The sequence below is a fragment of the Corvus moneduloides genome, chromosome 18 (assembly GCF_009650955.1).
Source record: "Corvus moneduloides isolate bCorMon1 chromosome 18, bCorMon1.pri, whole genome shotgun sequence".
In the NCBI taxonomy this organism is placed as follows: domain Eukaryota; kingdom Metazoa; phylum Chordata; class Aves; order Passeriformes; family Corvidae; genus Corvus; species Corvus moneduloides.
In genome coordinates this window covers 239196-309220 of record NC_045493.1, presented here as the reverse complement: position 1 = coordinate 309220, position 70025 = coordinate 239196, and the positions used below count along the sequence as shown (strand labels likewise).

General features: G+C 51.3%; 2 protein-coding genes across 12 annotated transcripts in view; one reads left to right on the top strand and one right to left on the bottom strand.

Annotated features, from left to right (window-relative positions):
• The window catches only part of AIFM3 (apoptosis inducing factor mitochondria associated 3), a 66723-nt gene extending 60130 nt beyond the window's left edge, over positions 1-6593 (bottom strand). For 6 of the 9 annotated variants that reach the window (XM_032127749.1, XM_032127756.1, XM_032127758.1 and 3 more), the window contains exon 1: positions 6540-6593. The gene's annotated coding sequence lies outside the window, so the exon portion shown is untranslated. Of the gene's footprint in view, positions 1-5008; positions 5115-6539 lie in introns of those variants that run through there. The other 3 variants (XM_032127751.1, XM_032127753.1, XM_032127752.1) reach the window with 3 other exon arrangements.
• Positions 6594-32273: 25680 nt separating this feature from the next.
• Positions 32274-63981, top strand: POLE (DNA polymerase epsilon, catalytic subunit). Of its 3 annotated transcripts, none has more exons than XM_032128102.1 (48): positions 32274-32519; positions 33005-33085; positions 33165-33209; positions 33348-33440; positions 33972-34126; positions 34742-34883; positions 35185-35265; positions 35516-35623; positions 36036-36146; positions 36420-36505; positions 37208-37327; positions 38075-38207; positions 38821-38934; positions 39694-39906; positions 40663-40770; positions 41448-41576; positions 42388-42490; positions 42585-42731; positions 43320-43465; positions 44231-44379; positions 44755-44847; positions 45503-45647; positions 46127-46284; positions 48241-48436; positions 50567-50781; positions 51039-51141; positions 51332-51412; positions 51489-51611; positions 51699-51917; positions 52225-52434; positions 53573-53716; positions 54359-54499; positions 56729-56882; positions 56963-57069; positions 58107-58283; positions 58648-58871; positions 59017-59237; positions 59842-60046; positions 60456-60629; positions 60890-61015; positions 61401-61533; positions 61645-61819; positions 61909-62040; positions 62149-62342; positions 62548-62748; positions 63035-63160; positions 63283-63372; positions 63545-63981. In XM_032128102.1, exons 1-48 carry the CDS (start codon positions 32289-32291, stop codon positions 63698-63700), a joined length of 6918 nt encoding a protein of 2305 aa, XP_031983993.1. In that variant the 5' UTR covers positions 32274-32288; the 3' UTR covers positions 63701-63981. The 3 variants fall into 3 exon arrangements, with proteins under 3 accessions (XP_031983993.1, XP_031983994.1, XP_031983996.1); XM_032128103.1 differs by having other exon boundaries at positions 32289-32519; positions 63587-63981; XM_032128105.1 differs by lacking the exons at positions 62149-62342; positions 62548-62748; positions 63035-63160; positions 63283-63372; positions 63545-63981 and having other exon boundaries at positions 32289-32519; positions 61934-62024.
• The last annotated feature ends 6044 nt before the right edge of the window (positions 63982-70025 follow it).

The following is a 70025-nucleotide window of genomic DNA, read 5'->3' as shown; positions in this document are numbered from 1 at the left end:
AGCCATGCCCTGTGACATGGACATCTCCCCCAGATGTCAGTTTGCAGGCCCAGCTAGCTCCAGCTGGAGACCTCTGTGGAGCACTGAGCACAGACACACTTGTGCCACTGTTGATGGAGTCCCCTCAGCCGTGATTCATCTGCTATGTGAGGGGGGTCTGGTGCACATGGACACCAGCTGCCCCTGTGGCCTTTCCAGGCTCCTCCAGACCCCCTCACTGAGCTTCTGGCTGCACACTCACCTTTTTGTGGACATCACCCTGACCCCCATTGCCCTGATCACACCAGCCCTGGGTGCCACCAGAGGAAGAAGAGGCAAGAGGACTGCTTCTCATTCCCTTCCCACTTGCCCAGCACAAGTCCCCACACCCTGGACAGATTAGAGGGGGGTTTCTCCACCTCTCAAGGCAGCTCTGTCCCCTCCCCATCCCATTGAACCACTCCTCTCAAGCCCTGGACCCAAACTTCCTCTCCTCAGTGATGTGGGAGCTCCCAGTGTCATCAAGAAGACAACTGATATGATCTCCTGGCACCAGGGGCTCATAGGTGTGAGGCCAGAGAAGGCAGGGACTCATTGCCAGCTCACCACATGCTCCCAGAGAAGGGACCCTGCCCTGGGGCTGAAGCATGGAGGAGACAAAGATGCCAGAGCAGCTGCCAGCTCCTGAGGATCCTGGATGTGGCTACCAGAATAAGAAACATCTCTATCTCTGGGTCTTACAATCCCAGATCCTCTAGGCTTTGCACAGCCCTGGTCCTCTCAGAGCTGCATCTCCTCTGCTGCCCTGTCCTCCTCTTGGGACAGACCCAAGCCAGCCCTAGGTCAGCTGGGGACACAGTTCAGGTTCCCAAGGCTCAGGAACACGACCATCATTCCAAGGAATCCCGACAACAATGGATGCTCCCATCCTGCCACCATCAGCATCCAACCTCCATTCTCTCAGGGAGATCAGGATCATGTGCTCAGCCAGCCTTTCTCCTCTCTTGATTTCCAGGCGCCACTACTTGGACTGGCTCCCTCCCACAGCTGGAAACGCCTGAATGATCTCTGCCATGAGTCCAGCAAACCAGACTCCAAGGACTTCTGTCTTCTCCACACAGGTGAACTCTCTGCTTCCTTTTCAGTGCTCTGCATCAGGATCTGGAGGAAAGCTGGGCAGCAACCTGGCAGAGCACCTAGAAGACCTTTGAGGAGGTTTTTGAAGAACCAGTGGAATTCAGTGAACAAGTGGGACATCTGGGACCTGCTCTGTTCCCAATGACATTACTTCTGTCTCTTCATTGACATCACCAGTCTGAAGGAGAAGGGCTATGGGTCCATGGAAAGCCAAGGTCCACACAAGTGAGGATGAGGAAGGTCTCTTCTCGAACACACACCAGGATCTCAAAGCAGAGGTAAGCAAGAGATACCTCCCAAAGACATTCTGTCAGGATGAGGAGGAGAGCTTCCCCAAGGTCAAGGGAGAACTCCGCAGTATTGGAGAACTAATGAAAATCACAATGGAGAGGCAGGTAGTGTGGGCCCTGGGGTGGCTGTTTCCCAAAGACAGTGGGATCAAAGGGCCAACCAAAGAGACATGACACCCCTCAGCAGCTTTTAATGCAGGGAGCATGGACCCAACACTATTCATGACAGGACCCACTAACATCTGGGGGTACTCAAGGGTACCAGACCTTTTCAGATGGGTACCAGTGGGAAAGATTCAGTGGTCTACAAAGAACAAGAAAATCCACTCCTGGTATCTGGAGATCATCTCAGACCTCCCCACCCACACCACATTTGCCAGATGCAGCACCTATTAAAAATGGGAACAAGAGATGTTGAAAGATTTCACTTCCTCAACACTTTGGAGCATTGATGGTCTCCTGGTAGGACTGGAAATTTTTGCTCCCAGGATACTCCACTTCTGGAGTATTTTTGCCATGCTAAGAACCCCTGAGGTGCCTCCAGTAGAGGAAGGAAAGGGGAAGGCAGCTGTGCAGCAGCCATGGCAGCCCCAGGGGTCGGGCACAGGTGTTGCTCACGTGCTCAGGGAACAGCTCATTGCCAGTTTGGGGTCAGGAAGGGTCTCCCATGGAGATTGGCACAAGTGCCAGGGGGCTTTTGCCTTCCTCTACAGCTCTGAGCATCTCCCCTTGCCAGGTTCCTTGGGGCTCTTTCTGGCCAGGGACTCCCTGCTGTGGCAGGGGCAGGAGTCTAGCTGTGTCTGTGATCTCTCCACCTCTCTTCCCCTGGCATCTTTGTTTTTCTAGCTTTCAGTCACTTGTAGCATAGGTCTTCTAAGGCGATGTCCAACAGCTCCACACTCAACAGGAGCTGCTGGTTTTTAACTGCCCCTGTGTACAATAAAATTTTCTTTTTATTGAATCTGAGTTCTGTTGTCTGCAAACATTTGCCTATTTCTGCCCCAAGAACTTTTTCCTTCAGAAGCTTTACCAGTTCCTGAAGATAATTCTTGGACTCAGAACGATGTTACAGCCATTTGAAGAGCTCAGCACTTTCTTCCTGAGACATCCTTCATGGATGTCTCTAAAAGGTCCATGTCAAGTAATTTCTTTTCTGCTCTGTTTAAGGACTGAGCTCAACATCTGGAAAACTTTCTTGTCACCATCCATGCTTGCAAGGAAGGGCTGGCTCTGACTCCAGTCCCTGCTGTGGGAAAAAACAAGCCCTGATCCCAAACCATACCCTATCTACTACAGCGCTGCCAATTCTCCATACATGCAAAATATTTTCTTTAACACAAGGCCAGCGGGAGCCATGGAGCAGTCTCAGCAGCAGACCTGTTTTGGTCACACCCAATACGCAAAATGCAGCACAGACCCCACCACAGCCTCTCCAGCCCATCCCACAAAGCATAGTCTGTCCCACGGGGCAGCCCAGGCTCTGGTCCCTGGACACAAGGATTCTGGTCCACCTGGTCCTGAACATCACCAGGACCCAGAGCATTCTTTCCCACCTACATCCTCACCACACACAATGGCACCCAGCAGTGGACCCCATCTCTCAGCCCCACCATCACTCTCTGTGGCTCTATCCCAGCCAGACACATACCCACCCTGACCCACCACACACCCTGCCACATCACCAGCCCCCACACACCAGACTCACAGTCGTGGTGTGCTCTTACAAGGGCTGCCCATTTCTCTCACTTTTCTGGGGATCTGCTCTAGTTTGACTCCCACAGTGATTGTCAGAACTAAGCAGTGGGCCACCACTCTCACCAGGTTCCCCCACGCCTGTGCCAATATTAGAAAGACTTTAGAGTGGTGACTCCGCATCCCCCTGTCCTTGATAAGTACACCCAGACTGTCTTTCTCCATCATACCCTCATGGTCAACTCTTGTTTCACTCTTACTGCCACCATGCACCGTCTCATGCCCACTTCTCCTCTATCTCTGCTCAGTAGTGCAACTCCAGCCACCAGTGATGCTTTTCACCTCCAACTCCTCAGCCAGTTTCAGCTGCTTTGTGGGCAGAGGACATTCATAAAAATATATAAGGTGGATCCCAAGAGTCCTGCAGTTCACCAAACAGCATGCCTGCCTCTGCTCCAGTATCCTCCTGGCCCTAGTGATCCTGCCAGAGACCAGGCTTCAACCCAGAGGTGCACCAGCACTCTCCCACAGCACACCTCCTTCCCTCCCCAAAATCAGCCAGTCTCCACTGGTATGGAGGAGTCCCATTCTGTCTCCACAAAGCCTGTGAGACCAGGAGCCAGCATAGACCCCACAGTGGACACACCATACTCCTCATGGTGCAGAGTGGTGGTGAAACAGTATTTGGGCTCCAGCTGTTGTCAGTGCCCCACAACCCAGAGGCACCTTCCTGCCATCCTCACCACCCTGCAGAGATCAGTTCCCCCAAAAACCACAGCAGCCACTGGCACAAAGTCCTGCTCACACCCCAAGTTTCCTGCAGCTCCCCTCTCTGCCCACCCTGGGGTCCATCTTCCACCTGTTGCACCACCTTGGGTGCCGCAGCCCATGATCTCAATGAGGACCACCCCTGCTTAGGTTTTCCAGTTCCCAGCAAGGTCTGGCTCAGCAAAATCAAACTGCCCTGTCTCCAGGGCAAGCTAGACTCTGCTGCCAAAAAAAGCAGCTCTCTCCACTGGACACAGGACTCTGAACACAGCCCAGGCATGACTGGAGCACTGGGGAGCCCAAGGCTCTACCCCCACCCCATGGACCATGCTGTGTACTCTGTGTTATCAACACCACCCGAAGCAGCCCTGCTCTGACCCCGGGAAGGGGCACACGGCTCTCCTGCTAAGAGAAAAGGAGACAGTGGGGAGAGAATCAAGTCACACAGAAGAGAGTGTGACACGGGATGATGTTTTTACGGCAGGGAGAACTTGTATACTTAAAATAATATGAGGATGGAAACAGACGGTCTGCATCCTGAAGTTAACATTTTTGTCAGGAATCACACTACAACAGATGAAAAGAGAGTTCCACAACCCCTAGCTGTGGTTCCCAGACCAGACCAGCAGATCAGCCTTCCAGAATGGGGTTCCCAACTGGGGGACCACCCCTGTGTTCATGTCACTGCTTCTTGTCCCTCCACCTCAAGGATGCTGCACACAGGACATGGTCACACAGTTTGTGCAGACATGCAATGCACTGCTGCCCACCCCCTGCCCATGGAGCAGATGAGCCAAAAGCAAGGGGGCTGGCACACAGGAACCCCATTTTGTCTCCCTGGCACCCCAACCTCCTCTTTACCTCTCTAGCTCTTCACCCCATTCTTCCCCCTTGATAGCTCTCCAGCCAGCTTTCCCTTCCCTCCATCCAACCCTCCCACTCACACTTTCTTGCCATTTCCATACCCATCCCGATCCTGCTGCCTGGCTTCTGCTTCAGGATCCCCCAGCTGCTAACACACAGTGACTCTGACACCCTCAGAGCTGCACTGGACCCCTCCTTCCCCTCCTGTTCTGTCCTCCACCTTGCCTGCCCAGGAGCCCCCAGCCCCCTCAGTATAGCCCTCCCTGCCAAAGTCTTACCTCTTCAGCCACTTCCTGGTGGGGTCCAAGATTTGCTTTACACCCACCTGGAGAAAGCAGCGAGTTTGGCTTTGCCAGGTGATTTCCTTTCAAATGGTCCCAAGAAACAGAAGCAAAAGTCACGCTGCAAAACGGCGAGAGCAGCTCACGGCCCCAGCGGTGGGCTGCACGGCCCTGTCTCAGCGCGGGCAGGGAGGGATGCGGGCAGGGAGTGACGTGCCCTAGTGCACTTCACTTTGTCACCAGGAGTTTGTGTCAGCGGCAGCACAGAGAGCTACAAAACTGCTGTTTAATGTACCCCGCTCGCTCCCGAAGAAGTGCAGCGGGAACGCCATGTCAGAGCACAATCAGACAGGATTGTTTTCCTGGCTGCTGCTTCAGCAATTTACCGGCTCCAGGTTAAAGGCTCATTCGGCAGCATTGCCACTGCCACCCCTCCACACACCTCTGTGAGCTGGACTGAAAATCATTAATCATGGGATTTGGTTCAGATCATAAAAGATTTGCCAATAAAAATCATATATGTTGGAAATTCTCCCTGGATGCAGAGGTCTCAATGCAAAAATCAAATCATTTCACAACACATTTGCTTCACATTTGCCAAGCCCCTGCCGTGTTGTCACTGCTAGGTCCCCATTGCACAAAAGCAATCTGCGTTCCCCACGAGAGCTGGAGCAGGGCAAAAGAAATTTATCCCGACAATGTTTTCCAAGACTAACAGCTACAGTACAACACCACAGTCCAGCTCCATCCATCACATTCAGAGGTTTCCTCTCAAAGGAGACCATGCAGTTCATAGAACCATAGAATGTCATGAGTTGGAAGGAACACACAAGGATCATGGAGTGGCTTGGATTGGAAGGGACCGTAAAGCTCATCTCTTTCCAGACCCCTGCCATGGGCGGGGACACCTTGCACTATCCCAGGTTGCTCCAAGCCCTGTCCAGCCTGGCCTTGGATGCTTCCAGGGATGGAGCAGCCACAGCTTCTCTGGGCAACCTCTCCCATTGCCTCACCACCCTCACAGTGGAAAATTTCTTCCTAGTATCTAATCTTACCTACCTTTCTTCAGCTTAAAGACATTCATCCCTGTCGAGGTGAGATCATGGTCCACCGAAACAGGGACAAAAAAACTTGGAGAATACGCTGGGGGACATGACACAGGGACCTAAACATCGTTCAGGACAAACCCGGCTTTTCCCCGCGACCCACTTTTATGCCGCCTTGATTTCCTGGGCATTTGCTGCATCTCAGGAGAGATGCGGAGACACGCGGTGCTCTCGCACCGCCTGCCCCTGGCTCCGACCCCGGCCCCGCCGGCAGCTCCGGCTGCAGAGGAGCCCCCGGGCCCGCCGCGTGCCCCGGTACTCCCGATACCCCCGGTGCCCCCGCCCCTGGGGCAGCGGCGGCCCCCACCGACCGCTCCCCCCGGCCGGAGGCGCGGTGCGGTCCTGGACAGCGGCCTTGCACTGGGAGCTTTCCTCCCTTCACATCCTCCCCGGGAAGGGTCCCCGCTGCCCCCCGCGCTTACCTGGGCAGCAGCGGCGGTGCCGGCGCGGTGAGCGGAGCGCGGCCGGTCCCGGGGCGGGGCGGGGCGTGGGACACGCCCCCGCCGCGGGTGCGGAGCGGGAGGTCCCCGCCGGCCCTGCCCGCTCCCAGTACACGCGTGGCGCGGGGTCCGCGCTGGCCCCGGGCATTCCGGGACAGTTGGTTCTGCTTGGCCCCACGGGGCTGCCGCTGCGGGGACTATTCCTGCCCGCTTGAAATACCCCGGCCCGGCCCTTCCCAGGTCACTCGCTTTACATTTTCCTTCTGGATTCACGTCTCTGCTCTCCCCTTGAAGACAAGGATCTGCGCCACCCTCCGCTTCCTCCCGCCTGGCACGTTTCTCCCCAGAAAACTCTTTCCCTCCCCATCATGCCATCTGGCAGTGTCAGCATCTCTGCACCTTTTCCTATCGCATGCCCCAAATCTGTTCTTTATTTTCAGTCGATGACTGTTGAGACCACCCTGGGTACAGAGGAAGGTTTTTTCTCCCCCGGATAGTTTATCTCAGGTCGCTGCTCTCTTACACTCCAAATATACAACCCCCTGAGGCTTTCCAGGCAGATGACTACTCCTAAATATTCAGCTTCAGTTCCCTGCTCCAAATGGAATGAGAGGCTTAACTGGGCTGATCATCTGCAGTTCTTACTGCTGTTAAAAAATAACTACCCAAGGATGAAGCATTCCAGCATAGAAGCTCCAGGGAGCCACGTGCCTCCACAACCTTGGGAGATGGACTGTGGGTCCTCATGGAGCTGCCTCAATTTTAAGGCAGGAGAAATGATCCCATGTCCAGTGTCTGCAGGCAGCTGAGAAGGAGCGTGTGGTGATGTGCCTGCCTGGGGCATGATGCAGAGCTCATCCCATGGGATGTGGTATTGCTGGCAGGGGGGACCCCTAGCAGACCCATCACCTCCATTTCCCTACCTGGCATGCAGGATTTTTGACCTGTGGTGTGAAAAACTGCTCCTATGCAGCTGGCAAGCAAACAACAAGGATTGAGCCTTGGAAGGAGACAGTAAATGGCTTTGCAGGGCATTATCCTGACAGCAAGCTCTGTCACAAGCTGTGGGTGGCCATGCTTTAAGATGAAGGAGGGTAGATTTAAATTGGATATTGGAAAGAAATTCTTCCCTGTGAGGGTGGGGAGGCCCGGGCACAGGGTGCCCAGAGAAGCTGTGGCTGCCCCTGGATCCCTGGCAGTGTCCAAGGCCAGGTTGGACGGGGATTGGAGCAGCCTGGGATAGTGGAAGGTGTCCCTGCCCTTGGCAGCAGGGTGGACTAGATGACCTTTAAAAATCCCTTCCAATCCAAACCAGTCTGTAATTCTATGCTTAGCTGGCACCACAAGTGGACAAAATTTGGGGTTGTTTCACTGCACCTTATGGGTCCAAGCCCATCACTCCAGGGATGGGACTATGAGACACGAGCAGCATTGTGGGGCTGTGCTGCCCCAGGAAAAGGGGAAGATGCAGCTCTGCCTGCAGTGACATGACTGGGCAGGAACCCAGAGGGATGGATAGCTGGGGGTCCTTCCTTCCCCAGTAACCTTACAGAGCTGCTGGGTAGTGTGTGCCACCATCATCGTCATTTCTTGGGCTCCTGGCACTGGCTCCATCACCCTGACATCACTCCCACACTGAGCACTGCCTGCACTGCAGTGTTGGTCACTGAAATGTCACCAGTAGGTCCTGCCACGGTAGGTCCTGCCCAGCTCCTGAGCTGACCCAGCCACCCCATGGTGCTTGGCGGGGTGCTCAGCCATGGTGCTGGTGGTGGCAATGGGTGCTGTGAGGCCCAGCTTGCGGGTCTGCCCCAAGTGGGCCAGCAGTGCCAGGCAGCTGCCTATTGTGCTGCAAACCCTCAGTTCTCTGCCTTCTCTGCAGGTCTCAAGGAGATGACAACCTGCAGCCCTTCACCTCCCACCACCCCAAAATTAACACCACACCGTGCCACTGCAGCAGGGACAGAGATGGGGAGTGTCCCATGCAGTCGGGGGCAGGCAGAGACTGCCCAGCCCAGGCACACGCTGGGAAGCCAGAGAGATGCAGGGAACAAGGTGAAGGACAGGTGCTGGGGTGACCCCATAACCCAGTCGTGGAGCCTCCGGCATCCCCAGATGTGCTTTCCAGGATGGATGTTACAATGTAAGATGTAACCAAAAGTATGTATTCTGTCACCATCTGTTTAAACCAGGAGGGGCAGTGTTCTTTGTCTCTTCCATGACACACCCTTGATAACTTCCTTCAGAGAGATATTTTTCTGTTAATGGGCCATCAAAGCTCACTGCATGACTCATAGAATTACATCATCCCATTGTGAGATGCTCCGCCCAGGGGGAGGAGCCATGCATTCCCACCTGGATATAATCTGGGGCTCGGAACACCATGCTCAGCCCTACCGACTGGATTCCCAGAGGACAAGAACTACCACTGGACCTTCAGGTGAAGACCAGACCCTTCTACAGGATCACTGCTTTAACAGAACCACTTCATCTGGACTGCTATCACCACCCTGACTAATATGGTGTCAGGTTGTATCCTGACTCTGTCAGTGTTCTTGTACTATTGCATTTATTTTAATTTTCCTTTTAAATTATAATTCTGACTCGTGATCTCCCACTGGTTTGTTTTCAAACTAGTACACCTTGGAAAAAAACTCTGCCCTTGCCTGCACAGTCCTGCCCTTCCTTCCCCTGGGAAGAAAGTTCTGGAAGAGGAGTTGGGTGGGGGAGAAGCAGAAAGGGAAGGTAATAAGGGAGAGAGGCTGTGTGAATTGAGCAGCCATGGGGAGAGAGCAGGTGCAGGCAGGGCCATGGGCAGGAGAAGGAGTGCTCAGCTGGGACATGAAGACACTTTGACAGCAGAGCAGCCCTGACGTCACCTGGCACTTTCAGTTTCTTGGGAAGTGACGGAGGCAGAGCCTTGGATCTTCTGAGATGGCTGGGACAGATGTCATCAGCAGCCCACAGCTGACAGCCCCAGCCAGTTTTGTCTTTTCATCAGGACTTTGCAGAGCAGAATGTCTGCAGTGCTGGTGTCTCTGTGCAGGAGCTCCAGGCACTGGGCTCCTCCCAGGCCCCCTAAATGGGAACACTGCACTACAATGGCAGGCAAATGGAGAACAGCCTGACCCTGCAGCACTGCAAAATCACCTCCAGCTGCTTTCTGTGCAGTATACCAACATGTAAGTGCAGTGTGGGCTGGGGGAGGTGTGTGAAGATTTGGCTGGAGGGGGGGGCGGGGGGGGGGAGTGTTGGGGTTGTTCCCTGGAGAGGGATACTGGCCAGGAGTGCAGGTGATGCCTTTTCCTGGTCTTAAAATCAAGACTCAAATATGGTTAGAAGTGAAAAATGGGGTTTACCTCAGTATTTATTTTAAGCATCCTTAGGTGCACCATGTCCAGATGGAATGCTGTCTTGGTTTGAAAGACAGGTGTCTGCTAAGGAAGGCAGGAGCCTCCCTTGGAATGGAAGATGCAACCCCCCTTCCCTCCAAACTATTATAATTTTGAAATCAAGAGGCTTTCAGGCAAAGATGTGGGAAACCGGAGTAATAGTTCTTTACATACATATAGATATATGCACACATATAGATATATGCACACCAAGGCAGGGGGAAAAACTGATTTAAACTGACAGAGTCAGATACGACCTGACCCTGTAGCAGTCCGATAAGTTGGTGGCTGCAGTCCTCCTGAAGTGAATGGATGTGCTTCTGTTGAAGCGGTAATCCTGTGTAGAAAGATCTGGTCTTCCTCAGAAGGTCCGGTGGTAGGAATGCAGCTCTTGTCCTCTGGAAATCCAGTGGGGAAATCTGCCTGTGGTCTTCAAAAATCGCAGTTTATATCCAGGATGGGATGCTTGGTTTCTCCCTCAGGGTAGAGCATCTCACAATGGGATAATGAGTCATGAGACAAGGCACTGATGGGCCATTAACAGGACATAGTCTTGAGGGAGGAGGCAGGGAGCACTACCCCACCTGGTTTTAACAGCTCATGAAGATGGTGATAGAATACATCCTTGTGGGCACATCTTACATTGTAACCCAGGACAAATACACCTAAATGCACACCGCAATGCACACACACAATAGACTGGGTATATCATTATAAGTCTTACTAATTAGCATATCTATCAAAGATTCTCTAATGAGAGGCTCGAGTGAGCCCCCCTCCCCAAGGAACCTTCCCCTGGATGGTCCTATCTAAGTTTACAAAATGTAAACATTCTGGAGAGGACCTTGGTGTCTGGGGTTTTCTGATCCCTAACTACCAGGCTTCTAAGATGCTTAGTCTCCTAACTTAACAAAATAAGTCTAAGAATGTAGGCTAAAAAACACTAAGAATACAAAAAGCTGTAAAAAGGTATATAAAAGGGGTAGAAAAGGCAAAAAATCATCATGGCAGGAGGGAAGGAGCCAAGTGGCCGTGGCTGTGTGTGCACCAGGGAGGTGTGAGAAGACAAGGAATCATCAGGTCAGGTCATGCCCTGGTCCTCACTGACAGCCTGGTGAGCAGGGCTGCTGGAGCTGCAGGGTCATGGGGGGAGGATGTGGAAGTCACAGCACATGCAGGAGTATACTGTGGCACCTGAGGGGACTTGTGCGGCTCATGGGTTCAGGAAGGCTGGGTGAAGATTGCTGGAGAATGGCTTCTTCTCAAAAATATGAGGCATAAAGGACGATGTCTTCCTGTTGTTCCAGACACAGACTGAGGAGCTGGTGACTGGCTCTCACACACTTCTGACAGATGCTCCTCAAGGAGCACAGAGGGGAAGCCTCACCTGAGGCTGAGGTGCCTGAGGAAGGAGCACTGTAGGGCTGAGGGAAGGCAGGGCTGCAGCGCATGGGTCACAGCCAGCCCTGTGGATGGGGGTCCAGCGCTACACATTGTCACAGCAGCACCACATCAGGTGGCAGGAGCTGCCCTCAATCCTAGGAGAGGGACGGAACCTGACGGTGGGCCAGGCAGGCTCAGCACCCATGCCAGCCTGGTTCCATTCTGCAGGAGCAAGGAGCAGGGTCAGAACCACACCTGATGTGGGGATGCTGCTCATGTTCTCAGACTTCTCCTCCTGTCTCCAGCAGGTCAGGCCTCTGCTGGTCCTGGCAAGGCACTGTCACACACAAAGTAGGGAACCCAGGACCGATTCTCGCTGTCACAAGAAGGGTCAGATGTGCTTTAAGAACCTGTTACTCACAGCAATTCTTCTTCCTCCAGATGAGTCTCATTGTTTTCACTGCACTAACTCAGCACACATTGCACCAGTTTTTAAGTTCCTGAGAAGGCAAATTCCATTTGCTTGTATCCCTAATTTGTTCTCACTAAACATTTCAGCTGCCTGTGGCCACTTTCCTCCCTGCTGCTACACCCAGGTACAGGCAGATCAACCCAGGCTTTACTCAAAAAAAAGTGAGCAGCCAACAACGTTTTCTCTCTTGGGAAACAGAAACTTCCTCATCTGGAACTTCCAATTATGAAATATAACCTAAAAATCAGTAGGTGAAACACAGCTTGGAGCTCCAGGAACTGCTCTGCATGGCCACCCCAGTACCTCTCCTGTCCAGGGGCTGCAGGGATGAACCAATGCCTTCCCTCTAGTGGCATTGGCCCAAGTGGGTGATATGCTGTCACGATCCGCTAATACAAGTGAGGGTCCTGATGGTTCGTTTATAGATCACAGAGTGCAAAAGGACACAAGGGATTTCAGTCTTAATCAAAAGAGTGCACCTTTATTAAGTGCCCACAACACAGTAATGTGATAGAGGGGAGAGAGAGAGAGATAAAGAAAACAAAGTAAAAGGGTAGAGAGGAGGAAGAAGGGGGGGGAATAACTACCAATGCATGAGACAAAGTCCTTGTGGTCTTCTGCCAATAGATTCGTCTTCTTTCCGTGGGGAGATCTCATCTCAGTTATTTCAGAAAGTCCCTTTATAGCCCTTTTCAGAAGCGAGGGGCAACTGGCCAAGAGGTGGGGAAATCTACAGCCATTGTTATGGGGCCGTTGCTTTGGGAAAACAGGTACAGGAGAGGTGTACAGGACAGGTGTCCTCAGGAATGTGTACCAGTTCCCAGCGGGCACACCTGCAGGCAACACTTGGCAGACACCCCACCTCAGCTAGGCCAGGACTCCTGTGCTCAGTCTCTGTCCTTGGCGATGATCGTGAGGCAGATGAGGGATCTTCGGACCGTCTCTTACACCACCCTGTGACTCATGATTGTCATCAGGAGAGCTCCATCAGCATGATTTCGTAGTGTTGTTGTGAAGTCTTCAGGACTCGTCAACGTTGGTAGCATATCTCAGAAAAGGGTAGAAAAAATAAGAAAGGAAGAAAAAGAAAAAAGAAGGAAACAAAAGAAGGAATAAGTAATTTTTTCTAATTTCTTATCCCATCTTATTTTAATACTCGTGTAGTTCATCTCGTGTCAATAACCTTAGGTGCATCCACAGTGGATGGGATATTGACCAAATTGTGGACATCTATTACAGATGTCAATTGTGTTAACCGTTTCATCATTCTCCAATTCATGATGTATAAGATTAAACAAAACCAATCAAATATAAAACAAAACCAATCAAAACTAAAATCAAGAGAACAGTGATGGGATGACACAATTTTTTCAGGACACCTGTAGCAGTAGGTGACCACCCAAAAAGAGTATCCCATCACCCGTGTTCAGCATCTTTCTTTACTCTTTCTAGAATACGATGAATTTCTTTCACATTGTGATGAACAGTTACCAAGGTTTTCTGTCCATTTTTCTTGATCTTTTCCAAAATTCCAAATAACTCTTGGTGAAGCAACAATTGCTTTACCAAAGTAAGGTTCATCCCAATGGGGGTAGGCAATAATTGGTGGATCAGTGTGTAATTGGACTGTAAAAGGTGATAAGAAGTAACTGGGACTAAATAGGAAAAATCATATCCTATGATTTTAGTAAAGTTACAAACACAAAAATTTGAATGATTTTTAGTATCTACTACTAAATTTTCTATCAATACCTTATCACAAGCAGTTCTTAAGCATGCACATCCATTGCCTATATACACAAGCACTGTTTCAGGAATCTTGTTAGGGTGAATTTCAAAATGACGGATATTTTGTTCTGTGTCTAAACAAATGTTTTGAGCTCTAATTGCATTACTTTCACAGATGAACCCTTGTTGTTCCCAGACAATACAAGTTTCCAAATTAACAGTTTGCCACTTCTCACCAATTTGACAGGCCCATTCTCTATGCTCGAAAGGATAGAGAGCAGCTCCATCATGGTTCAGTCCTAACACAATGATAGGGAAAATTTCCGGCGATTGCAATGGTGGAAGCTTTCTCGTAAAGAGATCCATCTACTTTTCTGCATCCTACTTTAATTTTTTCACCAATTGTTCCTTTTAGGATTCTAGTCTGATCCTTCAAGTTGCATCCCCATTCACTTGGGCGGTATACCTCAGAGTTGTGCAGTAGTACAGTCTCTAGGTTCGGGCGATGGTCTCTGGGATAGGATCCTAGAGCACTAGTGTACCTAATGGTAGCTTCAGACCACAGCCACTCAGCTGGTTTTTGGCCATGGTGTTGTGGTAGAATGCAGAAAAGTATCACCAGTCTTATCATGGTTTATGTGGTATTCACGTCCCTCGGAGTTCTTCTGTGAAAAGTAAACACAACAGAGTCTGCCACCAAAAGGCAGAAAATTAGAATGATGGAATTATCCAGCATGTATGTATCCGATGCTCTCTCCCTAGGGCATCAGAGGCTACCCATGCACATTTATTCAGAGGGGTTTTTAGCACTAGTGGTACTTTATTACCGCCGGCCTGGGCCCTAGGGTATATCACCGTGTCCCGCAGCCATAGGGAGGAGGAGGAGAGAAGATCCAGCAGGCAGGAATTTGCAGCAAGATTGATTTATTTAATTATTTTACAAACTCTTTTATAGACTTTTTTCTTCATAGTCTAATTGGACAAAGGATCAGCCACCCCTTGGGGTGATTGGCTAAAATCCTAAAACATCCATTGTCAAAATATTTTTCTACTGTACCATAAACAAGACTTTTCAAGGTTGCAGGTGGCTTGGTTGTTTACATAACTCTGCTACCTCTTCTGTGAGAGAGGAAAGTTTCTCACGGACTTAGAAACTAACAAGAAAATCCTCGCTAGCAGCATTTTTGTACCTACAGTACTTCTCCTACAATAGGGAGATCTTTTTTGGGTTCAGGCATTTTAATCTGATCTAAAGAGGTTAGGGTATCAGGTGGGATACATGTCATACCTCCTTTCCACCAAATTCCCAACAATTTCACTTCATGTGAAGGGTTTTGGGTTTTTTCTGAGGGAATTTGCAAATCAAGGCTTTCTAACTGGGAGATTATTTTCTGTTGGGTATCTCTCACTTCTTCTATTTCATCTCCTCCCACAAGGATATCATCAATGTATTGATAAACAGCTACATTGTCAGCTTTAGGTATTTTTTCTAACTCTTGGGCTAAAGTGTGATGAGCCAGGGTAGGAGAATGTTTGTACCCTTGGGGAAGCCTAGTGAAAGTGTATTGCTGTCCTTCCCATATGAAAGCAAAGCGGTCCATATCTTCTGGCTGTAAAGGTGTCATAAAAAACATGTCTTTGACATCTATAAGTGGCATGATTGAATGAGCCTTTTCTTGAATCAATGTTATTAATTCTGCTAGATTTGGGACTGCTGCTGTAAGAGGGTCTGTGTTGGCATTTAGCCTGAGAAAATATCGTCAGCCTCCACTTCCCATTAGGCTTTCGCACTGGCCACACCGGAGAATTGAAAGGATAATGAGTATTAACTATTACTCCTTATTCTCGCAGCTCCTGTATCACTGGTTTGATACCCTCTTTGGCACCCAGGGGAAGGGGGTATTGTTTCACATTAGTTACTTTGCTGAATGGTAGGGAGGGTGTGGCTTGGAGCAGTGTGATGGTAAAACGTGGTGTGCCAAAAGACCACAGAAGACCCTCTGAGTCTTCCCACTGCCTCCCAGCAAGGGCACTCATCCCTAATAAATTGGTTGGAATATCTCCAATCACCACATTGATAGAGAGTTGGTTTTCTTCTCCAGGCAAAGTGAGCTTGACTAAGGCCACATTCATAGATTCTGTTGTTCCCAAGGCACTTAAAACACAGTATCGGTTCTTTGTTGGAACAATTCCACACCTCTGGGCATCTTTCTTTGTCAGCGCAGAAATTTGTGCCCCAGTGTCAATCAGAAAAGTTACAGGTGCCTGTTTAGGGCCTGTAATAGCTGTGATCATTGTATCTCCTGTTTCATTTTTAGTGAGCATTCTCAGGTATACCCATGCTCCGTTTCTTTGCCCACTGACAAGAGACGGAGGGTCTAGTTTCCCTGGTTTTGAGGGAGAAGTTGCTTTGGCTCACTGCACGGACTTTGAGGGAGAGGTTGCTTTGACTCACTGCCCAGATTCTGAGGGAGGAGGGGTGCACTGGGTTGAACTGACAGAGTTGGTAGAATGGGTTTTCGGCAGTGCCAGTTAGACGCTACCTTACTCAATTTATCAAGGGGTAAGCTATAGCAGGAGGGGGTCCCGGGAGCAGGGGAATCCAGCCAGAGTCACGATACGAACACCGATACGATTTGAGCATCGTGCTCCAGTTTTATTATTCTGTTACACCAAGTTATACTTTTTTCCAAAGTTCATGCCCCTTTCCCATGAGAAAGCCTCTAAGCAGCGGGGGAGCTGACCAGTGTATACCTTTTCCCAAGGCTGTTCAAGGCTGCCAGCTAGCAGGTGCCTTGCAAGCCTGTTTTCAGCCTGAGGCCCTGTCAGGGGTACTTCTGCAACAACCCTGGGATGCCCAAGCCCTCCTGGGGTATCCTATATTCCACAAGGAATCCCTCTACACAGCCTCCGTTTTCTTTTTGGGCAACCCGGGTCTGGTCGATGATTTTTTGCAGCCCTGCTTTAAGGCAAAAAAATACACCCAAGTATTATTAAACCTAATATAACTACAAATAGCAATCGGCAGCCTTCTACTACCAAGGTACACAGCCATCTGGTGATACCCAGACCCTTAAGCCAATCTCCAATAGGGTCGTCTGTCTCCTGAAAGATGTGTAGGCCCCTCTGGAGGTCAGAGAGGTGCTTGTGAATTGGGACAGAGTGGTCAGAAAGATTCATACAGCACATACTCTGGAACTCTTCGCAGCCGTGGCTGTGAGCTAGTAGTAGAAAATCAATGCCTGCTCAATTTTGTAATATTTTATGTCTAACACTAGTAACATCTACGCTTAGCTCGTCAAGCATCTGCGAAGTTATGTTTAACTTATCCCTCTCCCAGCAAGCAAGTTTATGCAAAATAGCGTAAGCTCTGGCTGCTAAGTACCAGGTAAAAACATAGATGCTAGCCAAACTGACTGCCTTCACTCGGTCTAAATGGGCGGACAGCTGATTGGAAATGTCCACTGATGTTCTTGTCTCAAGACAGTCAAAAAACAATTTCTCACTCTACCTCTGTGTTTGGTGCTATACCCAAAAATTTATGCAATTCTTTTTCTTAATTTTGTCTTTGGAGAAAGTTCCCTGACACCCACCACAAGTCACTAGCAACCACCTAGGGCAGCTGTTACATTCACCCCAGAGTCTCGCTATTTCTCCTGCTACGGAGAGTGGTGGATCTGGCAAGTCCTCAGCTCCTTCACTCAGCCACGTCTGCAGCCTCTCCCAAGGCTCCTCGGGACAGGTCTCAGAGTTCCAGCTGTTGAAGTAGTGGCGTCACTTTCCTCAGGAGCTGATGCTGACTGCGCCTTCTCGTTTCGGGGTCCTGTAGCACGGCACCACTTTGCCGGACACAGCCCTGGTCAGTGATGCAGTGATGACTTGTCCCTGTTGTTGCAGGACATTCTGTAGCATTGCAGTCCATGTTCGTTCCCAGAGCAGGAACTGTGAAGGGGTTAACAACAACTGTGCGATGTTGATGTAGTCCTTTGAACACAGGACATCTGCTGTAAAGATAGACTGCAAAATGCTTTGTGTAGATAAGTTAGCAAGCTTTTTGATTACTTTTTGCATTATTCGTTGATACTTCTCCTTCTTTTGGGGCTGCTTCCGGGCCGCCCCGGCCGGCTTTGGCTTTGCAGGAGACGAAACTGCAGAAGCCGCGCTGCTGCCGGACGTCCCGCTGTTCGGCGGAGGGGGTGAACTCTCTGCTGCTTTTGGCTGGGTTTTAGGACCTCTGCGTTGCTCTGCCGCTTTCGGCGGGACAGCAGGACTGCCTGTGTCTCCTTGGCCCGCCTGTGCTCCACCCCCTGGGTCTGGCGGCTCAGCTTCCGCGTTCGCAGCCATTTCTCCCTCAGATGTTGGAGGGGTAACATCCTGCCCTGCTGAATTGAGCAACTCCCGCAGTGAGCGGACGGATGCTGTTGTGCCTTTAATCGGTCTTCTCACAGCCAGCCCGAAGAACCGTGCTACCCTGGACTGCACCCTGGTCTCTGGCCGCCGCTCCATAAGACCCCCGTCTGTTCCTTTCCCAGAGCTGCTACTCCCTACAGCCTCTATGGCAGCCACAGCCACTGTCCTCTCTGAGTTCATCTCTGCGAGAGTGCCAGTTACTGCCCTCCAGGTTAAGCTGAGGGCTTTAGCTTCTTTAGCTGCCTTTCCTCCCTCAATCGTGGACAGCCACAATTTATATCCAACTTCCCCCCACGCTTAGGTTGAGAACAAAAGCGAAGTGTAACTCAATAATCCATGTTCCCGGGCCCACGTAACGAGGGCATTCAGATCTCAGTCTTTTACAATTTCGCCTCTCATAGAGAGAATATTAGCTAGGAGTCGAGGTCCTGCCCCATAGTCCATAGCTTCTGTGCTGCGGGTATTCGCTCAGCTGCGCGAAAATACCGTCTCCGGCCACTCGGCTTTGAGGTTTAGCCCCCGGCTTTACTCGGCTTTGGGACTTATCCTCCGGCCTTCTATTCTGCTTTGAGACCGGGCCCCCAGCTTTACTCGGCTTCGGGGCCACCCGCTCTGGTTCCCCTGGCTCCACCACACCGATACGATGAAATACGGAGTCTTACCGCATTGAAGCGAACCTGCCTGAAGCAAAACTCACTCGGGTCCCTGCCGTTCGGGCGCCACGTGTAGCAGGGGGAAGTCCCGGGAGCAGGGGAATCCAGCCAGAGTCACGACACGAACACCGATACGATTTGAGCATCGTGCTCCAGTTTTATTATTCTGTTACACCAAGTTATACTTTTTTCCAAAGTTCATGCCCCTTTCCCATGAGAAAGCCTCTAAGCAGCGGGGGAGCTGACCAGTGTATACCTTTACCCAAGGCTGTTCAAGGCTGCCAGCTAGCAGGTGCCTAGCAAGCCTGTTTTCAGCCTGAGGCCCTGTCAGGGGTACTTCTGCAACAACCCTGGGATGCCCAAGCCCTCCTGGGGTATCCTATATTCCACAAGGAATCCCTCTACAGTAAGCCATCCATCACATCTCTGGGGACCCCCTTTTTGATACCTAATAACCACCAATGCTGACGGTTAGGGATCTGTTTTACATTTTCTGACTTTTCACTATGAGGAGCCCTAATGTACCTGACACCTTTTGTTTTTTCTGATTTTTCCTCTGGGATTTTTATAGGTCCGTATTTTCTACTGTAATTAATCAGATCTTCTGCAACCTCACTCCATGTCCAAACTTTGCGATCACCGGCAGGCGAATTTGATTGTGAACCTGGCGGCTGAGAGGGGGTTGAATACGGAGTAAACCCAGGAATGGTAGATCCAGTTCAGTCTCTCGGGTTTCCGAGGAATCTATCCAGCCTTTCTACAGGACCTACAGCTGCTATGGTTTTTTGAAGGACAATTGCTGTAACTTTGAGTGATTCTGGAAGGCCTCGAATTAAAGGAGTCATCAGTTCAGGCTTCACAGGCAATTGCATCGGGGATTCATATCCAGGAGTTAATTTCCTTTCATGGATCATTTGCAGACAGGCGGCTTTGTGGACGCTTTCTAGAAGTTGATCGGGGGTACCAACTATAGCAAAAGGGTCTCCCCTTTCTAAAGGATTGAGTGCCCCAGCCCAGAAAGCTGCGCGCTGAGTCAGGGACCATGTGCCATGTTTGTCTCCTGTTGTTAAGAAAACTCCATGTCCCCAATATCCACTGGCCTCCTGTTCAGTTAATAGAATTTGGTCTCCTCCAGTGAGGGACACTCAGAAAACATATTCCATCTCAGATTCATGGAGGAGCCGCCCGTACTCCTTTTTTAACTTAGCCAATTCAACAGCAGTGTATGGTATTTGTTTAGTGGTGATATGCGGTTCAAAATCTTCATCATTGATATAATTATATTCTGTTTTAATTAGAGGTCTCATACGAGAGCAGCAGTTTTCCCCACAATTTTTCGCTAGCTCTAGTTCTTTCTGGGGGTATATTTGGTTAATGTGAGGAGTTTCCTTTTCCTCTGTCTCTTTTGGTGGGTCAGCATTCTTTGAATTCTTAAAATATTCCTCTTTTAAAGCAGCCCGCAGCAAATGATTTTCATTCCTTTCTTCATCTAATTGTTTCTGTAAAATCTCCACTAGGTTTTGAAGGGAATCTATGATTGCTTTCTCTTCACTGCATCGTTTAAAGCGGTGATCTATAGCTGCTGTAAGGCATGCTCCTAAAACAGAGCAGATTATGGCTTTATTTTGGCCAAATTTAAATTTTGTCTCATGTTGTAATGAACATACTCTATCAGTCACACTCTCCAAATTAAGCCAGTTATTTTGAGCCCATTCTTCCCCTCCCGGAGAGGACTGGGCATTATGTTTTGCTAGCAGAGCATAAAATGCAGCTTCAACTTTTGCACTAGGGTTTTCAGTCATTTTAGGAAGGGATCAAAACCACCACAGGGAGGTAAAACTTAATTACACACTGCGACACACACAGCTTCGCTGTGTCTCCCTTCGCTTCCCTGGGTGGGTGAAGAGACCAGATCTGCTTGGGAGGTACTCCTTAAGTTCCTTATGGTTGTCTCTTCGCTACACTGAGCAGTCCAAATTCACACACACACACCAAAAGAGTTCCCCCTTTTACGCTAAGAGATCTTTTTGTGAAAAATCTGAAGACAGAGCCCTCAGCTGAGTATGGGGTGCTTTTCACCTAGGCGTGTGCAGTTTGCGGGAAATTCGAGTCACCCCCCTTGCTTTCTAGACACCGCTCACCCTTTTCAGGGTGTCGGGCTAGGTGTGGCTGGAGCGAAACATCCTTCCCCTATTACAGACTACACACAACCTTGCAACCCCTTCTGTCTGTCAGAAATCCTGTCCGTGATGCCAGTTTAATGTCACAATCTGCTAATACAAGTGAGGGTCCTGATGGTTCGTTTATAGATCACAGAGTGCAAAAGGACACAAGGGATTTCAGTCTTAATCAAAAGAGTGCACCTTTATTAAGTGCCCACAACACAGTAATGTGATAGAGGGGAGAGAGAGAGATAAAGAAAACAAAGTAAAGGAGTAGAGAGGAAGAAAGAGGAAGAATAGCTACCAAAGGATGAGACAAAGTCCTTGTGGTCTTCTGCCAATAGATTCGTCTTCTTTCCGTGGGGAGATCTCATCTCAGTTATTTCAGAAAGTCCCTTTATAGTCCTTCCCAGAAGCGAGGGGCAACTGGCCAAGAGGTGGGGAAATCTACAGCCATTGTTATGGGGCCGTTGCTTTGGGAAAACAGGTACAGGACAGGTATAACAGGACAGGTGTCCTCAGGAATGTGTACCAGTTCCCAGCGGGCACACCTGCAGGCAACACTTGGCAGACACCCCACCTCAGCTAGGCCAGGACTCCTGTGCTCAGTCTCTGTCCTTGGCGATGATCATGAGGCAGATGAGGGATCTTCGGACCGTCTCTTACATATGCCTGCACACGGAGATCTGTATGAAAGAGATTGTGAGCCTCAGGCATGGACAGTGCTTGTTTCAGGTCCCAGGGTATAGGAAGTGCCAGTCAATGATTTTTTTCACTGATGACAGTGATGCTTGCAAGGCTCTGATCTTCCATGCCAAGCTGTGTAGTGCTTCCCTGTAAATCCCAGCACACCCCTGCAAGCAGCACCCAGTGCAAAACACCCCATTCAGACCCAAACTGGCCATATGTGTGTTGCACAATCTTCCGGAAGTACATCTTCCAGAGATAAGCTAACACTTTCTGAGGTACCTCACCTGGTAAGAGCTGTCAGTCCAAGCAGGAGCCCCTTCCAGAAGCCAGTCATCCCTCCCACCTGCAGAGCCACCTCCCTGGTGAAGGTGACCTTCAGTGCTCCATCACAGGCCTTAGCTTTGGGCAGAAGTCAGCAAGGACCATCATCTACAGATACACCTGAAACAGGCACCTGAGCAAGGCTGACCAGGTGGCCACCAGATCCCTCTTCCACTTGGAAGTGCAGCCCGGGGTCGTGCAGATGGTGCATCTCCCCCACTTCATCCACCTCACAGGTACAGTAGCCATAGGGACCAAGGAGTCCCAATCCACCATCCCTCAGCCTGCCACCTGCCCAGGACCTCTTCAGCTTCTTGGAGACCTCTCTCCAGAAATGGCCAAATTCTTCCTTCCCTCCAAAGTCCCCTGTTCTCCCCTGTGTTCCTCTGCTTTTCTTTAGCATCCTTCTTCCTTCTCTCACTTCTCAAGCTGAAGCTCCACACCACCAGCCTCTCCTTGCCTGCACACTCCTCCCAGCTACTATGGTGACCCCTAGGCACTACCACAGCCCAGCAGGTCAGACCCAGGCTCCCTGGGTAAGTTTCCAGCCCTTTGCACCTCTGACAGCTGTGGATGGCAATGGCTGTCCCTGCTCTGCTCCACCAGGACAGGAGCTGGCCAGCTGGGCCCACCCACCACCTGAACCGCTCCAGGGTGGGATGCAAGAGGTCAGAGCTGGCCTGTTCTATCTGATTATATTAGCCTGCCAGGTTAATAGCAAAGTGTGCTCCAGATATAACCCAGGTGACTGGTCATCAGCAGAGCTCTCTGACCCAATCATCGCTAGGGATGTCATCTCAGGATGTGATCAAACACCAGGGTGACTCACACAGTACTCAGCTGCTTTCCGGTACGTGGTGTGTGACCCTTGCATGCAGGACACTGCACGGTGCAGTCTGGCAATTTTCATGATCCCATGTTGCCACCTTCAGATCTGCCAGTTTCTGAGCTCTCAGGAAGGATGCCAAAGGCCTGCAATGCCCTCTGAACCCCGAACCACTCTGTGATTCTGTGATTTCCCATTACTGAAGGGCAGCCAGGTTCACCAGCACCCAAATCCTGACCTTTTAATGCAAAATCCACAGTGCAGAGCAGTCATCTGAACCATCCAGTCTCAGCCCTGCCCTGCTTGGCTGACTCAGATGCAAGCAGTGGACAACCAGTGTCACACCTGGTGAGAAGTTACAGGAAGAAGAGACCTTGGTTCACAGTCCAGTGCTGATGCCTCAGACCTGTCTGCCCGCCTGACAGAGCCTCTGCTGCTCCAGAGGCTGCCTCTGCAAAGGCCTGTTCTCATGCACAAGCCACAGCAAACTGCAGATGTTGACATGAACCCAATATCAAACCTTGCCCTCATTTCCCTCCAGCCTATTTACCCAAAATGAACAAAATTCACTGGAAAAGTAAACAAGCAACCTGACTCCACAGGAGCCAGGTGACAGAGCCACAAAAAATAGCAGAGACACAGGTCCCTGCATCTTCAAGGAAAGTCTGACTCAATAGCATCTGCTGCCCATTCAGAAGAAAATCAGAAGGCTATTTTTAAATCCCTTTTTTCACATCCATAAAGTCAGTTCCTTTTTAGACCGTTTGAATGCCATCACTGCTCCAAATCTCCTGCTGCTGGACATGCCAGTCAGGGCAGGACAGTCTGCTCTGGCAGCCAGGATCTACAAAGAGATTTTTTGGGTCAAGCTCAGATATAATTCAGACTTTCTTAAGTGGAGACGGCAACTTTGGGAAACTCAAAGGAGCTTCTGGGAAGTGGTGACATGCTTCTCACCTCTCTGGGGATTTGTGGGTTGAAATGAGGCCTCTGGTTCAGGAATTATGTTTTATTTATTCCTTCTCTGAAATGCATGGAGAGCACATTGCTCCATGTCCTGGTTCCAGCCATGATAGGGCTAGCTTTTGCAGTAGCCAGGAGGGGCATGGCCAGGACTTGGGGTCATTCTGTACCACCTCACATCATGCACAGGGTGGGGGAAGGGGTCCCTTCTGGTGGTGTAACGTGAAGCCTGTGATCAGGGTAACATCAGATTCCACATGGTGAGTACTCATGTGAATTGCTCCCATCTTGTACACTCTGTTATTAATACTGTTTCTGTTACTGTTCTGTTTCTTATTTCATTGTCGTTTCCAGTAAATTATTCTCATCTCAGCCCATGATTTTTACCTTTTGTGCCTCCAATTCTCCTCTCCAGCCACCCGCAGGGTGGTGCATAATTTGGAGTGTTTCAGTGGGGGCACTAAATTGGGGAATACCATTCCTACACCACGACACTGTGGAAACAGACTATGAGTGTGTCTCTGCACCTGAAAGGGTTGAGGATCATCAGTGCAACCAGGATGTATTATTAAAAGGAGGAAGATGGGAACACAGAAGACACAGAGCTGACCACCAGGTGACAAGGGAGGCAGTGAAGGTGATAGGAAAGATGTGTGCTAATGTCTTTACAAACAATTCAAACGCTCAAGGTATGAGTGTTAATGTCTTTGAAATGGGTCTAAATGTCTCTATCAACTTCAAGCTGCAGGTTTGTTACAGAATCCAGAGCTGGGTTAGGGTTAGGTTTGACTCCTGAAATAGACAAATGGGTCCACACAACCCTGAGTTTCTGAACTTTGGGGGAAAATGACAGTTTCAAGGGGGAAGGAGGGTGTGGGGGGGGTGGTAATAGGCAGTTCAGGAAGGCTGTACCTTCCTAGTACCTCAGCCAACAGGGAAAGAAAGAGGGCAACACGCAGCCAGGAGTTTAGGATAAAAGGAGGCTGCGTCCTCCAAAACCTCGAGAAAAAAAAACCCAGGCATATGCCCCAGTGGACTCTCTCCCTTTATTCTAATAAAGTTGCAGGACTCCTCTGTCTCCTTTATGGACACTGGCTTCTCACAGCATGATTTTCCATACAGGACAGGGGACTCGTCCGGGGTCCTTCCATGGTCTGGGGCTGGCCCAAGGCAAGAGGAGCTGGAGGCGCGCCTCACCCAGTTTTTAGGTGACCAGCTGCTGGGGTTTTAGGAGTTCTGCTTTTGTTTTTTTTCTCTTAAAGAATTTTCCCAATACGTGTTGCTAGGAGACAATAACAACTGGATCCTCAAGAGAGACAAAAGACCTGGCCACAGCTTGGGGGAGGGGTCCAGCTGGCTACTCTCTTTTACCTGGGGTTTTCTCATGTAGGGCAGAGATGCCACAAGATTTGGACTGGGGAAAAGGGGTTGGGTGGAGCCCCTAGCTCTCCTGTGCTCTCGGCGTTCGGAGGGGAGAGGAACTGCGGTCGCTGCGGGGAGAATTCATCACCACTGCAGGGTTCTGCCTTCTGCTGCCTTCCTTCTACCATGAGTGGAGCTCTGCTTGCTGGAGCGGCTGTTACACTGGGACCCTATTTAACACCCTACCTCACTAAAAAGGGACTTTCTCACCATCTGCTCCAGTGCCTCAGGGGAAAACCCCGGCATCCCAAGCCTGCCTTTCCCTGCCCTGCTGGGAGCCGGGCCGCGGCTGCCCTGCCCCCGCTGTTCCTTTGCCGTTCCTTCGAGCCTGTGCTACACTGTAGCTCCTCATTTCCTGCCCGCCGAGAGGTCCCGGGGTTCCCGCTGCACCTGTGGAGTTTGATATATCTTGTCTACTGTGAAAAACGAGGTTCACCCTCTTGTGAGAATTTAAAAAGTTTAATACAAAGACAATAAGAGACACATAAAATAAAGCAAAGAGGTAACGGCCGGGTGCCTTGGCGCTCTGCTAAGAGCACACCTGATGCCCGGGGATAGTCCTTTTTATACCATTTTTACTGTCTGTTCTCTATGCATATTCAAACTTTTCCGGGAGCCACTCCTTAGTTCCGCCTTTTTAGAGCATGCGTATTCTTCTGCCTTGCGGTTTTATTTCTTTTAATTTTTGGGCCTGGGCTCACTAGGTGAGAGTTGACAGTAGAGTGGGCCTCTTAATTCCCCAGACAGTCAGGGTTGATTGCAGCTTTGGGCCTCTTTGCCCCCTGGGCAGAATGGTGATTAGCCGCTTTGGGCCCCTTTTTTCTCCGGGCAGAGTGTTGATAGCCGCTTTTGGGCCTCATCCTCTGTTCTCTTGGAAGTTATCTTACTCGCTCACACTTGCTAAATTCTTGCTAGAAAGAAAGAAAACTACATCCACACAGCAAAAGCATTTTTAACATTGTATAATATCTACCTTAATACTTGCGAGAAGCAATATTACAATATATGTTTATAACACTACGACCTGGGATTTTGTGCTCATTCCTGCCGTTTCAGTTTGCTGTTCCCGAGGGTCCAGCCAGGGCACCGGGATCGGCTGCCCAGGGGTTTGTGGAGCCTTTGTTCCATCCTTCCCTGGGATCCCAGGACACCAGTGCCGCGCGCTCCCCGAGCTCGCTCCGGAGCGCCCCCTGCAGCCGCGGGGGAACCATCGCACCTGCCCTGCTCACCGGGAGCCGCCAGCGCCCCTGCCGGCTGCGAGCGGAACTGCACCCGAGGGGAAAGGGCCTGACAGCCGAGAAGGCTGGGACTGGGTTTGTGGTTGCTGTTACTGCCATAGTTGTTGCTGTTGGTTTGACTTGTTACACACATATAGATATATATTAGTAAAGAACTGTTATTCCTATTCCTCATATTTTTGCCTGAAAGCCCCTTAATTTCAAAATTATAGTAATTTGGAGGGAAGGGGGATTACATTTTCCATTTCAAGGAAGGCTCCTGCCTTCCTTAGCAGACACCTGTCTTTCAAACCAAAATACCAGCTCCCTTCAGCACTGGCCAGCAGCGGGTGATTGATTGGGTACCCAAGACTGTCCAGGAGACAGGCCAGGGGCGTCCACGAAAAGTCCGCAGGAAAGGACCACTGGAAATCTCACCAGTGAGTACAGTGGGAACTTTGGGGAGTCTGGCAGGACAACCAGAGAGGGCAGTAAAGGAAAATCAAGAAAGGGTCTCAACTGTAGGGATGATGATCCCGAAAGACCTCCAAAGGGTCCTTTGGGGGAATATTGAGATGGTTTGCACATTCTCCCAGAGGCAGTTAAGGACATGGACACCCAGAGGGGGCAATAAGGGGAGTTGAGTCTCTGCAACAGGGGACAGATGGTGTTGGTTTGGGAAAGGATTGTTTGAAGGGGAGTGTGAAAGAATATGGTTCAGGCAAACAGCAGTAGGAGACTATGGGATAAGGAAAGAAAAGAGAAACAGTGAGGATTGGATGTTCTCCACCTTATCTTCAAAACATGCAATCTAGTACAGGCCAGCTGCAGGTCTTTTGTATTCCTGGCTTTCAGGACAGGGAAAACAGGGAGGTACACCCTCACCCCTCCCTGGGTCATTATGGAGCCAGGGTGGAAGATTTGGGTTTGTCCACTTACTGCTCAGGACTTACGAGGGTTTCTCTATGGTGAGGAGTGCTGAGGTCAGCTGTGAAAGTGCAGGACCAGGGGCACAGGCTGGGGACCTGTGGGGGAGGTGCGGGACTGAGCTGAGGTTGTGGGGCTCAGCACCAGGCTGTGCCTGACGGTGCCACCCCCACAGACAGGAGTGGCAGTGGTTCCCAAGTCCTCATGAGGTTGCGGGACATCTTGTCCACCTGCCCATCCCTGTGGCACCGTCGGCTGTACCTATCCACTGGGATCTGGTGCTCTACAGAGCTTGTGGTGCTGGGAGAGCAGCCTCGGGGCCTGGGTGGGTGTGCTGGGATGGTGCACCCGGACACTGCAGCAGGACAGGGACCAGCTTTGGTGTACATTGTAAAGTACAGGGACCAGCTTTGGTATGCGGTGTAAGATACAATCTGTCACCAAAGCCTGGTCTGATATAAGAAGGGATTTTGTTTGGGTCACGGGGGAGGCGAGTGACTTTGCAGAGAGTTCGGTGGCTGTGAGAGGGTGAGAGCCCACAAACTGGGAGCACAAGCTGGAGAGGTGACAGACTGGGCCATTGCAGGAGCTGGTTAGGAAGGCACATCAGGTATATGTAAGGGATGAGGAAATGGTAAAGGTACAGGCAAGAATAATGGCACAGTTTTTAATCAATGTGCCATTTGTAAAAAAAAAAAGAGAACATTAGAAATAGATTGTTAAGGATGTCAGGATCTCCTGTTGTATCAGGGGCTCACTACACTGGGGCCCTTGATAACATGCAGGGTGTGTCTGAACTGAGAAGTGTGTTTCCTAGCAGACACGGGAGCCTCTCTGTCTACTTTGAATTTTATGCCAAAGGGGGTTCTTTTGATAGTTCAGGGAGTAAGTGGGAAAGATGAGCCAGTGTACTTTATTCAACTGCTATTGGTGAATATGTGAGATGGGTTTGAAAAGTGTGAGTTTCTGTTTGTTCCTAGTTGTGATTATGGTTTGCTAGGAGGGGATTTGATGACTGAGTTGGGAATGCGAGTTAGTGTTGTGAGGGGTGTTGGGGAGGCTAGTGCTGTTGTGCTAATAAAGCTTGTGCTAAAGTGAACACAGAAGTGTTAGCAGTCCCAGGGGAATGTGGAAAACTGGATGTGGAGCCTCTTCAAATTACTCTGAGGTAACCTGGACAAGTGGTGTCTAAAAAGCAATACCCTCTTTCAAGAGAAGGAAGGAAGGGGTTACAACCTGTTATTGAGTCCCTGTTAAAGGGGGGTCTTTTGGAGCTTATAGAATGGTGCAGGACCTAAGAATAATAAATGAGCCTCTTGAACCCAGGCACTCCGTGGTCCCAAATAATCCTCACACTGCTACTATTCAGTACTTAATTTAAAAGATGATTTCTGGGGATGCTCACTTACAGAGCATAGTAAACAGTATTTTGCCTTTGAGTGGGAACAAGAGGGAGAAGGGAAAATAGTAAAGACATGGTCCTCCGCAGGGATACACAGAAACACTGGTCTTATTTGGGCAAGATATTAAAAGAATTTACTCCATCCTTAGGAATTAGGCTATTGCAGTATGTGAATGACTTCCTCCTATTGGGAGAAAGGGAGGAAGTGGTAGGAGAAACCACTGTGAAATTGCTTAATTTTCTGGCTGGAGGAGGGGGGCTTGGAGTGTCTGAAGGGAGAGCAGAGGTGATGGAGAGAAAGGTTGAATGTTCGCTCATGAGAGCTGAATTACTTGCCTGTTGGAGGTGGTGAATTTACCAAAAGAGGTAGAAATAATACGCGTTAGAGGACATCAGGCAGGGTACTCAGAAGAGACAATAGGTAATCAACTGGTCAATGGAGAGGTTCAGAAAGCAGCACTTCTGCCAGAGGTCTCCGGGATCCTCTCTTTGCTCCCTGTGGCTCAACGTCGCCAGGGGAAGGGGGGAGTGGTGGTGTGTAGATACAAAAATGCTGCTAGCAAGGATTTTCGTGCTATTTTCTAAGTCCGTGAGAGACTTTTCTCTCTCACAGAAGAGGTAGCAGAGTTATGTAAACACCCAAGCCACCTGCAACCTTGAAAAGTCTTGTTTATGGTATAGTAGAAAAATATTTTGACAATGGATGTTTTAGGATTTTAGCCAATCACCCCCAAGGGGTGGCTGATCCTTTGTCCAATTAGACTATGAAGAAAAAAGTCTATAAAAGAGTTTGTAAAATAATTAAATAAATCAATCTTGCTGCAAATTCCTGCCTGCTGGATCATCTCTCCTCCTCCTCCCTATGGCTGCGGGAGATGGTGATATACCCTAGGGCTCAGGTCTGCGGTAATAGTGGTGGTGCTGCTGTCTTTCCCACCATAGGAGTTGGAGATAATTAAAAGGGGTGGGGCAGAAGAAAGAGGGGAGAACTGATTTACAAAGTACAGTAAATAGTAGATGCCAGGAGCTTTGACCCTGCAAATGTTAAAACAACTCCATGGGGGGAGTCATTGGGGCTCTCGAGGACTGGCAGAGACCTTCCTCAAGATGTTCTGCTTTGAGTCTTTTTCTTTTAGCAAAACGAGCTATTGAGGGGTGCCTGGCTAAAGCTAATAGGCAGACTACAAAGGAGATTGCAAGGAGGGGGAGTGACATCCTTTCCAAGGATGTCGGGTGTATTTTGCTGAGATGCCCTGGGCAAGAGGTGTCAGGAAAATTAATCCACAAACACCAGAGGTTTATGTCCAAAAAGGAGACAGAGGAGTCTTGTTTATTAAAATAAAGGGAGAGGTCATGGGCATTTCCCATGGGGTCTCTCATATTGTTAGGAGGACACATATTGTTTTTATCCTAATTTCCTGGCCGCATTTCCTTCTCTCTTTCCCCATTGGCTGAGGTACTTGAGAGGTACAGACTTCCCAAATCGCTTAATACAAACCCCCTTTCTAAGGTGTACCCCTACCCCTATTCTTTTCCTTTTGTCTCTGTTCTTTTTCTCTAAATCCAGGGATTAGCACAGTCTTGAGTGAATAACAGTCTGTGTCAATTAGTGGAATTCCTATGGAATTTATGGTTCCTCCCTTTGCTTCTTTCACCTCTCAGTATCTGGCTTTATCTACCATCAGGCCCACAGTTAGTTTGTGAAGACACCTCTTTGTCATTCCTTTCAGAGGGCTTAAATATCCTCCGGTAGTAGTATGCCGGCTGGTAGGGTGGCGTTTCTTGTTGCTTCAGCAACTTATTTGATCAGTTAACAAATGATTTCTGAATATGGGATTGTGAAGGCAGTGGACTCGGACATGGGAACTCATTTTGCTGGGGGATCCTTCAAAGGATTATGGCTGCTTTGAGAATTCAGTGGGACCTCCTTACCTCCTGGCACCCTCAGAACTCAGGTCAAATAGAAAGAATGAATGTGTCACCGAAACTGCAGGAAAAACAAAAAACTCTCCAACAATATTTTTAGTGCTAGAGAATCAAGGCATGACTTTAATCTGGCCAGGATGTGTAACAGAAATAATTCCACCCACACATTGCCCGGGTATGCAGAGAAAATCATTCCATGACACAAATTTTACTAGATTTCCCCCATACTTTATACAGTCAAACCTCATAGAAATTCATTGATTCAATGTTCATTGGTCCCAAGTTATGCAGTTCATAGTGTTTGGTTTCCTATTGCTTACAGATTTCTTCACCTCCGAGGCTAATTTGGTCCTCATTCCTTGGTTCGCTTATCAGTCTTTTCCGGACCAGATGTCTCTCACCATGCCGGGGGCAGTGTCTGGGGTTGATGGTTGATGTTCGTTAATGTACATTGAAGGTTACTCATCTGTTGGTATCTGTGTGTCTGCTGACTACTCCCAATCTACGTAGGTACTAAAATCATCAGTTTTCGGCCAGTGAAACAGAGTCGTTTGAAAAGAAACTTCAATTCCCTTTTCCCCTGGACAAAGGCAAACAAACCTGACTAAAGTTACATTCATTTTTTTTTTTAACTTTGTATCATTTCCAACACTGCGTCTCCTTTATGGACACTCCCTTTTCATAGCGTGATTTTCTATACAAAGGGGACATACTAATCCATGGGCTATCCAGAAAACCATTTGGGTTGGCCCTTCTAGAACGATCAGCCTGGGCTTTGCCACTGCTGAATGTATGAACTGGGGGGACACCAGACACGGGGAGGGGTGTGGGAATGGGGGCTGGGGTGTGATGTGTGAGAAGGAAGATGTGTGCTAATGTCTTCACAAACAATTTGATGGGTGTTAACGTCTTTGAAATGGGTCTTAATGTCTTTACTGACTTTGGGCAGCAGTTTCGTTGCAGAGCCCTGACAGCTTGACGCCTGAAACAGACAAGCCGGAGTTTCTGAACTTTGGGGTAAAATGACAGGTTCAAGAAGGGATATCGGATAGGCAGTTCGGAAAGGCTGCACCTTCCTCAGCCAATGGGGAAAGGAACAGGACAACATGCGGCCGGGAGTTAGGATAAAAGGGAGGCTGCATCCTCTGAAACCTCGAGAGAGAAAACCACGGGGGTGTGTGCTCCAATGCACTCTCCCTTTTCTCGAATAAAGTCGAAGGACTCATCTGTCTCCTTCTTGGACATAAACCTCTGGTGTTTGTGGATTTTCCTGATATGTGGGTCCTGTGCAGGGTGCTGATGACAGCAGTATCTTGCAGGTGGCCGTCTGTGCATCTGGTGCCCGTGAGTCCTGGGTGTCCTGTGCCTGCGTCCGTATGTGTCTCTGGGACCCGTGTGTATGCCTCTGGGACCTATGCTCAGCTTTGCTGCTGCCTGAATCCACAACGGGGAAAGCAGCAGGCACATCCTGGGCCGGGGCAGGACCCGGCTCCGGGGCTCCGGCGGCTGGACAGAGGATTCCGCTGGGTGTGCTGGGCCGTCCTCCCTACCGCCGGGCTGGGACAAACCTGCAGCTTGCCAGCCGGTGCCGCCGCAGCTCCGGGGCAGCCGCTCCGCCCGGGTCGCAGCGGAAGGGCGGGGGCGCGCGTCGGGGGCGGGACGGGGAGCGAGAGCTCCGCCTGTCATTGGTGGGATGTGCCCCAGGGGGAGGCGACGCCGCGTTCTGATTGGTGCTCTCGCCACGGGGCGCGGTGCGGGGTTCGCTCTCGCGGGAACTGGGTGCAGAGCGGGAAATTCCTCCCGCGGCTCCGCTGACGTGCGGCCCAGGCCGGCCGGGATGGGGCTGCGGGACGGCGCCGAGCCCGAGACAGCGCGGCGGGGCCGGCGGCCAGGCGGGCCCTGGGAGCCGGCGGACGGCGCGGGCTCCGGCCGTGACGATGCTCCCGCGCTGTCTGCGCTCAAGCGCCTAGAGCGGGCACAGCGCACGGACCGTCTGGACGCCCTGTTCGGCTTCGAGCGGCCCACGGAGCCCGGTGAGCGGACGGGCTGGCTCATCAACATGCACCCGGTACGGGCCGGCGCGGCGGGAGGCGAGCAGGCAACAGATGGGGCACGGGGAGGTCCCTTGGGGAGACCCCTGATAGGGCCTGGAGAGGGGTTTCCCGCAGAGACACCCCAGCCGTACCAGGGATGGTAGTCCCACGGAGTTATCGCCGGTAGGGCTGGGGGCAGGGGTCCTATGGGGAGGCCCCCTATACAGCCCGGGGTGTAGAAGGAGTCCCACGGAGATACCCCCCATAAGGCGTGGGGAAGGGAGTCCCCTGGGGAGACCCACGGTAGGGCCGAGCGAAGAGGTTCCCACAGATAGACCCCGACCCGACTCGGGGGTGAAGGCCCAATGTCCCTACTGGGCCTCCCATGTTTCCCTGGCCCTACGGGGAGGGAAGTCCCGCACAGAGACCTCCGGTAAGCCCCGGGCAGAAAGGGTCCCATGGTGGGGTCCCGGGGGAGTCCCATGGAGGGACCTTGCTGAGTCCTCGTGCCCATGGGCAGACGGAAGTGCTGGATGAGGACCGGCGGTCGGTGAGCGCAGTGGACTACTACTTCATCCAGGAGGATGGGAGCCGCTTCAAGGTTGGTACCGGGAGGGACCAAGTGGGTTCGGTGTTCCAGGAAGGGAATCTGTCACCATCGTCTGTGTGCTTCTTCCTAGGTGGCCCTACCCTACAAGCCCTACTTCTACATCGCCACCCAGAAGGTGAGGAGGGGCAGGGCTGAGCTCCCCAGGGAAGGAGACAGTATCTTGGGGAGCTCAAGACTGCCTGGGCAGGTTGCTTGGGGATGATCTCCTCCCAAGGACAGGGACGCACTGCTCAGCCCCCGGCTCTCTTGACAGGGCTGTGAGCGGGAAGTGTCCTCCTTCCTCTCCAAGAAGTTCCAAGGGAAGATTGCAAAGCTGGAAACTGTCCCCAAAGAGGACTTGGACCTGGTCTGTATCCCTCTGTGGGGGTTTTTTGGATCTTGCACAGCTCTAGTGATGTAGGAAGGGATGAGCAGGGAGAGAAAGCAGCATGCTTAAGTCTCCTGGTGCTGCTGTGGCATCTCAGAAATGTGTTTATTATGGCTAATTGCTTATCAGCAGTAATTACATTCCTCTCCTTGAACATATCAGCTGTTTCAGACAATGTGTTCAGGACATTAATTTCTGGAATTAAAGTGGTTGGAGGAAGAAGCATACTGCAGGAGGGGGATGCTGCTCATGTTTGATCCATTCTTCATCTTTTTCCCTGGGTAAATCCCACTTGTGGGTGCCTGCACAAGCAGTAGGGCTAGCTGGGCTCTTGCTGTGCTGCTCTTGTGCTCTTGATACACCCACCAGAATCTCTCCTCGGTGCTTTACTGTCCCACCCATCAGCACCTCTTTTTTGGCCAATCCTTCCACCTCCATCAGTCTTGTTGGCCTTCCATCCCTCTCTCATGGTGCCCATCCCTGAGCTGCCATTCTCCTGCTGCTTTGCAGCCAAACCACTTGGTGGGCCTGAAGAGGAACTACATCAAGCTGTCCTTCAACACAGTGGAGGACTTGGTGAAGGTGCGGAAGGAGATCTCTCCTGCTGTGAGGAAAAACAGGGAGCAGGACCAGGCGAGTGACGTCTACACAGCCATGCTGTCAAGGTGGGAGCTCCCCGTAGGGGATTCAGTCAGTCTCTCATGTTAATAATTCATAGAACCATGGAATAGTTTGGGTTGGAAGGGACCTCTAAAGGCCATCTAGTCCAACCTACCTGCGGACACCTTCGTCTTGACCAGGTTGCTCCAAGCCATGTCCAGTCTGGCTTTGAACACTTCCAGGGATGCGGCAGCCACAGTTTCTCTGGGCAGTCTGTGCCAGTGCCTCACCACCCACTTAATAATTAGACCCTCTTGATTATTTCCCAGCTGGCCTCAGAGGTGTTATCCTGCCTGCGTCTGACCCCAGCTCTGCCTCTCTGTCACCCATCTTCAGGGTGGTCCTTCCAGCTCTGTGGTGTACATCAAGAGGTCCCAGAGCTGATGGGATGCGATGTGGTGGTATCTCTGGCTGCCTGTCAAATAGTTTACCTGTTCCCTGTGAAAGGATCCAGAGAGGCAATGGGCAACCTTACTTCTAGTTGTGATCAAGACAAAAATAATCCAACGTTTTCTCTTTCTCTCCTGTCCCTGACTCCTGCTGCCGGTGTCACCAGTGCCACTGGGCGTCCTGGGAGACGGACACGTGGGTAAGGCAGCTGCTTCCCTCTGCTCTTCCAGTGCTCTGAGTGGGGGCAGTCTAAGCACAGATGAGCAAGGAGCCTCCAGAAAAATTGCCAACCAGATGGACAACATTGTGGATATGCGGGAGTATGATGTGCCCTACCATGTTCGCCTTTCCATCGACCTGAAGATCCATGTGGTGAGTAGAGAAGAGCTTTGCTTTCCAAGTCACACTCCTGAAATGCAGAAGAGTTTTTTCTCTCCAACACCTTTACAAAAGTATTGGTGACAATGAGCTCATGTCTAGAGCTCAGTTCTGTTCTCCTGGGCTTCTCCTTAGTTAATGGCACACAGAAAAGCTAACTGATTAATGCATGGCCATAGTTGGAGCCTTTCTTCTGGGCGGCCTGTGATTGCCACAGTTCCATCCCCAGCAGCTGGACAGTGACATGGGGATGTGGCCCTGTCATAAGGCACTGCCCACCCTCATCTCTCCACAGGCTCACTGGTACAACGTGCGATACTGGGGCAACACCTACCCCCCTGAAATCATCCGCCGAGATGACCTTGTGGAGCGGCCGGTGAGCACTGGGCCAGCAAGTGTCCTCTGTGCAGATGTGTACCCCCCACCACTGGTTTCTGACACACTGCCAGTGTAAAACCATGGTGGCAGGGGAACACTGGGCTTGGGTAGTGATTTTTGGTTTGATAAAGCACTAAAATGATTAATGGGGAGGTTCTAGTTCACTTACTGGGCCAACACTGGGTTTTATGGGAACCACCCTTCAAGTCAGTTCTGGAATATTTTCTAATGGATTTGGTCCTGCCCAGGATCCTGTTGTTCTTGCCTTTGATATTGAAACAACCAAACTCCCTTTGAAGTTTCCTGATGCAGACACAGACCAGATCATGATGATCTCCTACATGATTGATGGGCAGGTAAGGATACCAGGGTGGTTTCCTTCAGGCTTGGGCAGTAAAGCCAGGAAGCAGCCTAGCATTCTCCTCCAATCCTGCTGGCTCCAGGCTTGCCATGCTGCCAGCTGTATGATGTGTGGCTGTGGGAATGGCATGAAAGTCTGGGTGATACACAGGAAACCGAATTTTGTGGAACCCAGCCCAGGTTGCTGGTGCTTCTCTGTGGGAGAGAGACAACACTGGTATCCCATGTTGTCTCTCCATGGCCTCCATTTCTGATAGTCAATGATGCTTCAATGGATGACTCCCAAAATGTTGTTCCTCCTTGACAGAAGCTCTGGCTCTCAAGAAGAAAGCATCCCATTGTTTGGACAGCATTTTTGAGTTGCCTGTTACCCCAGTCCTCCTCACTGCCTCCTTATCATCTCCTCAGGGCTACTTGATCACAAACAGGGAGATTGTCTCAGAGGACATTGAAGACTTTGAGTTTACTCCCAAGCCAGAGTATGAGGGTCCATTTTGTGTCTTCAATGAACCAGATGAGGTAAGTCAGTTCTGCTCTGCAGAGTTTTACCTGCCTGGAGCTTTTCTTGGCCAGAGAGCTCATTCCCTGGCAGATTGCCTTCCTGGGGAACATGGTAAATCCAGCAGGGCTGCTTGTGCTTTCATTTTTTGGGAATAAGGGTAAGAGAAGTCAGGTTCAGGCTAGGTGCAGAGGAAGGGGGAAGGGTGGAACAAGCTGTGTGGTGGTATCCACCGCCTCTCTGTGGAGGAAATGAAGTTCCTTAAAATACATGTCTTTTCTGTTTCATCCCAGGCTCATTTAATCCAGAGATGGTTTGAACATGTCCAGGAGACCAAACCCACCATCATTGTCACATACAACGGAGACTTCTTTGACTGGTAAGATCAGGGATGATGACTAAACTGTCAAGGTGTCACCTGAGCTAGAGGGCAGGGTCAGGTCCCATCCTCAACATCCTTCCATAGTTCAGACAGTATGGGGAAGCCATGTGGCCACATGCGGAGTGGCCATGTCCTGCACCTCACCAAATCCTGTGATCATTGGCTTGGCAGTAGGACTTTCTGAAGAATCCCATCCACTTGTGTGAGCTGCTTTTAAACCCTTGGCAATGTGGGAATGTCAGCATATGGATGAGCCCAGTCGTGGGAGAGCAGGGAGAGTGTCAAAAGAGACATGGAGGATATTGGAAGAGGTGTGCAGACAAGCCTGGGGAAGCAGGGGGAGAGAGACCACATGCCTCCCCCTACAGATGCAGGATACAAGCAAGCAGGTTTGCCTCTTGAACCACAAAATGGTTTGGGTTGGAAGAGACCTTAAAAATCATCTTGCTCCAACCACGCTGCCGTGACCAGAGACACCTTCCAATAGACCAGGTTGTTTCAAGTCCCACCTGGCCTTGAACACTTCCAGGAATGATGTGTCTACTTGTCCTGCAGGAAGTGTTCCCTGTGACCAGATACACAGATAAATCACAAGAAAAATTCTTTAGGCAGTTTGTAACAAAGCGGTCATGGAACCATTGTTGGAATGCAGGAAAATGGCTGTTCTGATCCTTCTCTTCACACTGCCTTTTTCCCCAGGCCCTTTGTGGAAGCAAGAGCAGCAGCTCATGGAATTAATATGTATCAGGAAATTGGGTTTCAGAAGGATAGCCAGGGAGAGTACAAGGCATCCCAGTGTATCCACATGGACTGTCTGAGGTACCGAATGCTGCCCCTCTACCACATAGCTTTGTCTTTATCTCTTCAGTTCAGACGAAATACCTACGGTTGTATTTGAATACTGTTATTACATTCTGTCTGTTGGAAGCTTTGTGTCACCTTCTTCAGCTGTGCAATAATCCATTTCTGTGTTGTCTTCTTCCCCTTGGCATGCTGCATCCCACAGGAGGTGCCAAGTCTTCTCCTGAAGGGCTCCCAGGGCTGACTCTTGTCCTGCAGCCTTGGGTGTTTGATCACTGATTTGGGAGGACAGAGAAAGGGAGAGGGAGTGGGTTAAGATCTAGCCATTGGAGCAGGGAAGGGGACTATAGCCTCCACCTACCAGCCTCCTGACACAGATGGAAGAGGAAAGGACACATGGGAAAAGAGAGAACTTTGGAGTTTTATGTGGGTTTTCCCCCCTGGAGCAGTCTGGGCTCTGGAGCACAGCTGGATGTCCCTGCAGTTCTGGTGGGGTCTTCTCCAGTGGTGAAATATTTATCTTAAAGCCACTGAGGGAGCTGGAAGGTGGAAACTATGAGCAGTGGTGGTGGGATGGACAGTGGGGTTTGTTCTGGTTGGGCTAGCTGAAGTTGGACAGCCTTGTACCCCACTGTTCTTGGATGCTGAGCTGTCCTTAGTGAGAGGTCCCTGTGGTAGCTGAGGTCCCCTTCCCAATCTTGAGCCTGTTTTGAAGGTGAGGGCTGGTTTTTCTGCACAAACTGATATTTTCCTGATTTGGTCCAGGTGGGTGAAGAGAGACAGTTACCTCCCAGTGGGAAGTCACAACCTGAAAGCAGCAGCTAAAGCAAAACTGGGTTACGATCCAGTGGAGCTGGACCCTGAGGAGATGTGCCGGATGGCCACAGAGGAGCCTCAGGTATTCCCTCCCTGTGCTCTATGCAGAAACAAGCCTAGAGCAGCTGCACTATGACTGAGTCTGTAAGTTAAAGTGGATTTTGAGAAATTAACTGAATCTGTCTCTCCAGACTTTCAATGCCTTAGAGCTCACAGGGAGAAGGAACAGGATTCCCATGAAGTGTTTCTGGCCCTGGCATTTCACTGTACATTCTCTGTATTTATTTACATCAGTGTGGGGTGAAAAACACCACTGAAATCAGAAACACCACAAAGAACTGAGACCTGCTGGGGGAACAGGAGAGGGTTAGTGCTCCGGGTGTCACAGGCAGGAGGTTCTGCTGAGGCCTCTAGCAGCTTCCTGAGACCCAAACTGGGTGGATTCTTTGCCTTCAGCTCATCTTCCCTGTTCCTTGTCAGTTAGAGCTGACATGTTGCTGTTTGATTAGAGCTAAAGCAGGATGACCTCGGAAGCAAACACATTATTCTTTACAACCTAGGCTATGGAGAAATACACCTTTTCCTGCTTCCTGCTGATATGAGAATGTCCAGCAGGAAGCAATGAAAGATCATTGTTATTGAGCCACTCCGTCACATGGGATTGGGATTAATTTGCTTCTCTCGTTCCTTGACAGACCCTGGCCACCTACTCAGTGTCTGATGCCGTTGCTACTTACTACATGTATATGAAGTATGTGCATCCCTTCATTTTTGCCTTGTGTACCATCATTCCCATGGAGCCTGATGAGGTGCGGGCTTTCCCAAAATGATGATCTCTTTGCTGGGTGAAGTGCCGTGTCTCCCATGCTGCAGGGATGCTCTGGCCACAGATCTGATTCCCACTGCCTAGACACTCTGCATGTGTGGCAGGGAGGAAAGGAGGGTGGATTTAGAGGCTACTCCTTTCACCTACAGCTGTGGGGTGTTTGGAGACAGGTTTTTCTATAAGAAGAAGATACCTGAGATTTGGCAGTGCAGGGCTGGAGCACAAAAGGATGGCTGATGTGCCATGCTCAGCCAAGTTCACTTGCAGTCATGGCCATGCAAAGCTGGGTCTCCTGATGGCTGTTGTCAGCTGTAGGGAGGATGGCTGGGAAGTTGTTGATGCTAAGCATGTAGAAACTGTTCCCACCTGGTTGAGCTGACTAAGGCACTTGATGGTGGAGTGGTGTTGCAGATGTGTCACCAACTGAAGCTGTCCAGCTCATTTTGTGACAGTCCAGTCTTGCCAGTGCTGGGACAGCACTTCTGCTGAATCACTGGTTTGGGTTGGAAGGGATCTTAAAGATAATCTCGTCCACCCTCCTGTCAAGGGCAGGGACACCTTCCACTAGACCAGATTGCTCCAAGCCCCATCCAGCCTGGCCTGGAACACTTCCAGGAATGGGGCCGCCACAGCTTCTCTGTGCCAGTCCAGTGCCTCACCACCCTCACAGGGAAGAATTTCCTCCTAATATCTAAATCTACTATTTTTGAATTTTAAACCAGCTTTGGTTTCTCTTGTGCAGGTGTTAAGAAAAGGATCTGGTACACTGTGTGAGGCACTGCTGATGGTTCAGGCCTACCATGCCAACATCATCTTCCCCAATAAGCAGGAGCAGGAATTCAACAAACTTACAGAAGATGGACATGTGCTGGACTCGGAGACCTACGTGGGAGGCCACGTGGAAGCACTGGAATCTGGGGTTTTCCGCAGCGACATTCCCTGCCGCTTCAAAATGGTAATGGGTCAGCAGCCAGGCCCTGTCCTCATGGAGCACCATGGTGGGGAGGGATGACTCTTCCACTGTTGTTGGCATCTCCAGTGTGTCCCTGCTGGGCTTGGGCAGCACCTAGAATCACAGAATCAGTAAGGTTGGAAAAGCCCTTTGATGTTGCCAAGTCCAGCTGTTAACCCAGCATTGCCAAGGCCACCATTAAACCATGTCCCCAAGTGCCACATCTGCATGTTTTCTGGACACTTCCAGGGATGGTGATTTCACCATTGGCTCAACAGCCTGTTCCAATGCTTGGCAAACTCCAAGAGACCCTTGCTACCTGAAGCTGGGCTGGGCTGGGCTGGGATGGGATGGGATGGGATGGGATGGGAGGAGGTCTCTAAGTGGCCATCTGTTCTGCACTGGGAGAGCAAGTGTCACATACTGGAAGCATGCCAGAGCTTGTTGACAGCAGGGGATGGTGGTGAAATGGGGTTTTGGGCTAGTTTTTCAGCCAGTGGTTCTTGGAAGTTATGCCTCTGTAGCTTGGGGTCCTGTCCTCTCTTCCAAACTGAGCTTCTTCTGAAGCCTTCCTGAGGGTCTTTTACCTGTTTCTGGATTTGACTGCTAACCTCCATCACCTCCCCCAGTGCCTCAACATGTCCCTTACAGCCTAGAGATTCCCAAGCCAAGCAGGGACAGGGGTGCAGGGTAGGATCTGCCAGCCTGCAGCCAGGGACAGCTACCTATGGCCTCACTGCCATCTCCATGTCCCTGTAGAATCCTGCTGCCTTTGACTTCCTGGTGCAGCACGTGGAGAAGACCCTGCAGCACGCCATCGAGGAGGAGGAGGGTCTGCCCTTGAATCAGGTCACCAACTTCCAGGAGGTAGAGCACCCACAGCACAGCTGACCTGGGCAGGAAACTGGGACTGCAGCTCTAAAAGTCTTGTTTGGGTTTGGTTTATGCTCAACAAAGAGAGACTAAGAAGCCCATCTACAGGCTGAGTCCTGCAGCCCAGCCTGGGGATGAGGGTCTCTGCCCCATCTGAGGAATGCAGCTCCTGCTTTTCCCATCACAGGTTCAACCAGGAGCAAAGCTCTGAGAGAGCTGGGAAGGAATTTAGGGAGAAGGCAGACCCCTCAGATATCCCAAACACTCTTGTTCCTCTTGTTCCCCACTTCTTATCAGCTACAAAAGTGCAGGTTGCCCCTCTCCAAATCAAAGTTTGGAGTTTCTTGGAGGGCAGCACTAGACTGGGAACCTGTGGTCTTTGCCATTGTCTCCATTAACCCATTTGCACTGAAAAGGTCCTTGATCAAGTCATATTTAGGAAGCAGCTGCTCCTACTTTCCAGGTATCCCTACAGAAAAGCTTGCCCTGGAGGTTCAAATCAAAACCTAAAGCACCAGTGGTCAAGGAGTCCTTCATCTGCTCCTTTGATCCTTTAGATCCATCCCCAGAGCCTGTGGCAGGTGTCCCTGTGAAGAAGAACCAAATTTAACAAGTATTTGGCTCGTTAACTCCTTCCTGTCCTAGTTTCACTTCTCTTTATTTCACCACAGGTTTGTGATGAAATCAAGGTCAAACTGAATTCCCTGAAGGATGTTCCCAACAGAATTGAGTGTCCTCTTATCTATCATCTGGATGTGGGGGCCATGTACCCCAACATCATCCTGACCAACAGGTTGCAGGTGGGTAATATCAATCTTGTCTCTCCTAATCTGACTTCCAGATGACCTTGATGGTTCCTCTGGATCCCCTTAACAGCAAGGGCTGAGCTTTCTGCACAGGGCAGGGGAAGCAGATAAGGCTGGGTGTGAAATTTGGTCAAGCTGCCATGGAATTGTGGAATCACAGAATTATTTTGGTTGGAAAAGCCCTGTAAGACCATTGAGTCCAACCACTCTGCCAGCATTGCCAAACCACCACTAACCCATGTGCCCAAGTGGCACATCCACATGGCTTAATCCTTTCAGAAGAATGCCACTATGGGCAGCCTGTGCCAACGTCTGATCACCCTTCCAGTGAAGGATTTTCCCCTAATATCCAACCTAAACATCTTCTGGCACAACTTGAGGCTGTTTCCTCACTTGTTCCCTGGGAGCAGAGCCTGACCCCCACCTGGATCCACCCTCCTGTCAGGGAGTTGTAGGAGCAAGAATGTCCTCCCTGAGCCTCCTTTTCTCCAGGTTGAGCCCCCCAGCTTCTTCAGCTGCTCCTCATCAGACTTGTGCTCCAGCCGCTTCCCCAGCTCTATTGTCCTTCTGTGGATGCACAGGTCTTCAGAGACTCAGCTACAGCTTTAGCTAGAACTCTTCCCAAAAACCCAGCTGTTGTTTTGAGGGGTGTGTGCTCCTGAAAGGCTCTGGAAAGGGGAACTCACTGAGTACCATCTCTGATGTTCACACCTGTGCTCTCCTGCCACTCAGCACCTGTTCTGGCATGAGTTCTCATTTGGAGACCTGTCCCTTCTAACACGTGTGTGTCTGTTACCGCATCCAGCCCTCGGCCATGGTGGATGAGGCCACATGTGCTGCCTGTGATTTCAACAAGCCGGGTGCCAACTGCCAGCGCCGGATGACATGGCAGTGGAGAGGAGAGTTCAGTAAGTACAGGAAGAACCATGTAGTCCAGCCCACAGAGATTAAGCCACATTCCTGCTTCTCCCCTGGGAGACTGATCACTGCTCTTCTCTGCAGTGCCTGCCAGCCGCAGCGAGTATCACCGTATCCAGCAGCAGCTGGAGTCAGAGAAGTTCCCTCCCTTGTTCGCTGATGGACCACCCCGTGCCTTCCATGAGCTCTCTCAGGAAGAACAAGCCAAGTATGAGAAAAAGCGCCTGGCAGGTAAAAAAAACAAATCAAGGTCATGATCCTGGCAATGTTTTGCAACCTGGACTGTGAGTGGTGTTCAGCAGTAGTGACCCCTCCTAGGGCTGTGGGGTGAGGTCAGGCTGGTCTCAGAACTTCTCCAGGATCCCAACAGACTCATGCGTGCTTCCTAAGAGGAGCCAGGCACTGCTACCTCTGTCAGTGTTTCCCTTTGTCTTGGAGAGCCACAGATTTGAGCTGAAATATGAATGGCTCAATTTTTTGTAAGGTTGCTAATTAAAGCCAGTTAATGAAAGGGAAACATCACATTATCCTATCACCTGGAGGGATGCTGTCCAGCAGAACCACCCAGTTGGCTGGAGGCAAAGCCTGGGTTTGTAGGTGGGCCATATGATTAGTTTGTTTTCCCCCTTGCCCTCCACCTCCATGAAGAGGTGCTGCTTCTTTCCATACTGGGATCTTCCTCCCCCTTTGCAGTAGGACTCTCCCCTGCTTACCCATGCCTTATGCTTAGCTGCCTGCCTCCCTATCCCTACTGTGCCCATCCCTCTGTAGCAGGGCACCCATCCCTGAGAACCTCCCTCTTCCTCCTCCCTTAACCAGATTACTGCCGCAAGGCATACAAGAAGATCCACGTTACCAAGGTGGAGGAGCGAGTCACCACCATCTGCCAACGAGAGAACTCTTTCTATGTGGACACAGTGCGAGCATTCCGGGACCGCCGATATGAGTTCAAGGGGCTGCACAAGGTATCAAGCTTGGGTGCTGGTCAAATTTTCTTGCCAAGCCTGGACACCTCTTGTGCCTTGCTGAAAACCTCAGAGAATTACTCTGTTGGCTTCGCACTGATAGAGAGCAGGGTTGTATTAGTTATTGGGAAGAAACTCTTCCCTGTGACGGAGGTAAGGCGCCGGTTGACCAGAGAAGCTGTGGCTGCCCCATCCCTCAAAGTGTCCAAGGCCAGGTTGGATGGGACTTAGAGCAGCCTCGTCTAGTAGAAGGTGTTCATGCCCAAGGCAGGAGGTGGGATGAGATGCGTTTAAGATCCCTTCCAACCCAAACCATTGTAGGAGGCCCTGGGGCTCTGTGTCTGGCAGAGTTAATTAAAGAGCCTGTTGCTTTGCAGTTCCTCCCAGCTGCCTCTTTTGCCATGATTCCCAGGGCTAGCAGAGAGGCTTTTTCTACACTGGTGGTTCTGCTGTTAGCCAGGCATCATGGATTGCAGCAGACAGTGTATTGCGTTCTTCCCTGCACACATATGGTGCAGCACAGCTGATGCTGGTTGAATTCTGATCAATGGTGGGAGCTACAAGTCTTTTCTGACAAGTGACAGAGCACCTCTGGCCAACCCCTCCCGTGCTGCAAAAGAAAATGGGATGTTCGACTCATGATGCTGATCTTCAGCAAAGATACTCCTGTAGAGCTGCAATGCTATACTGGGCCTGACTGGAAACCAGTTGGGTGCTACCAGTAGTGATATGTGGAATTGTCCTGACTCTGCCCTTGGCATGCAGGTGTGGAAGAAGAAGCTATCTGCAGCAGCGGAGGTGGGAGATGCCTCTGAAGTGAAACGCTGCAAGAACATGGAGATCCTCTATGACTCCCTGCAGCTGGCCCACAAGTGCATCCTCAACTCCTTCTATGGATATGTCATGCGGAAGGGGTAAGTCTCCCCTGGGCCATCCAGGGTCCTCTAGAGAGGACCCTTGTAAACCAGGATTGTCCTGGTGAGGTAGTCGCTTCCTGAAACACCAAGATGAGAGTAGGTCCTGCCTGTAACACTCTCCTCTTGCTTCTACCCATTACTTCTCATCCTGGAGACTCTTACCAGACATTAAATGATGGGAATCTTGTCTGTTAGTGGGTTTTCAGCTTTTCTGGAGCATCGTAAGTAGAGGACTTCATAGGAGAACAATGTTCCAAGGCCCAGTGTTGATGTGTTTCTTGCCCTCCTTCCCCTAGAGATCCTCCTGCCCTTCCATAGCTGGGTTTTGGAGGGATCATGTAATGATCTTAACTGTAACTCCTCTGCTCACAGAGCTCGCTGGTACTCCATGGAAATGGCTGGCATTGTCTGCTTCACAGGGGCAAATATCATCACCCAGGCCAGAGAGTTGATCGAGCAGATTGGGTGAGTGTGTGCTGAGCTGGGGAAGGTCTGTCTGCTTCTAGGACAGGTGTGGGAACATGTTAAACACTCGAGTATTGAGAGGGATGGAACACATTTCCTATGAGGAAGGGCTGAGAAAGCTGGGGGTTTTCATCCTGAAGAAGAGAAGGCTCCAGGGAGACCTTAGAGCTCCTTTAAGTGCTTAAAGGGATTCCCAAGAGAGCTGGAGACAGGCTTTGGGCAATGGCCAGGAGTGATGGGACAAGGGGGAATGGCTTCCCACTGACAGACGGCAGGGTTAGATGGGATATTCAGAAGGAATTCTTCCCTGCACAAGTTGCCCAGAGAAGCTGTTGCTGCCCTGTCCCTGGAAGGGTTTCAAGGCCAGGTTGGACAGGGCTTGGAGTAACCTGGTCTAGGGGAAGTTGTCCATGCCCATGGCAAGGAGTTGTTGGATTGACATGAGCTTTAAAGTCCCTTCCAATCTCAAGCGCTCTGTGATTCTTTGATTCTAGGAGCATTCAGATTCCTGACACTGCTGTATTGAATTTGAGGGTTTGCTTTGCAGAAGGGAACAGAGTAGATGCAACAGGCTGCTACTGTCTTCATGGGGGAACACAGAGCTGATCCTCATCTCTCATCCACTCTGCTCCTGACAGTAGCCTTCCTTCCTTAGGAGACCTCTGGAACTGGATACCGATGGGATTTGGTGTGTCCTTCCCAACAGCTTCCCAGAGAACTTCGTCATCAAGTCAACCAATATCAAGAAGCCAAAAGTGACCATCTCTTACCCAGGTGCCATGCTGAACATCCTGGTGAAGGTGAGTCTGGCACCTGTCTAGGCCAGCTCTGCAGCCTGGGAAAAGGAGGTAGAGAGCTGATGAGTGGGGAGAGCCCCTTTTCCATCTCCACTTCCCATGTAGTGAGTGAGATGTCGGGGGTGATGGCCCTGGAGAGCATCTGAGTGGAGAAAGAGGTTTGATATCCCGCATCAGAGAGGGGGTCTGTAAGAGGCCAGGTTAGGTGCATGCTTACCTGTGCAGGTAGGGAGTCCAGAGCAAGGTCTAAACCTATCCTCTGCTCACTCCAGGCTCTCTAAGACAAGAAAATATCATTTTAGGGTCCAAAGACTGTCTTCTCAGCAGGCAGGACAGGTGTTTTGACTTTTGAGTCCTAACTTGTGCTGCAGCTCTCAGAGGGGTGCTCAGGGGTCCCTTTGGGCAGGGTGTGTCCCAGGGGCTTCCCCTTGTGTGACCAGACAGCTGTGGATTGAAGCTGTTCTTCTGGGGCTGTGCCACAGGAAGGCTTCACAAATGACCAGTACCAAGAACTGCAGGATCCAGCCTCACTCACATACATCACGCGCTCAGAGAACAGCATCTTTTTTGAAGTGGATGGTCCATACTTGGCCATGATCCTTCCAGCCTCCAAAGAGGAGGGCAAGAAGCTGAAGAAAAGGTGAGATTTCAAAGCTTGAAATACTGTCTCTTTCCCTGAGCTAACAGACTAAGGATCTCGTTGCCTTTGCGCATGTGGGGCATGTTGGTCCTTGCCCCTAGAGCCAGCAGCACTTGACTCACTGGCTTTAAATGGCAAGTTCCTTACATCAGATCATCTTCAAATCCAGCTACTATGGCAGTAAATTTTAGCAGATAACAGCAACATGACATTTCTCCAACCTGGTGCCCAGACATCTCCCTGTTTGGCTCTGAGGTGTGCAGGAGAACTTTGACTTTCCTTCTGAGGATTTCTAATACTGCTTGTATTCAATCTAATCTGTTTAAACTTAGCAGTTCCTACCTTCCTATCTCAGGAGTTAAAAGACTTCCAGTAACACTTCTCCTATGTGTTTCCCCTTCCTTCTCTGTCTGTAAGTAGGACTGGGTTCTGCCATTACCGTCACATTATAGGATAGTTTACCCAAACTGTAGTGATTTCTCAATGACCACCTCCTAACCATGAACATGAGCTAGAGCAGTAGCATCCATTATTTTGGGGGGCAGACCTGGATATGACTCAAAAAAATGCTGTTGTTATCCCCAGCACCCTCTGTCCTCACAATTCTGGACTTTTTTGTGCTTAATCCCTGACAGAAGGAGGTTCAGCACACACCATTCCCTTCCAGTGCCCCTCCCCAAGCAGTCAATGCCTTCTTCAGGAGTCAAAGTGTTGCCCAACTCTGAGTGGGCTGTGCTCGTAGGACTCCCCTCAGGTCCTCTGGATTCCTATAGTTTGGGGATGTTAGAAAGGGCATTTATTTCCTGGCCACTCTCCAAGCACAACAACCTGGAGGTGGCTGCAGGCACCATGGTTGGTGGAGGAAGGAAAGGCTGTGCTGATGGGAATGTGGGCAGGTGGGAGAAGGGCTGGCCAAGCAGGTTTGAGTATCCCCTCTCCTCACTGATCATTCCCACAGTGGTGGTTTGGGGTTTTTTTGAGACATACAGGTAATTTTCAGGGCTGTGAAAGGCAAAACAATGCAAGAGAAAAGGCAAGAGGGAGGAATGATCCCTTAGGTGTGTCATGGCTGCATCCAGTTTCAACCCCTCTGCCAGCAATGGTGTTGACAGTTTCCTTCTTTCTAAATCTCTTCCTAATATCTTCATTTCCCCACTTGGGCTCTCATCTCCCCCCCTTACTTATATGCAGTTAAGGTCACTCCTCCACCAGTTAAGGTCACTCCTTACCCTCAGTGCTGCATCAAGGTTTGGCACGCTCAGCACAAGAAAACGTGGAGCTGCAGGATTGAGTCCAGAGGAGGCCACAGAGATGCTCCAAGGGCTGTAGCCCCTCTGCTCTGGAGCCAGGCTGGGAGAGCTGGGGGTGCTCACCTGGAGAGGAGAAGGTTCCAGGGAGACCTTAGAGCCCCTTCCAGGGCCTAAAGGGGCTTCAGGAGAGCTGGAGGAGGACTCTGGACAAGGGCTGGGAGGGACAGGACAAGGGGGAATGGCTTCAGACTGCCAAAGGGCAGGGATAGATGGGATATTGGGAAGGAATTCTTGGCTGTGATGGTGGTGAGACCCTGGCACAGGTTGCCCAGAGAAGCTGTGGCTGCCCCACTGTGTTCCAGGCCAGGCTGGACAGGGCTCGGAGCAACCTGGTCTAGTGGAAGGTGTCCCTGCCCATGGCAGGGGTGTGGGACTGGATAATCTTTAAGGTCCCTTCCCCTGTGGTTTGATGAGTCAGTGTAGATGAGCTGGTGCAAGAGCTGATGTCCTTTTCCAGACCAAGGTAAAATGGTTGCTAGAGAAGCTGTAGATACTTGAGATTATCCAGGTGCTGCTGTGGCTCTTTTGAACGTGCTGGATGGTGGCACAGTGGCATGGGGAGAAGCACCCTGCAGGAGGGACACCACCGGCACCCTGGGGGACATGTCCTTTGGTGCAGGCCAGGTTTATTCATGCTCTCTCCTAGGTACGCTGTGTTCAACGAGGACGGGTCCCTGGCTGAGCTGAAGGGGTTTGAGGTGAAACGCCGGGGAGAGCTGCAGCTGGTGAAGATATTCCAGTCGTCTGTGTTCGAAGCCTTTCTGAAAGGCAGCACCCTGGAGGAGGTCTACGCTTCTGTGGCCAAGGTGGCTGATTACTGGCTGGATGTGCTCTACAGCAAGGTAGGCACAGCTCAGCACATCTGTGCTCTGAGGTGGAGCCTGGGGAGGAGCAACCAAGCTGGTCGGGCACTGTGGGAGGGTGGACTTTGCTTGCAGAGTCAGTAGTCCCCTGTACTTCTTTCACCCTCAGTCACTTCACAGATGACACTGAGCTGGGTGGGAGTGTGGATCTGCTGGAGGGCAGGAAGCTCTGCAGAGGGATCTGGACAGTCTGGATCCATGGACTGAGGCCAGTGGTGTGAGGTTCAACAAGGTCAACTGTTGGGTCCTGCACAGGAGTCACAACAACCCCACGGAATGCTCCAGGCTGGGGGCAAAGGGTCTGGAAAGGCGCCTGACAGGAAAGGACCTGGGGGTGTTGATCAACAGTGACTAAACACGTGCCCAGGTAGACAAGAAGGGCAATGGCACCTGGCCTGTACCACCCATAGCGTGGCCAACAGGACCAGGGCAGTGACCATCCCTCCAGTGCTGGACACTGGTGAGGCACCTTGAACCCTGGGGTCAGTTTTTGTCCCCTCATGACAGGAAAGACATTGAAGGGCTGGAGCATGTCCAGAGAAGGGAACAGAGCTGGAGAAGTGGCTGGAGCACAAGTCTGATGAGGAGCAGCTGTGGGGGCTCAGCCTGGAGAAAAGGAGGATCAGGGAGACATTCTTACTCTACAATTCCCTGACAGGAGGGTGGAACCAGGTGGGAGTTGGGCACTTCTTCCAGGGAACAAGTGACAGGATGAGAGGAAATGGCCTCAAATTGCAGCAGGGGAGGTTTAGGTTGAGTAATAGAGAAAATTTCATCTCCAGAAAGACTGTCCAGCTCTGGCACAGGCTGCCCACGGCAGTGGTAGAGTCCCAATCCCTGGAGGAATTTAAAAGCTGTGTGGATGTGGCACGGGAGTACATGGGTTAGTGGTGGTTTTGGCAATGCTGGGGGAATGGTTGGACTCGGTGATATTAGAGAGCTTTTCAACCCAAATGATTCTGTGATTTTATGAGACAAGGGGGTGGGAGGGAACAAGAGTCTGACTGGGTCCTTGTCATGATTTACTGGTCAGGTTGAACAAAGACACCAATCACGTGTCAGGAACTCTTACATTTTATTGTACAGTTGCTGTAACTCCAGCAACCAGCCCACTGCTTAGACTCAAAAGGTGCTGGCCAACAAGCCAATTCTTACAATAGACTTCCACAAGAGTGGAAGCAAGCGAGCCCTTAATTTTGTACAGAACACTTCAAGAAGTTCTCAACTCCCACCACAAGCTCCTCAAAAGGCACTGGCTCACAAGCTGCAATAGACCACCAATATTCAAGGGCACTGGCTAACAAGCTGCAACACACCATCACACAAAGGTGCTGGCACATGAGTCAAAACTACTGCTACTCAAAGGTCCTGGCTAACAAGCCACAACACACCTTTACACAAGCTCCCCACTCCCACAACAGGGTTCAGTACAAAGTAAGAAGTAGAATATGATGGCCCTGCTTTGCTCAGGCAAAGCAAGGGAACAAAACAAATAGTATCACCAGTCCTTAGATCTGTGTTGGTGTTGCTTTGGTCATGCCACATGGATGGTCCAGAGCTAGGGCAAACAATGAGACAAAGAAAGTGGAAGAGAGAGGAGAAAAAGAAAAGAGAGAGAGGGGACCTATTTTCTCCCTTTCATCCACAGCCAGCCCTTCTGGATGTAAGCTGGCGAGGGGACTAAGCATAAGTCTTAAGGCACGGCAGGGAATTGGCTCAGAACAGCACTGCCACACCTCCGCGGGACCCTCTCCTTCAATCACACCTTTCCTGTAGCAATACTCAGAATGTTTGAGACAAAACATGCTTAGTTCTGGTCCTCTACAGTCCTTCATTTTGTGATGCTGTTTTACGACACATTCTTGGTGAGCCCAACTTTGTGTGCACAACACAAAGCTGTGCTGCCACAGCCCAGCCATGGCACAAACTGGTGCCAGCCTGAAACCCAAGCGCCCTCTTTTCTATAGATCCCACTGGCAGCTGTAACAGGAAGCAATTCCCAGGCTCCCTGTGAAGAGACATCAGCTGTGTGTGGTGCTCCCTGTTCCTGACAGCAGCAAAGTTTGATCATTAGTTCTTGCTAACTTTGGGCTTTTCCCTGTCTTTCAGGCTGCCAACATGCCCGATTCAGAGCTGTTTGAGCTCATCTCAGAGAACCGGTCCATGTCACGCAAACTGGAAGACTACGGGGAGCAGAAGTCCACCTCCATCAGCACTGCCAAGCGCCTGGCAGAGTTTTTGGGGGACCAGATGGTGAAGGACGCAGGACTGAGCTGTCGCTTCATCATTTCCAAGAAACCAGAAGGGTCTCCAGTCACCGAGAGGTAGCCCCACCTGGAGGGGCCAGGGCTTCTGGCAGTGTGGGAGAAACCAAGAGGGGATGGGCAGGTAGCAGGAAGGGAGGGAGCTGAAATACGTGGCCAGGTGATCACCTGTGTCTGGCACAGGCCATGAGCAGGGCAATGGGTTACACTGTACAGCCTAATGGCCTTGCAGGGGTTGAGAAGAAGCCTGGAGGATCTCCACAGGCTGGGAGAATGGATCGTGGGGTGCTAGGACATTGATTCCCTGCCTTCCCCAGGGCCATCCCCCTTGCCATCTTCCAAGCCGAGCCCAGCGTGCGCAAACACTACCTCCGAAAATGGCTGAAGAGCCCATCGCTGCAGGACTTCAACATCCGTGCAGTGAGTGAGGCATCCCTGCAGATGGCCCTGCATCTGGGACAGGGGCTCCACCTTTTGGAGGCACAACCTGGGCAGTGGCTTCCTGTGCTCACAAAGCAGGGGGCTGGGGTGCTACTGGGATGTTTGATCCTGTGTCTGGGGGCCCTTCTGCTTGGCTTTCTTCACTGCCCATGCTCTGTCCTCTTCCCAGATCCTGGACTGGGACTACTACATCGAGAGACTGGGCAGCACCATCCAGAAAATCATCACCATTCCTGCAGCCCTGCAGCAGGTACAGAGCAGTGGGGGGCTGGACAGGAGGAAGGATTTGGGCAGGGGACTTGGTGTGATTTTGAGCTACTCTGCAGGTGAAGAACCCAGTGCCAAGGGTCCGACACCCAGACTGGCTTCACAAGAAACTCCTGGAGAAGAATGATGTGTACAAACAGAAAAAAATCAATGAGCTCTTTGTTTCAGAAGGCAAGAGACAGGTAAAGAGGGTGAGGGGAAGGTGCTGGCAGTGCCAGTGTGACTTTTCTCTTGCAGCCCACATCCTCCTGCTCTCCTTGCTCCCTCAGGTTCTTGCCTGCCAGCCTGCAGAGGGGACACCCAACTCACAGGTGGGTGACATGGAAGACTTTGGGGCTGTCAAGATCCCTCAGCCACTGGTTCCCATTGCAAATAAGCGGAAGCGCATCCCTGCAGCAGAGGAAAGCCAACAGCTGTCCCAGGACCTGGAGCTGTCCCAGTCCTGGCGGGAGATCCTGGGCCCACCTCCACCCCTTGGCACCACCAAGGTAGGTGAAGCAGACTGGGCGGGGGATGCCCCAGGACTGTACTCATCCATCCAAGCAGGTTGGGTGCTTCCAGGAGCAAGCTGTGTGTTTCCCAAAACACTCTGCACACACATGGCTCAGGGATACAAGGAGAAATATAACCAGCAGACATAAATGCAACCACTGGTAGAGAAAAGGGGGGTGGTGGCTTCACAGCTGGGGAAGGAACATGGTGTGGGATTGGGGCCTGGAGGGCTAGGCTGTATGGTGTGATGCTGTGGGGCTGGGAAGCTTTTGCTGGTTTCATGCTTGCTGTCACCCCACTCAGGAAGAGCGTCTGGTCTGGCTGCGCTTCCACCAGAAGAAGTGGGAGCTGCAGGCTCGGCAGCGGCAGGAGCGGCGGAAGAGGCGACGGCTGGAAGATGACGGGGTGGTGGCAGGTGGAGGAGTGGTCCGGGATGCCCTCTCCAAAGGGCTGAGTGGCTATCTGCGCCGGACAGCGCGCAGCATTCTGGACTTGCCCTGGCAGGTCGTGCAGGTACTGGGGAGGAGACAGGCCACAGAGCAGCCTGGGGCACAAGCCTCACATTTATACTCTGTGGTCAGTCGGTCAAGTTCAGGAACCCTGACCTACCTCATGTAGGTGTTAGCCCTGGGGAGCCCAGAAGGGGCTGCAAAGCTTCAGAATCACATCTGGATGGAAACAGGTGCCCACAGAGGCGTTCTTGGTGACTCGAGGATGCGTGGGTAGGTCTGCTGGTGGGGCAGCTCTAGTTCAGCCCACGGGCAGCATTGCACAGTCACAGAATGCCAAAAACATCAGTTGAGGCTGGGTCAGCTTTGGTGTCCCTCTGGTCCCACATCCTGCTCAGGCAGAGCCACCCAGAGCTAGGGTCCCAGGACCAAGTCCTGGAATATCTCCAAGGATGGAGAGTGCCCACCTTCCCTAGGCAATCTGGACCAGGTTCACCTTTGCAGGGAAAAAGATTCTGACATGCAGAGGGACCCTCCTGCATTATGCTTTGTGCCCGTGCTATCTGGTCCTGCCATTGGGCACCATTTGAAAGAGTCAGGTTCTGTTCTCTCTGTACTTCCCTTTAGATACATATATGTGGATGAGATCCCTCTGAGCTTTATCTGCTCTGGGATGGACAGTCCCAGTTCTGCCAGCCTTTCCTGATATGAAAGATGCTCCAGTCCCTTCCTCCTTGAGGCCCTTCACTCTATTCAGTATGTCCGTGTCCTGTGTTGAGGAGCCTAGCACTAGGCACAGGATTCCAGTGGTGCCTAGAAGCAGCCAATGTACAAGTGAAGAGGTGGGGTGGTGCCATCCAGGTGTTTTTACAAACCTTTGTTATGTGTGACCACCTAAGCCCAGCCCCTGTCAACCCACTTCATCCTCCAGAAGGGTCTCAGAGCTGCAGGTCCAGGACTTCAGAGTGACTTGAGTGACATTTCCTGGAGTTAGTTGGCCAGCCTGAGGCAGAGTTTTCTTCGTGGTACCCTGGGACAATAGCAGGACACAGGGACTCCAGAGCAGAAAGTGATGAGACTCTAAGCCCCCCCACTTTGTTTTTAGCCACCAGCTGACTATGTAGATCCCCAGAGCACTCAGCAGTGTTAAGTGGCACGTTGGATCTCCTGCTAACGCTGACCTCGTGCCCCATGTCCTGCAGATCGCAGAGACCAGCCAGCCTGGGCTGTTCCGGCTGTGGGCGGTGATAGGGAGCGACCTGCACTGCATCAAGCTGAGCATCCCCCGTGTCTTCTATGTCAACCAGCGTGTCCCAAAGCCTGAGGAGGGAACAGCCTACAGGAAGGTGAGGACCTGTCCATTCTGGAAGGGGATACAGCTGCTTGCACTGAGATAAGGCACTTCACCTCCCCTGTAAGCAGGAGTTACAAGCATCTGCCATGCAATACCTCATTCTGCCACCCCATTGATATCCTTCATCCAGGCCCTAGTCCCTCTGCTTATCCCAGCCTGTCTGGAAATAGAGTTCTCTGTTACGGGAATTTGTAATATGCATGAGTGTTGCAGCAGGGTCTCCTGAAACATGCATTAGACAGCGAGGCCCGTGGAAAGAAATCGGGAGTGATTCTTGATAGAAGTTTCAGAGATCTTTATTCTCCAGCCACATGGCCGGGGGACTGATGAAGAACTGAGCAATCATGGGACAACCAAGGTCCTCCCCAGGCAGGGGAACACAAAATAACCAATGGGGAACAGTATTAGGGTACAAGGGAGCAGGGAGACCCCATGCCTAGGCCATGCCTTTATCCCAGGGTCCCCTCTCCCAGGACCCCATGGCAGGGGGGAGGAACCCCAACACATGAGCATAATTCACTGATTTCCTGAGGAGAGAGGAGCACCAGGAGCTGGCCTGGCTCAGAGCCTGGCTCCTGGTAGTGGTGCCATGTGGTGGGATGTGTCCCAATAATCCTGTCCCTTACCTTGGCAGGTAAACAGGATCCTGCCTCGCTCAAACTTAGTTTACAACTTGTACGAATACTCTGTCCCTGAAGACATGTACCAAGAGCACATCAACGAAATCAACGCAGACCTCTCTGCTCCGGACATTGAGGGAGTGTATGAGACACAGGTAACTCCTCCAGGTGCTCATCTTTAAGGGTTGCTGAGCAGTAGGTTGTTAGTCTGAGTTCCAGTGGTGAGACATCAAAAATCCAAGACCCTGGACATTGTCCGGGGAACTGGGAGTTATGCTTATATGGACAGAAATTCTGAGTATCAGCGCATGGGTTACAGTATATCAAGAAAGGGACTTCAGTTTATTTGGCTTTAGGAAACTTTAGGGAAAGAAATGGAGAGCTTCCTCTAAACTAATCCAGAGCCAGCCTGCTGGTATTGGAACCAGAAAAGAGAAGGGGCATTTGGAGTAAAGCTGAGGAAAATCCCAACATATGCTGGAGTGGTGTGTAGGTCTGAGTGTCTGAGTGCCATGTCCTCTAAAACAAGGTTGTAAAAGCTTTAGAAAAAGAACAGCATACAACTTGAATGTTCAGGAAGAGCAAGAACAACCTAAATGAAATTCTGTAGAAAGCAATGAGGCTAAAATTCAATTTTCCAGTGCTGAAAATGAAGGTGGGAACCTGGGATGCTTGCTTCCAGTGAGGATACTGGTTTGTCCAGCAGATCAAAACCTGATGACAGGAATTTAACTAAGAAGATGTTGCAGTGAAAAGACCTGGCCTGTGTGGAAGTAATAGACGACACCATTGTAAGAATGGAGTTAAGAAAGCCTAAAGGCAGGTGAATTTGATACTGAAATGGTCTGTAGGATTATTATGGATGAAAAGTCATGAGTAGGACAAGCTTTGCTGTGAGCAGAGGTGCCACTGGCTATGAAATGCTTTCTGAGGTGCAGGAGGCTGCAAGGGCAAAAAGAGCATCACAGAGTTGGGAGACTTTTGCTACTGAAGTTACTGGTATAACCTGTGAAGCATTCCAGTGGGACATGGTTACAGAAAACTTTTTTATTCACCTTAAGCTTCTGCTTTTGAAAAATTTGAAGAAAGGTCTCTCAAGACAAGGCACAACTCTTAATGATTATGTGGAGCCTGTGAAGTCCTGTGGTGATGAAAAAGATTGAACCATATATGCCATCAGCAATTGAAAATGGTGCCTACCAAACTGTACTGAGGTTTAGTAAGCAGCACCCAAAACTTACTTCAGATTACTTGTCTGAAGTGACTGGTATGTACCCAAATTCTTTATATCTATAGACCTTCCTCTAGTAAACATGAGTTCTCTCTGCTCTAGTCGTGTTTAATAAGTGGGAAGAGGGAAAATCAAGAACCTGAGAGGAAATTAAAATGAGCAGCTGAAGTAAAACAAAGGGCATGGAGAAGTTTTAAAGATATGAAGGAATTTAGATAACCATATAGCAGCATCTGAGGGGAGGCTGAGTGAGTTGGACTGTGCAGCCCAGAAGAGGCTCAGGGGACCTGCTCGATGGGAAGAGTGGAGAAGAGGAGCCAGGCTCTGCTCTGGTGCCCAGGAAAGAATGGGCGACAGTGGGCACAACCTAAAACATGAAAGTTCTGTGTAAATGTCAGAAAAAACTTCTGCAAGCATGATTGAGCAGGTTGCCCCACGGGGTTGTGGAGCTTCCATCCTCAGAGACACAGTTAACCCAGCTGGACACAGACCTGGGCAAGGAAAGATCTGTCTTGATCTTTAAATATCTGCAGTGCAGTTCTGATCATGATCCCAGAAGATACAGCAGGAGTAACACAGGAAGATGCAAGGGAGGGAACAGTTTGCCTTCAGGGATGGAACTTAGATGGGAATGCTTTACCTTGCTGAAGAGATGTGAGGAGCTTCTACAACTAAAACTAGCACAAGGGAAGAGTAATCAGACAAGAAATGCTTATTGCTTTTCACTAGTTTGGGACCTGGTTCCTCAGCAAGCCATTCAGGAGTCTCCTGCAGCAGTGGATTTGACAGCTACAGGGTTAATAACACAGGATGGATCTGTGGTAAATCTCCCACCATGCTGATTATATGGAGGTTCAGATGGAGCCCCTGCCTCGGAATGACAAACCACAAGTTGCAGAGCAGCAAGATTGGCCAAATATTGCTCCACACATCCTCCAAAGTACCTTGATGGTAGGATCTGGGCCTAGACAGGAATATGTGGATTTTGAGATACCTGTTGTATACCTTTAGCAAGGCTGGTAATACCAAACTTATGCCAAGGAACCTCAGATATGTGCTACCTGTGGGTTTTAATCTGGGTTATTCTAGGTCTGCAACCACCGAGAAGAGCTTAGTAGCAGTTGTTCCATCACATCTCTCCCCATGATTCCAGGTGCCGCTGCTCTTCCGTGCCCTGATCCACCTGGGCTGCGTGTGCATGGTCAGCAGGCAGCTTGTCCGGCACCTGGCAGGGCGAGAGGCTGAAACCTTCAACATCGAGCACCTGGAGATGCGCTCGCTGGCCCAGTTCACTTACCTAGAGCCAGGTGAGGCATTCTGGGAGAGGGGCTCCTGGGGCAGCTGGTACCCATGGGCACCACTGATGCTCTGTGCTCTGTGTCCCCAGGAAGCATTCGCCACATCTACCTTTACCACAGCTCCCAGGGCAGCAAGGCGCTCCTGGGCCTCTTCATTCCCTCACAGCGCAAGGCTGCCGTCTTCGTGCTGGACAAGGTAAGGAGGGCTGTGGAGGGTGGGGAATTGGGGGTGCTGGTGGGTGAGAGGCTGAACATGCCCTGGACACGTGCACTGGCAGCCCAAAAACCCCCCGTGTCCTGGGCTGATCCCCACAGTGTGGGCAGCAGGGGAGGGAGGGATTCTGCCCCTCTGCCTTGGTCAGGTGAGAGCCCACATGCAAAGCTGCCTCCATCCCTGGGGTTTGCAACATAGGAATGACATGGAGGTGCTGAAGCAAGTTCACAGGAGGCCACGGAGATGCTGTGATGAGGGCTGGAGCCCTTCTGCTCTGGAGACAGGCTGGGAGAGCTGGAGGTGTTCAGCCTGGAGAAGAGAAGGCTCCAGGGAGACCTTAGAGGCCCTTCCAGTGCCTGAAGAGAATTGGAAAGGAACTTTGGACAAGGGATGGAGTGACAGAATAAGGGGGAATGGCTTCCCACTGCCAGAGGGCAGGGTTATATGCGATATTGGGGAGGAAATTATTCCCTGTGAGGCTGGTGAGACCCTGGCACAGGTTTGCCAGAGAAGCTGTGGGTGCCCCATCCCTGGAAGTGTTCTAGGCCAGGTTGGATGGGGCCTGGAGCAACCTGGTCTAGCTGACCTCAAGTTGCACCAGGGGAGGTTTAGGATGAATGTTAGGAAAAACTTCACCAAAAGGGTTGTCAAGCCCTGGCACAGCTGCCCAGGGCAGTGGTGGAGTCACCATCCCTGGAGGGATTTAAAAGATGTGAGGATTTGGCACTTGGAGGCATGGTTTAGTGGTGGCCTTGGCAATGTTGGGTGGACAGCTGGACTTGATCTTACAGGTATTTTCTAACCTAAACAATTCTGAGATTATATGGCGTCCCTGTCCGTGGCAGAGGGTTGGACTAGACAACCTTTAAAAGTCCTTTCCACCCCAGACCTGGTAGGGCCAGGCAGCAGGAGGTTTCTCCATATATTGCACATCCCTGCTATGTTTTAGCAGGGCCCCTGGCACCACACATCCCAGGGTTGCTCTCCCCCTGCTCTGACCTGATTCCTCTTGCACCCAGGTACGCAGCAACCAGATGCCAAACCTCACCACCTTGTTCTCAGCAGAGCGCACAGCTCTGCTGGAAAAGGTGGGCAAGGAGCTCCTGCCACCGGACAAACACACCTTTGAGGTGCGCGCTGAGACCGACCCCAAGGCCATCTACAGAGGTGTCCAGCGGCTGCTCTTGGGCTACAAGGTGAGATGAAGGTGGGGGGAATGTGGGACCATGGGGACTAAGGGAAGGATGCTGTGGAAGGCACTGGTGCACCAGTTCTAAGAACACCTGCTTGTAACTGCTGGACCCAAGGTCAAGAAGCTTGTTTTGCTTGTGGGGGTCTTACCTGGAGCAGTGCCAGCAGAAAGGCCACCTCAGGATCTCTCTCCATCCCTGCACTCAGCTGGAGAGCTGGTGGTGTGGAGGTGGGTGGGTGCTTTGGGAATGCTGGGGTGTGCTGTCCCAGGACCATGGGGACCTGCTGTGGGGATGGGGCACCTGACACCACCAGTTTCCTGCTGAGGTGAGAGGTGCACTAGGACATGTCCCTTTCTCTTTGGTGCAGGACGAGCGCCGGGGCCCCACATTGGTGGCTGTGCAGTCCAACTGGGACCTGAAACGGCTGGCAAGTGGGATCCCCATCATTGAGGAGTTCCCCTTGGTCCCCATCCGGCTGGTAGATGACATCAGCTACTCGGTCCTGGACTGGCAGCGCCATGCTGCCCGCCGTATGATCCGCCACTATCTCAACCTGGACACCTGCCTCTCCCAGGCTTTTGAGATGAGCAGGTACCCAGGGTGGCCATGTTCCCCTGAGGCTGGCGTGCCCTCAGTGGGACCACAGGAGCTGCCTCGTCCCTTGAGGGGACAGGCAGGGTACCTGTTTTCCCTGCAGCCATGCTCACGCCAATGACCAGACATCTCTGTGCCTCAGATACTACCACATCCCCATTGGGAACCTCCCTGATGACATCTCCACCTTCGGCTCTGACCTGTTCTTCTCACGCCACCTTCGTCATCACAACCACCTGTTGTGGCTGTCCCCCACGGCCCGCCCTGACCTGGGGGGGAAGGAGGCTGATGACAACCGCCTGGTCATGGAGTTTGATGAGAGAGCCTCAGTTGAGATCAACAATCCTGGCTGCTACTCCACAGGTGAGGAGGGAGGAGGGTGGTAGCACTGAATGGGGCAGAGCTGTATCCTTCTCTGAGTCCTGCAGAGGGGTGGATGCAGTCCCCAAAGAATCTCTATGGTAACAGTTGTAACCAGCAGCTTTTGGGTTTCAGCATCGATATGGGCAAGGTGGATGCAAGGGGCATGTCCTGGAGCAGGGAGGGCTCACCTGTAACATGTGCAGGCATCAAAATGGGGATTCTTTACTAGTGACCGATGACAGCAGCACTTGGCAGACCACCTGCAATGTGTCAGCCCAAGAACAGCTCACCTGGTCATCCCTGGTGACGCTGGGACAGGTCTTTCTTAGGCAGCTTGAGTGTAATGAGTTCTCCTGAGGTCCACTGTTGCAGCTTCCAGGAAGAACAGTGGTCCCCAGAGGGTCACTAGGTCCAAGCCTTGTTGAAAGACAAGGCTCAGTCAAGACCTATGAAGGTCCAGTCATGCCTATGAAAGCATTTCCGCTCTGAGTGCAGCAGCACCTATAGATCACCCCATACCTGTGAAAAGCACTTCTGGCAGCAGCAGGGAGGATGTTCCTGGTCCTTTCCCCACCTCCCTGCTGACAGTTGTGTCTGCTCTTAGTGTGTCTGGAGCTGGACATCCAGAGCCTGGCTGTGAACACCGTGTTGCAGTCCCACCACGTGAACGACATGGAAGGAGGCTCCAGCATGAGCATTAGCTTCGATGTGATTCAGCAGGCATCCCTGGAGGACATGGTGACAGGGAACCAAGCTGCCAACATCCCAGCCAGCTATGATGAGACTGCCCTCTGCTCGAGCACTTTCAGGTGTGGCTTGAGAAACAGCAGGAGGTAGAGCAGGTGGTCTCCATCCTGGCAGGTCCCCTCAGGGTCCTGCTACATTCCTTCCTGGCTTTAGCCTTTCCTGAGCAATAGGGCTTGTAGGGTGCTCTAAGTATAAATCCAGGCCTCGAGTGCATGGCAGGCATCTTCTCCAACACATTGGAAGATCCTCAGAGCTGCCTGGTGCCTCAGCCAGCAGATGTGTGGGGATGTTGCTTTCTCCTCTGTTCATGATCCACCAGGTTATAGAGCCAGCCACGTATTTACCCTGTGGCTCATGTGCTGAGGGCTGAACAAGGGAGTTCCTGCTCTAAATCCACTAGTGTGTCTGTAAACACATCTGTGTCAGGAACGGGTGGCTGGTGGGGTGATGCTGATCTCTGCTCACTGGCAGGATCCTGAAGAGCATGGTGGTGAGCTGGGTGAAGGAGATAACGCAGTACCACAACGTCTATGCAGACAACCAGGTCATTCACTTTTACCGCTGGCTCCGCTCTCCTTCCTCCCTGCTCTATGACCCGGCGCTGCACCGCACACTCCACAACATGATGAAGAAGCTTTTCCTGCAGTAAGTGAGGCCTGAAGTGTGCCAGGCTGGTGGATGGGGAATGGAGAGGTGTGATGTTAGTGACCAGGATGCTGGCACCCACAGTGATCTTCCAGAGAGGTGGGCAGTAGGGTGGACCTCATCTTCTTTGGGTGATTTCCCTTGCGCAGTGTTGCTGCATGTTGACTCCAGCTGATAGATCAACACATCCCCTGTGGGTTGCATCTGCCCCTCGGGCATTGCTTTCCCACCCGCCAACCTCACCCCATGTCCTGCTGCAGGCTGGTGGCTGAATTCAAGCGCCTGGGCTCCTCTGTGGTCTACGCCAACTTCAACCGCATCATCCTGTGCACCAAGAAGCGGCGCATTGAGGATGCCATCAGCTACATGGAATACATCATCAACAGGTAGGGTGCACCTGGAGACGGGGCTCCTGGGTGGTGGGGCTGGGGCAGGGCTCAAGGCCAGGGAGGAGGATGCTGACTTTTTGTCTTCTGATGTGCCTCAGAACTGAATTTATTACTTTTTTTGGCAAAGCTATTGAAGGGACAAAGCTTCCCAGTTTTCCTGCTGTCATGCCTGGAGTAGTGATCTGTCCTTAGCTGTCCTCTATTAGGCAGCATTCCAAGAACACTCATACAGAACCAAGTGTCCTTGGGCATGACTTCCCCTGGCAGGGGTTGGATGGGAAAGGGGACACCCCTCTCTCCTGGCCAGCACCACCTCCCCACAGTGTCCCATGGAGAAGAGATAGTGCTGACACAGGGACTGACTGTAGTTTCCTTCCTCCAGCATCCACTCCAAGGAGATCTTCCACTCTCTGACCATCTCCTTCTCCCGCTGCTGGGAGTTCCTGCTCTGGATGGACCCAGCAAATTATGGAGGTATCAAGGGAAGAGTGGATTCTCGCATCCACTATGGGGAGGTAAGAGATGGGAAGCACCCTGTCAATTGGGAGCAGGGTGCTGAGGTTGAGCAGAGTAGGGAAGTGTTGGCTGGGCATGAGAGACTGCTGTGGTATCTTTGGGTCCCCCAGACGGACACCAGCAAGAGGCAGGCATTGGAGGAGGACAGCGAGGAAGAGGAGGAGGAGGTAGCGAGGGAGGAAGGGGAGCCAGATGTGGAGGAGCTGCTGGAGAACAGCTGGAACATTGCGCAGTTCCTGCCCCAGGCCGCCTCCTGCCAGAGCTACTTCTTGATGATTGTATCAGGTGAGCAGTACTGGGAGATGCTGAGATCATTATGCCCCCCCCAGTGCCAGCTCTAGGCAGGAGCTGGAGCCTTGCCTGTCTCTTCCCAGCCTACATTGTGGCTGTGTACCACAGCATGAAGGAGGAACTGCGGCGTAACACCCCTGGGAGCACCCCCATCAAGAGGAGGAGCACCAGCCAGGTGTCCCAGGAGGCTCTGGGGGAGCTGGGGGCCATGCCTGGTGAGTGCCAAGCCCCAGGGCAGCCCTGCTGCAGGCAGAGAGCCACCCACCTTGCTTGTCCCTATGTGCCATCAATCAACTCAAACGCTCTCTGCTTCATCCCTCTAGGCATGATCACCTTCTCACAAGATTATGTGTCCAATGAGCTCACCCAGAGCTTCTTCACCATCACCCAGAAGATCCAGAAGAAAATGTCTGGTTCCCGCAATGCCACAGAGCCCTCAGACATGTTCCCAGTCCTGCCTGGCTCCTACCTGCCCCTCAACAACCCAGCTCTGGAGTTCATCAAATACGTTTGCAAGGTCAGTGGGGGTGGGCCAGGCCCCTTGGCTGAAGGATTGGGATCTGGACTGAAATTCTGGTCCTTGTCCATTGCTGCAGCTTTTCCCAGGAGGGATCTACAACGAGTTTATTGTGCCCTAAATCCATATGAGGGTCATAAGGATCTGAACTGTCCTGTTGAGAACAGTCTCTGCTAGTAGGCTCAGCTGGCTCTTATCCTTGTAGGTCCTCTCCCTGGATGCTAACATAACCAACCAGGTGAACAAACTACGCCGGGACCTGCTGCGCCTCATTGAGGTGGGCGAGTTCTCAGAAGCAGCCCAGTTTCGGGACCCTTGCCGCTCCTACGTGCTTCCTGAAGTCATCTGCAGGAACTGCAACTTCTGCAGGGACCTGGACCTCTGCAAGGACCCTGCCCTCTCCCAGGTGCAGCCTGTTTCCTAGGGACAATAGAGGCTCCAGTACAACAGTGCTAGAGGCCAGTCCATCACCTTACCTACTTTATCTCTTTATTTCCCCTTTGTTTTGTAGCTCTGCCTGCTGCCCATGATTGCCCTCACCTAAAGCCAGTTTTCTGTTCATCTTTTCTAGCTGCCTGTGATGGGTCTGAGCATGCTTGGGCTTTGGCTTATGTTCTGTCCTCTCCACAAACAAGTTCCACCATCCCAGTGCATGGGACTTGTGGTGCTCACCTCCCTCTCTTTGCCCCTAGGATGGGTTGGTGCTGCCCAGCTGGGTCTGCCCCAGCTGCCAGGTGCAGTACGACACCGATGCCATCGAGACAGCACTGGTGGAAGCCCTGCAGAAGAAACTTATGGCCTTCGTGCTGCAGGACCTGGTAAGCACAGGGATCCCCCCCCCCCTTTTTTGTGGTTATCTGAGCCTCAACACATTCAATTTGCCACTGGCAGAGGGGCCTGGCCTTATCTCCTGACCCACCTGAACCTCCTTGGCCTTCAGGTGTGCAAAAAGTGTCATGGCGTGAAGGAGACGCACATGCCCGTGTACTGCAGCTGTGCTGGAGACTTCACTCTCACCATCTCCTCCCAGGTACTTCAACACCTGCCCAGCAGCTCAGTGAGGGGCCCTAAGGTGCCCTGTGCCTCCTGTGCCTCTGCACATCCTCTGCACATAACTGCACATCCCCTTTCCCCTGGCACCTGCTGAGCTGCCCTCTGGCCAGCCCTACCTAGCCACTTCATCAGAGCCCCTGGCTGCCCAGGATGGATTCTGGGCAGCCTCCTTCCCTCCCTGTTCTCCCCAGGCCTTTATGGACCACGTCGGCGTCTTCCAGAACATCGCCCGGCACTATGGCATGGCCTACCTGCTGGAAACCATTGAGTGGCTGCTGCACACCAACCTCCAGCTCCAGCGGTGAGGGCTGGGCTGATCTTCCTGCCTTCTCCATGCTCTCACATCCATGGAGAGTGGTACTGGAGCCCTTGGCCATGAGCCAGACCCCAGAGACACCGCACACCCCTCCTGCAGTGAGGGAAGGGAGACAGAACCGTGCTTGGGACTGGGCTGTCTTTGCCCCCAGCTGCCTGGTGGGGGACTTGGGGCTTTCCAGTGGCTGGAGCTGGGCTCCACAGGTCTGTGCTTGGCCCCTGGTGTGGTTTTAATTTTCAGTTTCTGTAAATAAATGGGTGGTAGAAGGCAGGTGTAGTTTTTGGCAAGGGAGGAATCAGGGGCTGTTGGTGCCAGTGGCTGTGGTACCACCCGTGGCCTGTGGCATACTGGTGGCTGTGGTACCACTGGCTTCACCCCATCCTCAGCCCAGCCCTTGCCAGCATGAGGCAGGCAGTGTCCACAGGTGCTGCCCATACCTGCCAGCAGGTCCTGCCTGTGGGCAGCTGTCTGCAGCGGGGTGACTTCCCTGTGCTAATGCGCTTGGGCAGGCTTGGCCCGAGCACTTGTCAGCTCTCATTAAGGTATTAGTGGGTCTGTCCAGTGAGGTGGGGGGCCTGAGACTCTATACACATCCCTGCCGCAGGACCAGCAGCCCATGGCTGGAGGCTGTACATGTCCCCACCATGGCAGTGTGGGGCTGGAGAATGGGGACACAGCCACCAGCTCTGACACCCGTGTCCCTCCATTCCACCACAGTGAGCAGCCCTAGGCAGGGTTTATTGACAGCCTGGGGCTGGCAGTGGTGGCAGGTGGGCTGTAGGACATGTCTCACTTCTCCATGTGTATGCTCCTCATGGAGGCAGAAGGTCCCTTAGAACTGGGGGCTACTGATGGTTTCTGGCAAAGCACGCATTATCCACCCTGCCACTGTGACCCTTTCCTGCTGTGGTGGTACCTGGAGAGGGATGGGATGGGATGGGATGGGATGGGATGGGATGGGATGGGATGGGATGGCCTGAGGCTGGAGCAACCACACAGTCATGTACCCCCACTGAAGAACCATCTGAGGAGAAGACCAATGGGCACTGTGATGATGGTGGGACAGGGCCATCACCTGTAGTTGTAGCCAGGGAAGCCAAAGTCGTTCAGGGTGGAGGTAGTGGGAGGAGGAGCATGGGCTGCACTGGCTGGTCAGACAGGTCCAGTTTGCACTTATGGCTGATGATTACACTGACCCCACACAGCAGCAGGGACCGTCAGCCCTCAAATGCCATGGGTACAGCATCCCAAAGGGCACAGGCCCACCACAGCCATAGCCTCTTTGTGGGCATGGCACCAGGACCTTTTGGGCACCTCAATACAAGAAGATACAGAACCTGAGGGAACAGGTGGAGCTGGGCCAGGGCTCAGGCTGGAGATCAGGGAAAGGTTCTTCACCCAGAGGCTGCTGGGCACTGCCCAGGCTCCCCAGGGAATGGGCACAGCCCCGAAGCTGCCAGAGCTCCAGAAGTGTTTGGACAACACTCTCAGGATGTCCAGAGTGGGACTGTTGGGAGGTCTGTGCAGGGCCAGAAGTTGAACTGGATGAGTCTTTTGTGTTCGTTCCAACTCAGGATATTCCATGATTCTATGAAAAGCATTGACGGGGTGCCAAGGAACAGCTCGAGTCCTTGGAGGATCCCAAAAAGGGGGAAGAGCTCTGGGCTGGGCAGACATGGAGGCAGGATGGAGCAGCACTGCGGTTTTGCTGGGATGGGTTCTCTCACTCCTGGTGTGAGGCAGGCAGGGGGCCACTCTGAGGGATGCTCTGCTCCTCTGTCCCCTCCCGTGACCTGGCTCACACCAGAGGCCGTCCCAGGGTGACACCACCATGCTCCTGCTGTGCCTGATGCCTGCTTCCCCCACAGTCACCCCACTCTGGCTCCCAGGGACCCTAGCAGGGGCAGGAGGGGCCCGAATGCGGGGCCAGGGCTGCCCTGCACGCAGGGGACACTGCACGACAGCACCGACTGGCTCAAGCGGAGCAGCTCAACTGCGTTCGACTGGGCTCGGCTGCATTCGACTGGGGTAGTAACGCCACTGGGGGCTCGTCACCACAAGCCCCGGCGTGCCCTCGGGCAGAGGGGACGCAGCGTTGGCCTCCACAGCGTCCTCGCTGGACGGCTCAGTGGAATCAGCGTGAGATGGGTGCGTGCGCTGGCTCCTCCTCAGAGGATGCACGTCCGGCAGCCGATGATCAGGCTCGCGTTAGCCTGGAGGCAAAGAAGGTGGGAGGGGCTTCTGGTGTGAGTTCCAACAGGTTTATCTGCAGGAGGGTCCAGGGACCAGCGACGCCCCGAGGAGACGCGGGCTAGCCCCCTTTATGGGGGGGTGGAGTAAGGCAGGGAAAGGGAAAACAACCAATGGGGTACAAGCAGAGGGGAGGATACAATTTTTCAGAACAAATGGGGAAAACAGGGAGGCAGGAGTCATAACAGGGAACCAATTAATAACTACAAAAGGGAGAACTTTCTGGAACAGGGGGAGGTAATTTAGGATTGGGAGCCACCCAGGGGGAGGTAACCTAAATCTCAGTGATCTCTTCTGGTGACTGACGTTTGATGGTTTCAGCCCGAGAGCAGGCTGACCTACCCCAGCAGGGTAGGCCAGACTGGGCTCAGTTGTGTTTGGCTGTGTTCGACTGGGCTCAACTGCGTTTGGCTGCATTCAACCAGGCTCAGCCGGACTGGGTTCGGCTGCATTTGGCTGGATTCAGCTGAGTTTAGCTGGGCTGATTTCAGCTGCATTCAGCTGGGCTGGGCTAGCCAGAGTTCAAATAGATTTTTATTTCTACTTATTAAAGCCCTGACGTCCTGGGTAGCAGCCCAAGGCTGTATCTCTTCTGGAACTAACTATCCTAGATGATCCAAAGACTCCTCCCAGTCACCTCCTGGGGCTTTTGGATCTGTGATTACAAGACCTTAAATCCCAGGTAGCAGACCCAGACTACTCCAGAGAAGCTGCCTGTGATGTTTTTGCTCTTTGGTAGAAGCTTTCTGTTCGAGGATCCAGCTGAGACTCCTCCCAAGCATCTTAAAGAGTCTTTTCACTAATACTGATAAATCCTGACACCCTGACTAGCAGTCCTAGACTCCTAAAAGGAAGCTGCCTGAGATGATTTTGCCCTTTTGAACAAAAATGTGTCTGCTGGAATCTCCCTGAAACTTCTCCCAGGCATCTCCCAGTCTTTTCATCTCTAATTTAGGCACTTGGGATCCCAGGCAGCAGCCCCAGACTCCTCCAGGGAAGCTGCCCAAGATGATTTTTCTCTCTTTGGAAACTGCATCTACAACATGAGGCACCTCCCATGCATCTCTGGAGTCTTTCTGTCTTTTATTTCTGTGGCTTTTGTCAAGGCAGACATAACAGCACACACTTGTCGTAATCCAAAGTCAAGAGAGAGATAGAGATTTTTTATTTTCTCTACTGCAATTCTTATACCTCTTCTCAATTGCTGTGACCTATTAAGATTGGCTGCTTAGCAAACAATGACCATTCAGGCAGTAAAACAATCAGCTATACAAGCAAAGGTATAGTTGCTATATATTATCCACAAGTTCTTCCTTGTACACACTTAACGTCCCATAACAAGAACATTCTCTCCTTGTGTCCAGAACATCTTCTGTCATTTATCATCTTCTTGGCCTTCTCTGTGGGTTTCACTGAAGCTGCAAAATTTCACTGTAAAATTCTCACGGGTAAATTCTGACCAATTTCAGGTCAGGCTCTGTGAGGCCCCCAGACCAGCTGTCAGCCTCATCATATTTCAGCACCTGAAATCCCAAATAACAGCCCCAGATTTCTCCAGGGAATCATCCAAGATTATTCTTCTCTGTTCATGGGACCTACATCCTCAAGGACCCACCCGAGATTCCTCCCAAGTATCTCCTGAAGGCTTTACACAGCTGCTTTAGTCACCTGAGAGCCCAGTAGCAGCTCAAGGCTCCTCCAAGAAGGCAACCTGGGATGACCAGTTCTTGTTTGGGATGAACTCTCTCTTCTGGGATCCACCCAAGATTCCTCCCCCTTCTTACAGTGCCCTGTGGTCATAGGTAACAGCCCCAGACTCCTCCCAGGGAGACCTCCAAGATGATCTTTCTCTTTTGGAGGACTCTGTATCTTGCATCTGGCTGATGCAACACTGTGGATCATGCGCAGTCCTGTGGTTGAAGGCCCCAGAAATGAGTCGGGGGGCACTTGAAGGGTCTTGGATGGTTTATGGCACTTTCTAAGACGTAAAGCCTCCTCTCACATCAGTGTGGTTGAGCCAGTTATGCCCCATCAGAAGAAATTAATACCCTCAGGCCATGGTGTGAATGTCCTGCTACTTTCCCAGAGCTGGGGGAGCTTTACTGACCTGAACCACTTGTGTAAGGGAGGACATTGGCATGATAAAAAGCATTATCCCACCTCCCTTCCCTGGCTTAAAGCCCAGCTTGCACCCCCTCTGCTCCTGTGCTGTTCCCTTGCACGATTGTCAGCAAAGCACTCAGGATTATCTGCTCCACGCCCTTCCCAGCCACCAAGGTCAGGCCTGGAGTTCCCCAGATCCTCCTTTTCACCCTTTTTGTAGAAGGACATCACATTTGCCAACCTCCTGGTGAGCCAGGACTGCTGATAGATGATAAATAAAAAAGAAGACCACTTGCTTAAAGGACAAGATTCTTTCCTAAAGTTAAAAGAATGCCTGTGCCAGTTAAAATTAAATATATTTTTCTTTAGATTTAATTAAATTATTTACTTTATCCCCTAAAATTATTTTCCACAATGGATGCACAACTTGCATGTGTTGCCCATAATTCTGTAATGGCATTTTCCAGACTGAGAAATCCAAATACCTGTGTCCATGCTGTGTCTTCAACCAGCTCAGCTGCCCTCACAATGACACCATCACATGGCCACTACCTGGGGGTCTCTCTGTTAATGATTCATCAGTCACTTTTCCTCCTTCTGAGGTCTGTCCTACCTGTCTAATTCTTGGCCAGATCTCCTCTACTGATTCTTATCTGTAATTCAACTCATCTACCTGTCCATCCTCCCATGTTCACATGTTCCTGTTTGTTTGTGTCTCTTGATTGCGTGTCTACCTGTGTCATGCTGATTTACAGGTAGTTTAGGGTTGGATGAAAACATTGAATTTTGGGGTTTTTAAACATGGCGTGGCATTTGGTACATTTTGATTTCTCCTGACGCTGTGTTGTGATTTAGGAATGGTATTCTCCAAGTTAGTACTCCCACTAAAACCATGTGTCCCTCCCCTCTCCAACTGGAGGCACAAAAGGTAAAGGTACCAGGTTGAGGGAAGAACAATTTAATGCAAACAGCAAAGAGATAAGAATTTACAGAATTCACAGAATGTCTGGGTTGGAAGAGACCTTCAAGATCATCGAGTCCAACCCATGCCCTAGCACCTCAACTAGATCATGGCATCGAGTGCCATGTCCAGTCTTTTTTAAACACATCCAGGGATGTGATTCCACCACCTCCCCAGGCAGTCAATTCCAGCACTTTATCACCCTTTCTGTAAAAACTTTTTCCTAATATCCAACCTATATTTCCCTTGACACAGCTCGAGACTGTGCCCTCTCGTTCTGTCAGTTGCTGCCTGGTGAAAGAGGTCAACCCCCACCTGACTACAACTACCCTTCAGGAAGTTGTAGAGAGCAATAAGGTCACCTCTGAGTCTCCTTTTCTCCAGGCTAAACAACCCCAGCTCCCTCACTCATTCCTCATAAGGCTTGTGTTCCAAGCCTTTCACCAGCCTCGTTGCCCTTCTCTGAATGCGCTCCAGCGGCTCAACGTCCTTCCTAAACTGAGGGGCCCAGAACTGGACACAGCACTCAAGGTGCGGCCTCACCAGTGCCGAGTACAGGGGAAGAATGACCTCCCTGCTTCTGCTGGCCACACTATTCCTGATACAGGCCAGGATGCTGTTGGCCTTCTTGGCCACTAGTATTACCGCAGGCTTAGGCCCTAGGGTATATCACTGTGTCCCGCAGCTGTAGGGAAGAGGAGGAGAGAAGATCCAGCAGGCAGGAATTGTGCAGCAAGATTGATTTATTTAATTATTTGATTATTTTACAACTCTTTTATAGACTTTTTTCTTCATAGTCTAATTGGACAAGGATCAGCCACCTCTTGGGGGTGATTGGCTAAAATCCTAAAACATCCATTGTCAAAATATTTTCTACTGTACCATAAACAAGACTTTTTGAGGTTGCAGGTGGTTTGGTTGTTTACATAACTCTGCTACCTCTTCTGTGAGAGAGAAAAGTTTCTCACGGATTTAGAAAATAGCAAGAAAATCCTTGCTA

Bases quoted from the DNA above. Each gene is read 5' to 3' on its own strand.
- POLE (XM_032128102.1), top strand. From the start codon at position 32,289: ATGGGGCTGCGGGACGGCGCCGAGCCCGAGACAGCGCGGCGGGGCCGG. The intron at 50,782-51,038 runs GTAGCCCCACCT...TGCCTTCCCCAG, and splicing joins GGGTCTCCAGTCACCGAGAG to GGCCATCCCCCTTGCCATCT. The intron at 62,343-62,547 runs GTCAGTGGGGGT...TTATCCTTGTAG, and splicing joins TCATCAAATACGTTTGCAAG to GTCCTCTCCCTGGATGCTAA.